Source organism: Daktulosphaira vitifoliae, unplaced genomic scaffold, assembly GCF_025091365.1.
Source record: "Daktulosphaira vitifoliae isolate Bord-2020 unplaced genomic scaffold, ASM2509136v1 Scaffold_4, whole genome shotgun sequence".
Taxonomy (NCBI): Eukaryota; Metazoa; Arthropoda; class Insecta; order Hemiptera; family Phylloxeridae; genus Daktulosphaira; species Daktulosphaira vitifoliae.
The window spans coordinates 19,160,145-19,232,233 of record NW_026099575.1 but is presented as its reverse complement, the minus strand read 5'-3'; the positions used below and the strand labels follow the sequence as shown (position 1 = coordinate 19,232,233).

General features: G+C 30.7%; 2 protein-coding genes across 3 annotated transcripts; both read left to right on the top strand.

Annotated features, from left to right (window-relative positions):
* Positions 1 to 14,927: 14,927 nt before the first annotated feature.
* On the top strand, positions 14,928 to 16,439 carry LOC126904785 (uncharacterized). Its single transcript, XM_050684019.1, has 3 exons — positions 14,928 to 15,178; positions 15,342 to 15,477; positions 15,834 to 16,439. Exons 1-3 carry the CDS (start codon positions 14,998 to 15,000, stop codon positions 16,003 to 16,005), a joined length of 489 nt encoding a protein of 162 aa, XP_050539976.1. The 5' UTR covers positions 14,928 to 14,997; the 3' UTR covers positions 16,006 to 16,439.
* An 11,426-nt stretch (positions 16,440 to 27,865) lies between these two features.
* Positions 27,866 to 56,406, top strand: LOC126904773 (LIM/homeobox protein Lhx9-like). 2 transcript variants are annotated; one of them, XM_050684001.1, is made up of 6 exons: positions 27,866 to 28,230; positions 34,046 to 34,308; positions 36,619 to 37,175; positions 42,524 to 42,969; positions 49,157 to 49,392; positions 55,741 to 56,406. In XM_050684001.1, exons 2-6 carry the CDS (start codon positions 34,261 to 34,263, stop codon positions 55,981 to 55,983), a joined length of 1,530 nt encoding a protein of 509 aa, XP_050539958.1. In that variant the 5' UTR covers positions 27,866 to 28,230; positions 34,046 to 34,260; the 3' UTR covers positions 55,984 to 56,406. The 2 variants fall into 2 exon arrangements, with proteins under 2 accessions (XP_050539958.1, XP_050539956.1); XM_050683999.1 differs by having other exon boundaries at positions 36,616 to 37,175.
* Positions 56,407 to 72,089: the final 15,683 nt, after the last annotated feature.

Genomic DNA, 72,089 nt, shown 5'->3' with positions numbered 1-72,089 from the left:
GTTTAATTTTCTTATAATTATCATTACAGTTACTTATTGTCTTAAATATATAAAACTTTTTATTTAATACAGAAATATTAAAATTTATACACACTATTTTATTTTTTTATAAGAAACATAATGTTTCTATATATATAGAAAAAACAAAATAAATAAACTTGTTCATTATATTAAATTTAATTCTAACAAAGTATAACAAGAACTGTCTGTCAAATAATTCAAAATGTGTACAAATAATCGTCTCAACAACAATTTTAAAATTAGTCGAGAAATAAAAATATAAATTATAATTTAAATAAGATTAAAAACAAACTTGTATAATAACTATAACAATTATTTATTATATATGAATATAAATCCTTATATATTTTTTTTTGAGGTTTTAATTTAAAATTTTTATGATTTTCATGTTTTATTGTTGGAAAATACTTAAACCTTTAAGGATTTTCATTTAAAATGTTGAACATTTTACTTTTAATTTTGCGATTTTGTACTACTGGAAAATACTTCAATTTTTTTTTTTTTTTTGGTAATATTTGGTAATCATTGTTTTCTATATACATGAGTTTTTTTTTTTGTTAGTCTATTGTTTGATTGGGTCGAAGTTCAATTAATTTTCTATAAATTTTATACATTCTTTTATTCTATATTTGAAAAATTGATCAGGTTTATTGTTGTAATAATTGATTAGACTTGCTTCATGATATGAGTTAAATGGAACAGTTAGACAAGCAATAGGCTTTGTCAGAATTAATAAATCATTAAATACAACCTTAATGTAATACAATAATCCTTCAACTTGGTATAAGATTTCTCTTGTCAGTATCATGTTTCTTTGATTCATTTCAACTGTTCACTCGCTGAATCTATTTATTTCGTAGAACAGTAACAGCCGTACCTTCGATAACATTTGACAATTGATGTCATATGTTATCAAACCTAATACGACTCATTATTTTTAATACACCAATAGATTGTCATAGACAAATTATTAAATCTGGAATAGATCGTTTACAAAAATAGACTTATATTTATATTAATCACTTGAATTAGTATGTATGCCATATATATTATACAAAATGTATGGGATTTCAAAATTGCATAATACTGATGATGTTTTAATAGTAAATTTTTGAAATGTGTCACTATATTATAGAATACATCTGTTTATGAAGATGTCATTATGTTGTATTATTATTTAACACAACAGATAGACGAAGGAAAATTTAATAATTAGTGGCGGCTCGTGTCTTGGACGACTGGACGATCGCACCCCCTATTAAAATTAATTAAAAGAAGAAAATTTATTGTATATTCTTAATTCTAAATTTTTATTAAAAATGCGAATTTTTAAATAGTAAAACAGTTATAACACATTAGTCGTGTGCGAACATTAAAGTTGTTTCTCTCAGAATATGCCACAAGAGTAGTGTTTTGGCGACCAACAGCGTCGTCCGAACAATATTTTGAAAAGTATATTATAAACGAGGCGTCCAATCGTTTGCGTGCGGACACGGTTCAGCTGCAATGTTATGTAAGTGTTTTGGACGACCGGCAGCGTCGTCCATACAGTAAAACATTAGTATATTACTATATTGTTAATTTATTTTTAGAATTAATACGTGTACGCTCGTCGTTATCGGTTGCTATAATAGTATAATCGCTATTATTGTTATTTTCATTTCTATTTTCTACTGCGACCTTTAAAATAATAGTATGTGTATTGTGTTTTACTTTATTATATTTAATTTGACAATTTTTAATACCCGCCGCTGTTAATAATTATTAAAAATAATCTTTAAATAACCAATTATTAGTGAAAACTTCATAAACTAACATAAAATGTAAATAAAATTAAAATGCATAAACCAAAATCACATATTCCTAAAACCTATGCACGAGGATTAAAATATTTTTTCTGATCTTCGCGAATAATATGTTCAGAATAATTATTATACTATACATTATTATACTATTATTATTAAGTAGTAAAATAAGGCTACACTGATTATTTTCTTCGCGTTGATAAATATATTGTCCATCAAAAGAATTGAGTCAACATTAATCCATACTAGTTTTACGTGGACGTGTCTATTTTCGTCAATACATTTAAAATAAAAAACACGAATTTGGCATAAAATTTTAGATACTCGCCCAACCAGATGGACCGTCCTTGAGACAAGGATTTATTGTGAATGAAGTGACTCAATTGCGGGAGCTAAGCTAAAGTTGCCGTCGTAGTAGTAAAATACTGTCTTGACGTCGTCTATGATGGAGTTGGACATACCGTTTATATGGACAACTTTTTAATAACTCCGTCGATCTTACTGAATAATTATTAGACACAAATACATATGTAACTTTGTGGAAATAGACAAGGAAACCCTTTAGATGCCGTCAATAAAAAGTAAAAAGGGTATGTGACGTCCGCATATAACAGTAAGAGGATTTGTGTTAATGGCATGATAAAAGGTGAGTGTTAATTATATCTTCAGAGTTAGGGGGTGCAATGAACGAGTACCATGCCAAAAGTGGCATAGTAACAAAGACACCAAAGGTCGTGCAACAGTACACCGAATTTATGAGTGGTGTGAACCGTACCGATCGTCTCATGAGCTACTTACCCTTGTGAAAGGAAAACAGTGAAGTAGTACGCTTAAGTCGCGTTACATATAATGATGAATAATGCTTATCTGTTATACAAAAAGCGACCAGTTGGATATCGAAACATTAGATTGATTGACTTTAGGGATTCTGTAGTCATTAAACTTATTTATGACCGTCTGCCAAAAAGCGTAACTCCAACGCAAATATCGCAAAACCAAGGAATACATTTAATTTTTACATTTTTAAAGGTGTGTAATTTGTACCAAAAACAAAATAAAAGGTGGAAAACGTTACTTCTGAGACGAATGCATAGTTAAGTCAAAATTATGTTAAAAATGTGTTTTATAATATATAATGGGTATTAGTTATTTACAAAGGTGTAAAGCATTTGAGTAAATGTATTTGAATAAAAGTATTCAAATACTTTCATTGGTATTGAATAGTATTTTTAAATACATTTAATAAAAAGTATCTGAGTAGTATTTTAAATACAATTATTTAGTATTTAATACTGTTTAATATTCAGTACTATTAATATACTTTTTTTTTCTAATTTGCTAACCGTAACACAGCAAGCAAATTAAACTCAGTCAAAATGAAAATTGAGGATAATTTTTTGTTATTTNAAAATTGAGAATAATTCTCTGTTATTTTATATGTTACATTATAGTATAACATAATTATTGTGCTTATCTAAATGCTATTATGTATACATCTATTTTTAATACATCAGTTGAACCTACAATAGCCTATTGCAGGTTCAAATGATTTACTCTATTGTCAATAAGATATACTTTACAGGCNTAAGTTTATCATTTATTTTTATTTATGAAAAGTTCTATTACCAGTTGTTTACGAGTATATTCAGTTGTTGATCATTATTCTTATAATATTATTATTCTATATTATTATATATATATTAAAATAGACTCAAATAAAATATGTTACACGTTCCGACAATGTGAATGTTTGTCAACACACTATTTATCATAATGGCGTGTTGGCGCAGATATACAAATCCGAAAATATTTATATTTTCTGATTATAATATTATTATATTTTGTAATTATTTAATTAGATATTTTCGGAAATATTATACATTTTTGTTCGTCATAAAAAAATAATGAATTTTAAACAAGATACGCTACTTAAAAATTTACGATATTTGATGAAAAAATTCGATAATTTTTCCAACGTGGTCACATTATATTATTATTTTATGTAGCGATAAGAGCTACCGGTTACTGTTTCGACTCACGTAGTCAGAATAACTAAGGTAAGCTTGGTATGTTTATTTATAAAACTGGTAGCGCTTATCGATTTACGACCTATAACGTTTAAGTCTCTAAAAATAATTTCTAAAATAAAATATTTTTTTTTACAAACTTTTTTTTTTTATTAAACTAACTCTAATAGTGTAAAAAAAAAAATAGGGTTGTCATTTGAAAATATGAAATTGATAAAAGTTTTAAGCATAAGGGATGGTGGTAGAAACTTAAATTTTCTTATGAAACACCTCATCAAGGATCCATAATGTTAAAAAAATTTTTTAAAACACTTGTATTTTTAAAGATATTATGTGAAACTTAGTTAGACGATTACTTTGTATATAAATATCATTCTATGAAAAATTTATTATGACCAAATGAATTATTTTCGATCGCTTAACTTCTTTTTTTCATATACCAATTATCACAAACCTCATAATAAAAATATTCTTCCATTGATTATGTTAAATTTATTATAGTTTATTTTTCTTTTAATTATTATTAAAGTCATTTAGTCAAAAATACAGATAAAACTTTTTGTTTTATACAGAAATATTACAGTTTAGATACACTATACTAATTTCTACAACAAATATCAATTTTCTAAATAGATACGGAAAAAACAAAATAAATAAATATGTTCATTATATTAAAACAAATTCTAACATAGATAATATAACAAGAACTGTTTGTAAAATAATTCATGATTTGTAGAAAAATGTTATAATTAAGTAAGGTTTTCTATAATATGAAACATTTGAACTTTATTTAGACGATTTTCTATTGCTGGAAAATACTCCAGTACATCATTAAAGGTTGCTTCTAATACTGTATCGATCTGACTATATAATAAAAAGTCGATTTTGTAATATTTATTGAGATTAACATAGTCCAATTTCTTTATTATTGGTTCCATACATGCTCTCATACTATTTATGAATGTATCGTTTTTTTGTATTAAAATTTTAGTGTTCCCATATGTTCGTTGATAGATGTTAAATTGATTAGCTACACAATTAATAGGCATTATCGAAATCGATAATTTTTCAAATACATCTCTAATCGAATACAGCAACTTTTCAAATTTAGTTAAGAAAGAATGTGTCAGTGGGATGAGTCCTTTGTTCATAAAAACTGTTATCTCACTAAATGTATATATATAAGTAAGAGCCGTACTCTCGATAACATTTACTATCAAACTGTAACCCATTATGAATTCAGTATATTCAATACACCAATTAATTGCAATGGACAAATTCTTAAATTTTGAATAATCACTTGTAAAAATAGACTTATACATAAATTTATAATATGGATTAATATGTATGCGGCATTTTGTACAAAATTTATTGGAACTTAAAACTGCATAATACGGATGTTGTTTTAATTGTAAATTTTTGAAACTATTGTATTCAATTATTAGTTTGTTTAAACCTTCTGCAGTGATATTTTGTGGATCGAATGCATTCATAAAATCGAATGCAAAACTAAAAATAAAAAATAAATTTATGTGAAAAAAAAACATATTACCGATATCTTCCGCAGGATCAGTAGTATATCTCTGAGATCTCTGATTGTAATAAAAAATCATTATTTTTAGTGTCTTTTATAAAACGTTTTTTAAAGTGATTTTTTTCATAATATTTGATCATTTTTTGTAAACGGTTATTATGAAAATAGCTTAAAAAAATGTAATATTGATGACGCAGTTATATGTACGGCTATTCTTAAAATTCTTAATTTTTATTTAAAATAATATCAATTTTTCTTTGTGATTTATTGTGAAAATAACAATGCGCATAGAGAACTGCTGTATTACTAATTTCGCCGCTTCATCTTTCTATTTGATAAATAATTTATATAAAGTTCTAGATTTAGGTTAATTAAATAAATAAATCTATTTATTCGTTAGCTTCATGTTTTTCACGCATATTTTAAAAATTGATTTTTGCTGAAAGTATTTTGAATACAATATTTAAACATATTCAAAATTCATTAGTAAATATTTTTTTTAATTACCTATTATTTTATTATAATCAACCCCTATTTAGACTTTTATGTTATTCACAACTTTTAATTTAGTCAATGATACTAATCAGAATAACATAAAATGGATTTCAGAAATTTAAAAATGTAATAATATTATTTAGTTTTATAGATGAATGATTGAAAATTATTTAAATATCGACTATTAGTTTTTTTGTACACATTTTTTATTTCTTTACATAAATGTAAAGAAGAATGCATGTTAAATGAATATAACCATAATTAATATAAGAATATACTTTATAATTTAAAATTAAATGGAATAAAACTTAGGAATTGGTAAACTTCAGTTAATAAAATTAAATCATGAGTACTATTTAATTGAACTGTTTAATAGTTGAACAATTTTAAATGCAAATTAAAACAAACATTTAATTTTAGAATAGTTATAACCGTAAGGCTAGTGTTGAAAACATTATCATGAAGTAGACTTATGTTAATTTTATAATACCATAGAGAAAGCCAAATTTAGTAATAAAAAATTCAATATAATCAGGACGGGGATAGTGGACTGAAGTAAAATATTTCAATCTAACGGCGATTAAAATTACTACCAGTCAAAACGCTTCGAATCTGTAAATTGTATTCGACTTATGTAGGGATTTTCGGATTATGTCAAGTACATTTTAATCTGATATTTTTAAAATACATTAAAATTATAAGTTCTCTAATATATAAATAATTTAATTGACAAAATTATTTTGTATTCGTGTTACTTAGTTTAATATTGATGTTTAATTATTTAGTATTATCGTTAATACTAACAAATCATGAAAGTAAAAGTTCGATTATTTTGACCTTTGTTAGTTAATTATATTTTCAGTTATAAAACTGAAATTGTAATTTATCATACGGGTTTAAATGGGGGTACATACTTTCTCCTCCTATATGACTACATTATTTTACCTAATAATTAAAATTAAATTGAAGTAGAAAATTATAACAATACGAACAACCCTGATTTTTTTTTATTTATTAAAACGGAGGGATGTACATATAGAAAATAAGTCGTCGTGATTAGATACAATTTTTAATCTTTTGATAGATCGTAAGGCAAAATTGGCCTAGTGAGAGCTGAAAAAAAGTGATGGCAGACAAAAAGAAAAAATAACAGTTAAATTAATACCTTTTTAGCTTCACACCGAATCCAAAAATTGAATACAAATGTATTATAAAAGAAAAATTTACATATTTAAAAAAAAAATGTTAGACAAATCATATTATTTTACTCAACCATAAAAATCCAGCATAGTGGTAGTCTTATAGTTGGGACAGATCTCTACTCTCCTGCTAAATAATGAATTATTATACTACGGGAACGTGAAATATATGAAACTTATATGACTAGCTATTATAAAACATCGAAGTCTAAGATAATTGATATATTTTTATTGATAAGTATTAAATTTTATAATCATACAAAAATAAAAATGTTCAGTTATCAAAAATTACTTTGAAATTCTTAATATTTTATAATTACTAGATTAAAGAAATATATCACACTGTGTATGCAATTTTGGTAACACAATTACAAAAAATATTTCAATCTTAGTGTTTATATATCAATATTTTCTTCATCTTTGTCAACTAAAATAAATTTTACTTAAAATTACAATGACTAATAATGAAATGTGTTGTTCAACACATATTTGTCAGTAACCTATCACAGTAAATACGCATTTTTATGTACATTATACTGTTAGATAAAAAAGATAGAAAAGTCCTAATATGAACATTTAAAATTTTCATACAGTTATATTATTTTCGAATAATAAAATACCATTTTTTATTGAATTGGGTTTTAACAATGAAATATTAAATTTGATAATCATAGCATACAAGTGCTGTTTGGTAGAGAACGCCTCTAGCAATGACCTAGTGGACCAGTTGTCACAAACACCATTGATTATATTATATCGTGTGACAGCTGATCTCTACCGTCTTTGCTTTACTTACCACCTTGCCCAGCTCGGCAAATCGTTGGTCTACGTGTCAATTGTCATCCGTATACAGTTCATCGTCGTAAGTCAATTGTCATCTTTTTTTTTTTGTAGCAAGCGCCTTTGCTTGAATGGTAAATGTTCGGCCATTGTACGCCCTTATTCTTATTATTTGTTTGTTGCATCTTTGTGTTCAAAGTTCTTGTGTCCTTGCACACCTCGAGTGATTGAGTCCTGACCATCACTAAATAACTACGCTTTTTTGCTGTCTGTTTTCATCTGCCATTACGTGCCTCGATCTACACTCTGTCCCGTAATATTCAAATGTTTGACAATGTCGAATCGACACCATTACCACAAGATCTCTTACAGTCCACTCATCACTAACAACTTCATCTAATCAGCTGAGTTATTATATTATTTATTAATGTTGTTTATTGATTGTTTAATTGAGTTTAATTATTCTCTTTTATGCCGCTTCGCCGACTATTAGTATTTAAGCCCCCCCGTTATTCCTTAAATTTAAGATTTATTTGAAGATCTTCTAATATACAGGTGGCCCACCACTCACTGACAACTTAAATAACTTTTGATCCAGTTAATATTTTTAGTTGATTTTTTTTTTAAATAATAGTTATACGTTAGGTCTATAGCTATATCTCAATAATTAATTTTTTTACATTTTATTAAAAATATTAATTAATTTTAAATTTTAAATAAAATGTAAAAAAAAAATCTAAGATAGCTATTTTGTAGAGTAGAATTTAAGAAAAATTTTAGTAAAAAAATATCTTATTAATATTCAGTAGTAAATATTCTGTAGCGTTTTGAAGTTTGTGAAAATTTGAATTTTCATGTACTATTTTACGGTATTAAACATTGAAATACGTATTGAGAAAAGGACAGAAGAAAACGCTATCTTTTCATGATTACTGTGTATACATATGATGATAGTGTGTATACATTACAAACTTGGCATAAATACCATGATAAGAAATTAGATAAGGCAATTATTACTTATCACTCTCATTCAAAAGTATATTGAAAAGATAGCGTTTTCTTCTGTCCTTTTCTCAATACGTATTTCAATGTTTAATACCGTAAAATAGTACATGAAAATTCAAATTTTCACAAACTTCAAAACGCTACAGAATATTTACTACTGAATATTAATAAGATATTTTTTTACTAAAATTTTTCTTAAATTCTACTCTACAAAATAGCTATCTTAGATTTTTTTTTTACTTTTTATTTAAAATTTTAAAATAATTAATATTTTTAATAAAATGTAAAAAAATTAATTATTGAGATATAGCTATAGACCTAACGTCTAACTAATATTTAAAAAAAAAATCAGCTAAAAATATTTACTGGATCAAAAGTTATTTAAGTTGTCAGTGAGTGGTGGGCCACCCTGTATATGGTTATTTGTTATTTAATTATTTTTTACTCTTGTTACATTTTGGATGTGCGGTTAGCCGTCATCCTCCCAGGTCACCCCTCTCCCGCTTCAATAATAGTGATTTAAACAGGCTTAAGGTAAAATGGCATTCTAGTGCGGTGCACAACTAGCCGTCCTACGGTCTAGCTGCCTCGTACAAAACAAGTACTTTAGCGGCTCTGAAAAAAAGTCGAAAATATTATAGGTCCGTCCATGTTTATACCAGGAAAAAAATATGTGTACCTAACAAATTTATCAAAAGATTTAAGAGAAGTATTTGGACTTAATTACGAAATTCGCGGTTTATTTTACAATTTGATAAGAGTGTCATTGATGATTTTGAAAAACTATTTTGTGGTTGTGCCAATAATTGAAAAAGTATTGCATATATTACATTCCCATAATTGTATATTTCTTGTAGACTCTCGTGATTTAATAAAATGTTTATTTTTTATTTGTGTTAACAGGTCTATTTTCAAATCTACCATTAAGGTACATTTAAATAAAAATTTGACGATAATCATAAAGTTGTTGCAGTTACATGATTAGAAAATAAATCAGTGACTCTAGGCAGGTTTTGAAAAATTCATAGATTTTAAAATTTTTTTTAAGACCGATCAAAAGTTACTATTAATGTTATTATTTTATATATTTAACTAAAAGTTTTTTATGGTTATTTTAAGCATCTCGTCTGTCATATGTGATTTATATGCATTGTTTTAAATTATTGTTTAATGTATTAATCATACATTAATCGTGCTAAGAACAATAAAAGGAAATATTTGTATGAATAATAAATGTTTTTCGATAGTTAAAAACAGTTTATAATTAAAAAATTCAAAATACATTTTGACCTTTTTTTCTATAAATTACATACACTAGAATATCAAAAAAATTATTTTAATTATATATATATATTTTATTTTAAATACTAAAATATTGCAAGAAAAACTCACGTTTTAATTTTGTTTAAGTCTCGAGGCATTAAAGCAATAATTTTAGAAACATTGTTTTTGTAAATATTTCCGCAAAGGTCGAAAACATATGTAAATAGCACATACTAGTGATGGGCATTTTCGAATATTTTAAATTATCGAATAACTATTCGACTTGTTTTTATACAATCGAATAGTTTGTTTTTAGCATAAACTATTCGAATGGACTAGCGAATGGTTTCAAAAAATATTAGATTAGTGCTATTTAAAATTTTTATTAAGTACACTTAATTATAATAAGAAGATAATCAACGAATACTTAAAATAAATTATTATACAATTTTTAATAGTAAAAAGTACCATTTTACTAGTATTTCAGAAGTTATTGCATTTTAAACAATGAACTGGGGTGAGTCGCAGGTATATATTAGGGTGGCTCTTATTTTATTAACTTTTATTGATCGATCTCCATACCCGCCAATATTGTTTTTTATTATATGAAAGTTTGTGTAAAATTTGGTTTTGATAACTTACCCTTTCAGGTCCGAATCGGTGTTGAAAATTCGCTCAAATAGGTAATTTTTCAGTTTTTAATTATTATTTTGAAAACTAACCCACTTAGCGTAACAATGTATAGAATATAAATTATAGATTTTAATATTTCCTTCTAAAATAGTATTTACAAAAATTTTCTAAAATTATTTTTACTTGTTCAAAAAAATAAAATAAAAAATAATTTGCTAAAATTCATTTTTTGAATATAAGTCATTCTTAATTTTCAGAATAATCATTTTACAAAAAAATGTTTCGTAAAAAAAATATGTTAAGTTAAATTTTCTAAAATATTGCTCTTATGTAAAATTATAGTTAAATTTATAGTTTTGCTGTTTTAATAACACAAACGATTTAAATAGGATTGTTTAAAACTGTTTATTCAGGTTACTACGATTATAAATAGGATACAATTAATAATAAAAAAAATTAGTGTTGGGCATTTTCAAATATTTTAAACTATCGATTAACTATTCGAATTGTGTTTACACCGTCGAATATTTTATTTTTAGCATAAATTATCAAATATTTTTAACACTATTCGAATGGAGGTACCGAATAGTTTTAAAAACTATTTGAATAAACTATCGAATATTTTTACTATTAGAATAGTTTTTGAATGACTATTGACTAGTTCGAATAGTTACTATTTGATATTTCCCATCACTAGCACATACATCCACATATATCAACACATTAATCTGTATTTAATGTATTCTCGTGTAATATTTAGTTTTGATAGTATTTTTAGTGTAAGTAAAATTAAAAAAATTATAGTAAAATGAGTTTAAAGTATTATATCTGAACAAGAATGATGTTATTAATGCTGCAGCAGCTTGTATAATTTTCAACATCTCACACCAAGCTATTTTTTTTTTAAATTTATTTTTGTAATCAACTAATTTTGTATACCACATTTCGTTTCTTTCGTGGTATAAATCAATAAGCTGAAGTACATTTTCTTTTGCCAATTCCATAGTTAAATAATAAACAAATACACAATTTGCATATAAACAAAAATTTAATTAAACTAAATAATGTAAATGCGTTTAAGTGAATTGCGTGCACGACGAACTGATAAAATTGTTTACAAATTATGTCACAAATCAAAGTCCACGTTGGATACATTGTTGTTGACAAAATATATAAACTTTTATTGAAGTTTACCGCCTCTGACTAGGAAACATAATATTGTCGGTAACAGTGTCTATAAAATTGATGGAGACAAAAGCTAAAGAACATAAACAATTATTTGTTGATGACAATGTCGATAACTTTTGTTTTCAACATTGTTTCTTAGGTTTGGACCGACCTTAACATAAACTGTTTTTATATAGGTACATATTTTTCAAAATAATTAATTTAATCAATTAAATTAATATATAATAATTAATAATTATTATATATAATATATAATTAATAAATCAATAAATTAATTAATCAATTTTTCATATGTAATTATGTAAAAATATCATTATTGGTGTACAATAGTTTAATACCATCACTATTATTAAGATACAGTACAATATAATACAATTATGAAATTATATTTAATCTATATCGGTTACATTTTGTTTTAGTTTTAATAATCCAGTTATTTTTTGGATAAATGAGAAGCCTTAATGATCTATATAAGTAAATATTGATTAGGGTGAAACAAAATAAATAATTTTTTTTAAGCCTGTCACCAAATAATAATTAGCTCAACAATTAAAAAAATGTGTACACATATTTTTTTGTATACATCAGATATATATTCTGAAAAACTTAAAAAAAAATTGTTTAACTTATTAATTTTACACAAATATATAAGTATTTTAAAGAACAAGTTTGTTTTATAAAAACAAATATACTAAGAAAGCTATCTACTGTTTTTAAAATATAATATTAATTTAATATCATATCAAAACCGTTAGATCGCGCGCATTTATTTACCCTACTAAAATGATTTAATTTTCAATAATCTACTATATATACAAGATATGTATTATATACATTTTATTTTATGATATAACGAAAGGATATATTCTTTTAAAAAAAATAATGTGTATAAATTCATTGAGACTAATTAATCAAACTTGAAAATTATATGAATATTTATTGTAAATTTATAAAGAAAAATTATTATTTTACTTGATTAATAATCACATGATAACAAGAATATCAAAAATTTTCTAATAATTATATTAGTTCTTCAAAGACTAAAATGAATAAACCTCCCAAAAAATGCTTTAATGTTAATGTATTCGAAAATTTAAAAAATGTAAAATATAATAAAAAGTCAAAAAGAATACTTTTAGGAAAATTCCTGTATATTCTAAAAAAAAAATCATTAAGGTAATTTTACATAACTATTGGTGTTTTACTAAAAAAATTATAAATTAAAATATTTCCTTAATATTAGATAATAAGATCAATATTATTAATCTTCATATTTTTTGCTTATATAATAAACAGCCTATTTATAGAAACTATCTAAATTATAAATTAATAAAAATTTCTATTTTTTTAAAATTTTTTGAACAATTTTTAACACAAACAAAACATACTTTTGAAATTTTGTTAGTATGTTATAAACATTTTATGCTTTGTTATAATTCTGATTTATATGAAATAGTAAACTTGAACTTTTTTGTTTTCGAACTACAATATAAAAAGTATTTTTAAAAGTTTATTTGAGTTTTTTATAACTAGGTCGAATTTGAGCTTAATGCATTTTAAAGATTATTAATAGCGAAAAGTTTCTTATCAATTCTTTATTGATTTCTTAAAAATAATTCTTTGAGTGAAATGAGTCGGTGTTCGAGAAACACAGGAAGTAAAATATTTACAAAAACGATGAATGTGAATAAAACTTATGTTTTATGTTTGAATTATTATATATTTTAAACATTTTATGTAGGTATTGGAAAGTTTGTTATTGATATTGTTTTATAAGCATATTTTAAATATAATTAGTTCGTAAAATTCAACAATAATGTAATAATTATATTTGTTTTGCAATTATTTCAAAACGTTTTGTTTTTCCGTTTTTAAGTGATACAAATTGATTTTTACTTCTATTGCGTTCTTTTGAAATCGTTTTTTTATTACATTAATCTAAATTGTAACACGATAAAATTACAAAATATATTGGTATTATTACATTTCTAAAAAGTGGTAAATAATGTATTTATGTTTATTCATTTTTTTTATTTTTTCTGTTTATTTACGGAAGCATGTTTTTCTAAGAAATTTTTTGTTATCAATAAATTTTACGAGATTGCAATTAAAATTTAATCATAATTAATTATTTATTTATCTAAAATTATTTATTCAAAGCACGTGAGTAATATAATGTTTCAGGTCCTACAATGTTTTATTTTTATAATAAAAATCCCTTAACTTGGTAAACTAGTTTTAAAATCATTTTCTTGAGCATTATGAACGTTGTGTACCATAAATTAAAAGTTATATCTCCATGATGAACATTTTATTCTAACGAAAAAAAAATTGAGTGTTTAATAATATTGAAACTGTTAATAAAATTAAGAGAAAAATCAGAAATACTTAGATGAGTATAAATTTCAATATTGACATAAGTAATATTTGACGTTAGACAGAGCTGTAATAATAGAAATTGTGAGAGAATAAATTCTAGCATGAAAAAAATTACATAGTAATGATGTAATTTTAATTAAATTTGGAGCATAGTAAATACTTTTCTGGTACACGTTCCTTCAAAACATTCTACTAATTTCGCCACTATCGTTTATTAATCAAGAAAAATTGTTTTTAAAAGTTTAAAGTTCACAAATTGTTGTTTTAAATAATAATTATTTATAAATTCATTAATTGGTTCAAGAGCTGTAATAATGTAAAAACGTGTTATAATAATAACGTATTCTTTAGAGTAAACAGTTTAAATTATAAGCGGCGTTTTGTTTTAATTTTGTTAAAAAAAACACTTTGTTTACTTTTTATTTCTATTAAAGTGATAAATACTTTAAGCCATTTTTCTGGTTACGCATTTCACGCTAGCCTTGATCTTATAGTTTTTAATTATAATTTTATATTATCACGTACTTTGTGCATCTTATTTTAAAACAACAATTTCTATGGTTATTTTTCTTGAAATTTTCTATAAATAATTGCAGCATGTAAAATAGGTATTAATCTAAAGTTGTCTATTATAACAGAGTGTTTCTGTATGTAAAAGTAAATAAAAAATGAGTAATTTAAATGTTTTTGTGTTTTACTCAACTTTTTTATTTTTAATCCTGAACTTGACCAATTGTAATGTAGTCAAGAAATTTAGTGACATAAGCGACATGGATGATGAAGAACAATCAAATGTTACCAATAATTTATCTGTGACTTCTCCTCCTGCTCGACAAGTAGAACATCACGGTGAGTTGATTTTTTTGTATTTTATTCTAATTAAATTAAATTAAATTTGTTTTTATTTGAACGTAATAGTTATGACTTTATTTTCATAAAGGTTATTGGAATTATATTTTATATTAAAAAATTCAGTAATCCAAATAATAAATACTAATTGTATTTTTTATAGCATCGTCTAATATCAAGTGTACTGACCGAAATACGGGTAAGAGATACAATATTGGAGTTTCCTGGTATTCGGATGGCTGTGGAAAAAGTACTTGTACTTTAACAGATGAATCCCATTCTTTAGTAGTTACAGAAAAGTAAGTAAATTTTTTCTTGTTGCTATTTAAAAAAAAATGTATGTGTGGTTTGATTAAAATTATGATTATAACTTATTTAATGAAAATTATAAATGTATCAAGTTGAACTAAGTTTATACATTGACAAATATTCAATTAATATTATTCGGGTTGTAATAATTGTTTTTTACAAAATATTTTAGTAAGAACAACAGACTAAAAAGGGAAATTTTTTTTTTAATTTCAAATATATTTTAAAGTTCCTACGAATGTTATAATTAAATAATTATGGACAGTTATGTAATCATAACTATCCGTTTCAGAATAATCCAGTTTATTAAAATTGTTTATAATAGAATTATGGGTTAAATTTCTAGCTGTTACTGTAAGACTTGTCCAAAAGGCATGCATTGTTCTGTTGTCCGCCGAGCTTCATCGAATATTTCCCAGTATCCAGATTGTTGTCCTACGACTATTTGTTTACCAGACCAACCAAGTCAATACCTCTGGAAAAAATTTGGAACTTGGAGACATTGGATTCACTTATAACTACGAAAAAATGAATTTTAGTACTATTGTGGGTAAAATTTATTTTATTTTTAAGATTATGTATATTATATTAAAACATCACCTGTAAATATTATTACATTAACTTTGTGATCAAACATATTTTAATTGTTTATAGTGTATAATAACTTAGATTAAAGAAATTTAATTGTTGTAATTAGACACAACAATGTCATATTACTATTAGAATTTTACAATTTTGTACGATTTATTTAAATGTTTTAATTTTTTTATCTTGTAAGGTTTAAAAAAATGTTAATAAATTGATCGAGTGAAAATATTTTCGCGCGCCTTTGAGTTATGAGTGAACATGTGCGCGTCCACTGGTAGTAACTGTACTTCCTAGACACTTCTTGTTATATTTCACAAATTAATCTGTATTATTACTGATTATATGAAAAATGTTCTAAAGGTAACATTGTTACTTATTTTTATTTCGTTAAGTTTTATTTGTAATAAAATTATCAAAGTTCTTTCTGTCTAAACGGGACTTATGATTGCCACATATACTGGATCAGGATATAGTAAAAAAAACAAAACAAAAATGTACATAGTGCTCTTTGCGAGAAATTATATACTCTTGTTCATTTGTGGTCCAAGTTTGATTTCAAAAATAATGTATTTCCAGTGAATTTTTATGAGGTAGTTTTTGGATTTTATTGAGTCATGTTTGAATTCGTTTTACGGTGTCTATAAAATCCCATTGATAACATTGAGAAGTCGAGACCCAAAATATATTAATGATTTTACGAGATGTTTAAAATACTTGTTAATAAAAAACAGTAGGTGCGATTAAATCTCAGTACATCTACAGACTATAAGAAAATAGTATGTGGGGGACATTTGTACAATATTCGTTAACAAATAAACGCCATATCTGAATTTCGTTGTATTTAATGAATTGTTACTTTTATGGACATTTCAATTTCACTGTTTACATATCGTCAATTTTAAACATCTTCTAAACAGATTACAATCATTTTACATATTTTACATAATTTTCATCAGAGGTTCACACCCTCTGTAAACTCTATAATAATAATTTCTGGTATGTAACCATTTGAATTTGAAGGATTACGATCTACTTTTATTGGAATGGATTTACACAAGTAAGAAATTATGAAAACCTTATNTACGATCTACTTTTATTGGAATGGATTTACACAAGTAAGAAATTATGAAATGTTTAGAACATTTAAGTAAATGGAATGTAGTCATTATTGTTGTTGATAGCCGCTGTACTTAAACATTTACGAACCGTAGTTCTTGAGTTCACTGTATTTTTAAAATATTTTTATTTTGTTTTGATATTGATTGTACTTGAATTAATAAAACTTCATTTCCTATGGAAATAAATAGGATATATATTTTTTGAAATAGATTACACCTCCACCACCTTGTGAAGCAGGTGTATTTCAACCCCAGGTGATCAAGGTTGAAGCGTCGCAGCGTCGTTTAGTAGAAACCTTCATTACAAATAGTCATTTGGAAATAGGCACAATAAAAATTAATGGTATTATAAATGTCAGTAAAACGCTAACTAATTTAATTCAGTACCAATATTCAAGTTATTTTAATATACATTAAACAAGTCGGCTGCAGGTGAGACTTACATGGCGTGTATACCACCGCGGGGGTCCTAATTTGACAAATTTCACCTATATATGTTATTTGGGATTAAGATAAAATATAGGAAGAGAAAAAAATACTTAACTTTATACATAAACTTCTATAATAATGAAAAAAAATTCTCTTGAGTTTAATAATTATCGTTACAAATAGTTCGTGGATGATGTCATTTTAGAATAAAATTATTTTGACAATATAATTATTATGAACGAAATAAATAATAATTGTATAAAGTGAAACCAATAATCAATTTTCAAAGAAAATAATTTTAAATATAAATTAGTCTGATGATTAATTATGATCTTAGAAGATATTAATGTTATTATTGTATATTTATATTTTTAAGAACTACAAATGAAAAAAAAATAATGTAAGATATGAAAAATTTTAATCGTAATAGTTTATAAAGCTTCATATCTTATAGAATAAAATAAAATGTCGATATATCGCTTTATATTTATCAACATTCTTAATTATTAAGTTAAACTTGTTAGCGTTTATTTTGTTCTATTATCTGAATATTTTTACTAGAAACATTAGATTAAAGATAACAATTTTAACGAGCAATTTAACATTAAATTTTTTATCTAATTGTATAGTTTACATGTATAACACAACTTAATTATAGGTATGTAATTGAATATTAAAAATTCTGTTTTCGGTGTAAATTTTGTTATACAATTAAAAAAACATTAGCCAAAAAAAGGGTTATATGCAAATTAAGTAGTTTTTATAAATACGACATTGATTATGCAAAAGAATAAAATAGTTCTTTTTTTAAAATTGACCATTAACAGCTGTTAGTTAATTAATAATCCGTGCACACGCCCCATACAAGATCTCGAACGCTATAATGTAATTCATACTAATATTTTTATAGTATTAGTATACAGAGTGATTGTATAACTCACATAATATCTTTAAAAATATAAAATACGATTTTTTTTGTTTTTTGGAAGTCAATAGTATCATACGTTGTATAATTTTCAAAAAAAAAAACAAAAAAATGTTTTACCCATTTCTTTCTATCGTAAATATATTAGCATTTCTATAATAAGTCGAAAGAAGTAGTGCGGTTCATTAAATCTTAAAGATAAAAATAAAAAGACTCACACTTCACATTTGGACTTTATAATAAAGATTTAATAACTTGCAAAATTCAAGTCTAAAAGTTGTTATTGGCTAGTCATTTTCTAGCTTGTAAGCTGATTAAACATGTTTTCAATTAAAAAACTTTTGTAGATCAAATTTTAGAGGGGAAAGAGAGGGGTGTGAATTTCAATTGTAGAACGCAGGATGCTATTAACGCCGATAAGAAAAAAAATCATATTTATATTTTTAAAGATAGTGTGTTAGTCATAGTTACAATCGTTCTGTATACTTTTACATATATGTTGGTAGCTATGAGAACGGAAAAACTTTAATTTAAAAAAGTGTATTAATAATTTTATATAATTTATACCGGTACTTTTCCAAAAAGTTATTTCACGGTGTTTGTTTTTTTTAATTCTCTGCGACGTCTTTAACTTATATATTTCAAGTATAAAACGGGACCTGTGTCCGGAAGCGAATAATTAAATCGTTTCGAATCGCGGTGTTTCGTTTCTGTGTTATTAAATATTTATATAATTTATGTCTTAATAATAACAATAATTTTATATTGCATTAATGTAACCTACACGGTTGAGAAGTTCATTGAATATACTTTACACGAATGTGTCTGCATTTAAAATTTCATTAATTTTTTCACACAATAATTATGCGTGTTTGCTATAATATTATTACCACCATGATAATTAATATTTTTTCGTTTTAATGTTTGCGAGTATATCTTTTTGTCGATACTATTAATTACTATTAATACAGACAATAGAATAAATGCATAACTTTCTTTTGGATGAGAGTTAAAAATTGATTTTTTTTCTTTAGTTATTTAAACACTCTTAATTGCATCAAATGTTACAAATTTTCATCGAATTTACAACTTTCTTAATTTAGTCTACTAATACACCTAAATTTTTTTAAATTCTTAAAAAGTTAGTAACTATTTGAAACTTAAACCGAATTGAATATTGAACTAATTTTTGTACTCGATCCAAAACTTTATATGTTCCTTTTCAATTATCAAACTTATATTATCCTTGTTAATTAAATTAACTTTTATTGACTTATCACTATTTAATATTTATTATTTAGTTTTTTGTACACACTTTTATAGATATAATTGCCCTAAAATAGTACCATACTAGTGTTGTATAACAAAATTAAGTTACTAATACAGTAGTAAGTATAAGAGAAAAAATCAGTACTGTTTGTAGGGAGTAAATGAAGCAAATTTTTTTATATATATGTAAATCATCTATTCGTCTCTCTGTGAATTTTTGAAATATTAGAATTTGATGATTTAAAAAAGGCGAGGAGTTTGATAAAGTTTAGTGACGCTCTATTTTAACCGTAACGTATATATGAAATTCTTCTACGTTGCGTCAATAACTAAAAATTATAATAATTTTAAAAGTATCAGTACAAAACTAGTTATCGACCAATAAAATTTTTATTTAGATCATTCCACATTTATTAGTAAAAAAAAGTAATAGGTTCCCGTTTAAATTTTTAAAATTACCCCTAAAATTTACTTTTAGGAATAATTTTTTTACAACAAACTTGATATTTATAATGTTTACAAAAATATAATAAAATTTTAATTTATACATTTTTATGAAAAAAATCATTATTTAACGAAAAGAGGGTGAGTAGTACACTTTATAAACCACACTGTATATATTTATGCAAAGAAACTAATACGAGCATACATGATTAAAAAATTGGGTAGTGGTAAACAATAGATGTTGTTTGGCTATTGCCTGATTTCTTGTACACATTTTAAATGGATATTTTAAAGGAAATGTTTTATAGCTTAAACTGGTGATAGTACTAGTTAACCACTATAAAAATGTTTATTAAGGTAATAAAAAAATATATTAATATTAAAAAAAAAAAAAAAAAACTATTACCGTAAATATGCTATAGCTGACAATGTAGTGTAAATCCGCTCTTTAAGTATTATTAAACTTTAATTATTATTGTTCCTTTAGAAATTATATCGTTAAACAATTTTATTAACAGAAAAAATAATAAAGAAATTAGATTGTTTATTATAATTGTTTAATAAGTTACAATGTAGTATAATGATAAATTTTCATTCATAATTCGTATTTGTTTTTTTACTATTAATATCTTAATATCAATCAACTACTCTTAGGATCTTAGTCTATTATTTTTCTATATCTATAAGTAAATTGTTTACTTAGATTTTTTAGTCCCATTTGATGATTGATTTTTTCATTTTTGGAATTTATTTATATACGATACGTACAGTGTTGGTTTAGCATAGGAAGTTAGAGCTCGATTGCGCCCCCCTCTTAAGTTATAGACCTCTTGTCTTGTAGTACAATCCGGAGACCTCTGGGAAATCGCTTGCAGGATCTCAGTGTTTCAGGCCGACTCTGGAATATGTGTAATTATTCTCATACGAATCTCAAATCTATTTTATTAAGTGTACTCTGAAACTGTTGAAAACTTTGCCGCACAGTGCATTGCCATAGATATATAAGATTTGGCTATAGTTTTATAGCTGAAATTTTTGCTTTATACCTTATACTTGCCTTGCATAAGAACACTTGCCTTTCATTACTTGTATAATTTTATTTCCATTATATTATATTATAATTTCCAAACTTGAAGTAATATAAATACAAACTCAGATTTATTATAAATATACCTGTATAAATTCTAATTAAATTAAATCTTATAAAAATGACCAAACAACATAATATTAAAATGTCATACATTTAATTCTTACTCGTTTGCTTCAAATGTTATTTTGAATAGATTATACCATTGATAGTGTTATAAAAAACTACTACATGTGTTGTCGATGAAATCTTTATTAAAATTTCATGTTAAAATATATTACTATTGTTATTATTATTCACAGTTTGGACATCGTGAGGAAATGTGGTTTGAACAAGTGTTTTGACTTAGTGAAATGAATTACTCTGATGTGTAGTCGTCGCTTACGTAAATTTTGAAAAGGAGCTGAACAGATCCTATTCCAAGAGGATCAGAACACATTTTACTATAGAGAAATAATTATTGATGAACACATTTACCCATTATAGAGTGTGTGAGTGTTATCTGATCATATGCAACCTCCGAATTCGACCCGAACGGCATAGGTCGTTTTATATCTATCAACCCCTAACCGACTGATTTATGTGCTCCGGTCAGCTGGGAGCTGTGGTGGTATTGGAATTTTGTCTTTCTTCTTTTTTTTTTTAAAGAAAAAACGACATATTATATGATAGCTATATTATTTTATACAATAATATACACGGATTCAGTAAATGTTTAATAAAAAAAATCGAAGCGTTGAAAATAAAAAATCACGGACATGCACACAATACATTTTTAATCTGATTGAATTCGATATCTCGCATACATTTTCCAGACTAGGTACATGCTTGATATTGTAAGTTATTTTTTTTGTTTTACAAGCTAATGTCTAGAATTTTTTTTTGTTATTTATTTAAATGAACAATCACAAAATAATTTAATAGATACGTTTTAAATGAACAATGTGAATTTTATATGACTAAAATAAATTCAATATTACACGTGTGAATATATTGTTTATACGAATAATATGTGACATGAAATTTCCAGTACATTATGATAATATAAAATGAAATTAACATTAAAAAAAATAACAACATCAAACTTCAAGTATACATTATTAAACTATATATATTCTTGCCATAAGTATCTTATAATATTTATAAGATACATATGACAAGAATCAATCGATTAATTATTGACTGATTTACTTTGTCTAAAAATTAGATTGAGTTATCGAATAAACATAAATTTATGGTCTAAAGACGAAGTTTACACCTATGAATGAAGTGTTAAAATGAAAATGTTAATAGTTACTAACTAAATATGATTACATACATATTCATCTAAATAGTTACAATAGATGAATGAAAATAAACATTTATAAACGTAAGTACTTAAATTATACTAATATACATAATTATTACACTAAGTGGTCATGTATCATTACGAGTACTTGTAAGAATGAGATGTAGTAAGTGCAAATTGTATGTTATTAACAACACGGTCATTATATGAGATAATTATTCACAAATTCTATTCTCATGTCTATAAAGTAAGTATGTATGTATTAAGTGATAAATAAAAAAAATTTCTCTGTGTGGTAAAAAAATAGAACATGATTTTTTTTTTAAAACCAGAGTGCGCAATTTTATGTTTTTACATATTTCATTGGCAATTTTGTGCAACTCGACGAGATAAATATATGTCAACGTATTATCAACCGCTGAGATCATAGAATTTTGTTTATTTTTTCATGATTAGACAATGATAAGTTTATTTTCCATGTTTTGGAATATAATAAGCTATTTTTAGAAAAAAAAAATATATTTTCATAATATTTCTTATCTGAATCATTTTTTGGAAAACAAATTTATTTATAAGTATAAAAAAAAATCATGAAAATATTCAATTACCAAATATTTAACCCATAGTAGAAAAAACATGGTACTGTACATAAATACGTCTTTTATAGACGTTGTAGCTTTTAATCCAGTATTTTGGAAATTATTAACACTTAAGAAAAAAGGATGGAGATGAAGTGCGGATATGATCATTTTTATTTTTAAACTTTTGAATCTCTTTTCGCCACAATGCAAAAATATTTATATATTTCAATACAATTTATCAAAAGTTGTTATGGATCAGTCATTTTCTTCATGAAATATTTTCTTTTATTTGTAAGCTAGGTAAACATCAGGATAATAACATGTATGTTTCTATTTAAAAAACATGACTCAATTTCTATAATTTCTAAATATTGAACTATATATGTCTGTGTTAATTAAAGTGCATAGAATACTAATAACTTCAAAAAAGAAAATATTGTGCGAAACATAGTGCATCAACGAGAGATTGATTAATCGTTGACTTCTTAATATCTTCTAAAATAATAATACAATTTTAAAATCTTTTGTTTTGGTTTTAAATATTATTTATTTATTGATTTTTATAGTAACTAAATATTGTTTAGGTCTATTTATTATTTATCCCTTATAAAGATATCAATTTTTTTTTAAGGAAACATATATTACATATAAAATTATTTTATAAAGAAAATAGTCTAATTTAGAAAATAACTGGACAATAACTAGCTAGTCAACATTATAAATGTTAAAAATTTTTTATTAATAAGTCATTTTTTTAATTAGAACATTTTATAATGTTGAGTTAATTGTATATATTGACTAAAAAAAAAAGTTTATGCCTTTCTGAAGTATAGACGTAAAAAATATTTAAGTAATTATAAATTTAGAGATAAAAATTCTTAATTAAACAAAAAATAACGAAAATTTTAAAATTATTATTATTATTTTCTGAGACATTTAGCAGCTATTCATAAATAAATTATCATGTATACATTTGTTTTGTATATATAATTTATATCATATTTTAAAGTTATAATAACCTAAAAATCTATATGATCAATATAATTTAAAGTAATTATATATATTTTTTCATATTTGTTCCTTAAAATTACAATTTTACAGAAAAAACTAATAAATATTTTAAAAATATGAGAATATCATATGTTACAGGGCTAAAAATAACAATGTAATTCGGTCCAAGTTGTGAGCAGTGCATAGACTGTCAGTTATTGTTATACGTATAAATGGCAAGTTTTTTAGAATATGTAAGAGTGTCTACTACACTAACAAGAAATCAATTAATCAAGATTGGATTATGTTTACCTAATTATTCTCTGTATCACTACGCATTTTTTGAGCTATTTAATGGTAAATGTTAAAGAGTTAATTATCCTTAGAAAGATAAATAAATTGATTCAATTCTGTTAAGCCTTTAATAATAGAGTAATTTAAATGGTAAATTAAACAATATACCTGTTTATTAAATCTTCATAATATAAGATATTATGCAGATTATTATTTTTTAAATTGTTATATATTTACTATAACATAGTGAATATATAACAATTAAAAAAAAATGCTTTAATGAATCATGATAGCATTTATTTTTTTAATTGTATATATTTTCTGTTCGATAAACACTGTAAAGTATTACATTGAAGCCTATTATTTTGTTAATCTGTGAGTGTGACCGATAACATGTTATTAGACACTAAAGTGCTGCGTTTTAATTTCAATTTTACAAATTTTAATTTTTTTCATACAAGAGTATTAACACTAAGCATTTTGTTAAAAAAATGCAGTCATTATCGTCTAAATTTAATGTATTTCGGAATATTTTAAATTGTGCTCATGTGCACTAGACCTGAAATTTTCTTCTTTCGTAATGCATCTAAAATAGGTACATTAGTTAAAATGATGATTTGTGAGTAATAAACGATTCACTGACAAAACGAACAACGAAAAAAATGGCATAGACGTTTTTAAGAGGTCTATTATAATTAAAAAAAGACATATATGTAAAATGAGTAAACTAAGCAATTACCTTAATTTGCTTTAAAGTATGAATATTTTTTAATTAAAGTATATCGTTGGAAATTCAATTTCTAGTTGGTTAATAAAAAGATTTTTTGACTGATAATGTCCGTGTCTATATATTGATACTCTTAAGTCATTTCGAAGTGAATTATTAAATATTAATAAAAATACCCTGTTCAAAATTTAATATTAATTAAAACTTTTATATATTTGATTACTACTCTATTAAATTAAATATTTTTTCTTTTATTATTATTATTTTATTTAATAAATTTTATTGTGTAACTATAATATAACTAAAAAACTCGTTCTCATATAGACATAATATATGCTTATACAGTATGTACAGAGTGATCGGTTTATTATAAACCATACGATTACTCGCAAAATAAATACAATAATGAGAAATTTTTTTTAGTTACGTATATTTCTTCATTTATCAGCTATAAATTACTTTTTAGAATCATCCCTTATAACTTATAGGGCTGTCAGCTTTAGTTTTTTAAACGATAACGTACACAATTCACCAATTTATCTAGTAGATAGTGAATCACTGTCGATGACAACTTTGGGACCAGCATTTCAGAAGTTATTAACACTTAAAAGTTATGACTAGAGGTAAAACACAGGTGCAGCTATTTTTATCACTACTACTTTCCCAGCCATACTCTTCCTATCGTCTAGGTATAAAAATAAGAATAATTTCCTAAATATTGGTCCGACAATTGTTATGGACCAGTTATTTTCTTATTTACTTCATTAGCTATTAAATAAGCTAGTAAATTATATACGAGGCCATATGAAAAAATAAAGTTGACACCTCTATAAGTTATAAGGGATGATTCTAAAAAGTAGTTTATAGCTGATAAATAAAAAAATATATGTAACTAAAAAAACCAAAAAAATTTTCTCATTATTGTATTTATTTTGTGAGTAATCAACTGGCTTAGGATAAACCGATAACTTTGTATACATATATATATATATATAATAATATACTATTATTATTAAAATATTAATTTTTATCAATGTACCGTGTGTTAAATAATTAAATGACTGTATATAATATAATAACGTTAAAAATATTATTTAAGCAATTCGATTAAAGGCAAATCAATACACAACCAAATATATGTTTGCTAGGATTTTATACGACAGTAAATAAATTTAAAAACCAACTCTCTTCAATACGTTTTTTCTGTTAATGTATTTAAGGTAAATATGATATAAAAATTAATAATACTTAAATGTTGTTAGTATTTTCATTGATGTATAATGGCTATTGATTTATTATTAATAAACGCGTTTATTAATAGTAACTGTAATTTTATATTTATGAATAATTAACGCCCAACCAGCATAAAGTACTGTTTTAAATGAACTTTTTATATAAAATAAATTTAGAATTAATCACATATTATATAATTAATAAATTATAATATTAACAACAATTAATGTTAAGCTAACACAAGAATTATAAAACTTTACAATATCTAATAAGAAATTATTACATGTGTACTAATATTATTATTTAAAATTAAACTTTTAGTTATTAAAATTAAAATATCTTATTTGTAATAACTAAATAAATGGTTGGGTGGTGTTTCACCCAAAATTCAGTTATTCCAACTGTCTTAATTACAGTTGTCACTATATTGATAATTTATATGGATGTTGTAACCTCATTTTTTTCTGTGTACTGTTATAATAGTGAGATTATTATTATTCTTTTTATATTTAAACTTAAAAGTCTCATTATTCCGTGAAAATGATGTTTTTATTTTTAAATATTGAATTCGATAAGTCAAATGTATTAAATCATTGCTGACGCTGTCTTGGCGAGCAGGGAAAGTGTTTCGGGCCTAGCGCATCATAAGACACCGCATATAGCAGTGTCGTAGTTAGGGTTTTATATTTTTAATGTGGGTTATATATTCTATTAAAAATTAAAAAATATACAGATTAAGACATTAATTTAAAATTATAAAATCTGAATGGTTTTTAAACAACTTAAATTATAATTAAAATCAGGACACGTCCGTGGCCCATGAGCAGAATGAGTCCGTCAAATTTTTACTAGCCTGTCGTGATTTTTATGATTTGTTTTTTTGGCTTATCACTTTTTTATAGTAGCGATTTTTTCTTTAGGAGGAGTCCGTTTCAAGATACCGTCTCGAAGCCCATATAGAGCCCACTTCCTATAGATATCTTTGATTAATTAGTTTCAACATAACGTTACACATTGTTAGAGGTCTAGAAGTGTTCAACTGATTGTCATGTCAACAGTACTGTTGACATATTGACACACAAATATTATTCGTGTACTATTGAACGCACGTCCTTCTCATTTCACGTGTACGAGCCCCGTCGATGTTCTAATGTCATAGGCGTATTGTGAACGCTACCGTAGTGGGCTGTCGATAATTCCCATTCCGGCCGGTGTCTTCTTCCGGCGGCGGCAGGGGAAATTTGCCGACTACCGGGTGTCGACACGGCGGAATGGTGTCGGGCCGCCCGGCTACCGGAGGGGATCGCGGTCGCCGCCCAGTAGGCCGCCCATTGGACGCTGTGCTTCCCCGCCGGCCTTCCGTTAGTTGCGACACCAGACGGTTCTAAAAAAAATCTCCTCGTCTGCCGACGATCAGTCTCGACGCGCGCAAGCCCGTGAACGTCTGCTGTCGTTTTGTTAACGTATTCCGCTCCGTGCAGTATTGACGCCACGAACTGCAACCGGTACGTTGTCGCAAACCCTCCCTCAAAATTTTGGTGTCGCCCGCTAGAGCATGCGCCCCGTACAGTAGTCGTGGTACACGCCGAACGGTACGACTCAACGTCATCGCTTACACAAACGTATAGACCTAGTTAAGGGCCATAGTAACGACATCTGAATAATGTTTAAGCGCTTTACCGGCTAATTAGTTTTGTTTGTTGCTTTTTATTATTATCGTATCAATTCAGCCGAGGAACTAAAAACCAAGTCGAGGCTCAATCCATCACAGTAAGTTTACACAATAATACACCATATGAGGTTAATATTGACCTTTTAATCGTCATGCGACTCCGTAGTTGCTCAGCGATCTATACCTTCCAATTATTGGATACAGTGCTAATTAAAAATAGGTAAAATTTTACAATCCGTAAATAGACCACTGAACGTACGTTATCTTTGTTTTTATCATAATTCGTTTTTTTTTAGTCCAGTAATGGCATTTATTTGAGCCCATTACCAATTAATAATAGAACGGCCTTCACCATTAGACTCGGGTGACAAATTTTCACTCGCGTCTGTATTGTATAAATAAATTGGTATTTAGAATTTATCAATATATTCGTAATGGTACAATTTATTTTAGAATTGTCGCAAGGCTACCACAACATTGGCTATTAGCGACATTTTGAGTTATTTATGTTTATTCTATTTTAACAAAACGCTAATGCACTTAAAAATATAGTACGATTATAAACTCGCTGGTTAATAGCTCTTAGTAGCCGACTAGACGATAATAAATAATTGATTTATATGATTACGGAATATTTTTAAATTAAACTTTATTTACTCATTGGTTTGTCCACTGGGCAATCATTACTGAAACAATAATTAGAACGACCGTTAAGATTTTATTTTTAAGCCTTAGCGCACTTTGTTAATAATGTTTACCAAACTTATTACTTATTAATAAATACCTTGTTGAAAATTAAGTTAAAGATTATATTTATCTTTTTTATTAGATAGAATTATAGTTTTATTTTAAGACATTAACTCTAATTTAAACTCTTTGAAAAAATTGAAAAGTCATTTACGCTACTAGGGATATTTTTAATTCCTAGTAGTTGGGTAATTATTGATTTTAAAACAGTAATAAAAATAAATAATTATTTTTAAAGGAAATTAAAATAGGTTGATCGATTTTTATTGAAGTTATTTATGAAGAGTGTAAAAAACTTCATTAAAATTGTTTATCTACTCAAAATTACACGTATTTTTGAGTATTTGTTATCAATAATATATGACTCTCTACACTTAACTATAATACTAGATTGTTAGAAATATGTTTATGTAAGTGTCTGCTGTAAATTAAAAACAACTAATAATTAAAAAAATAACTATTGTAGATAACCTTTGAGTTTTTAATTATAAATTTGAGTATTTAAATTATGAAAATATATCACGTTGATGTATTATTAAGCGTAAAAATATATATTTGGTTATTTTGAACATTTGCGACGAATAATAAAATAGTGTGTTAATTATTATTTATATATTAGTCATAATAATATCTATAGGAAACGCATAAATATACAGTTAAAAAGTATTACATAATATCGTATAACATAAAAATATTACTAAAAAATAGTATTTGGTAGTACGTTAATATTTAAAATATGTCTACTTTCGTTAATGTTTTGTAATTTTTGTCAATGATTTCTTATGTTTTCAGACTATTCATTTTTTTCTCGATACTGATTTAAATAATTTACTGGAAAAATAATAAATATGAATTATTATCTTATTGTAAGATATAAATAGTCCGCATAAAAACGATGCATAGACGTACAAATTGGTATTAATAATCTGTTAATAGTGTAGTCCGATTATTTATTGTAAACGTTACAGTTATGTTTGATCAGTATAATGACAATTCTTGAACAATGATAAAATTATTGGAAATATTTAACCCATAAGAGCGAATATAAAATATTAGTCGAAATGTATAAATAGAAAGATATTTATTTTTCTTTAAAATTTGGTTGGTTCAATAAATAGTGTAGTAATTTTTTTTCAGTTATATGAGCCAAAAGCTAGTGATCGACAAGGGTTAAAAAATTAGTATTTATACCAAATTATTCGTAATTTTTGTTTTCTTTTTCTTAGCAAAAACAGCGTAAATGTTCTAGATTTTATGATAAACGTGCTTAAATATATAGCAGCATCAGTCATGCACTAAGTAACTTACAGTAACTGACTATAATCTACACTTAAGTCGCCTAGTATTGGACCATTTAGTTTTTTTTGTTATTCAATCATCCAGTAAAAATACAAGATTATTCAGAAAAATGTATCCCTCTCAAAACTGCTATTTTGGCGCTTATTGGTTTTTTACTTAGGCAGGCTAAAGTAGTCGGATATTAATTAAAAAATATTTTTTCCAAATAAAACTATGATATTTTTCTGCATTTTCTCGAAAATAAATAATGATTTATATTTTAATCGTAGATTGTAAAAAAAAACTATCTAAAACAAATATTATGTTGTTTGATTATATATTATTTTAATAATAATATGTATTTTTCGTCAATTCATTTATTTTTCATTAAAACAATTCTAACGATATATTCAATATTATAAAATATCATAAAATGATTAATGTAATGCGAATTGATTTAAACAATGACACTTTAATAGATTTATGTAGTAAAATAATAATGTAAGTGAATTTATGTATAAATATAGAAATAAAATACTATCTGTACTTGTCTTGTTTCTTTTGATTTGAGAAAGAAATTAAAGTGCTTTTTTATAACCATTTAAATATTATTATTAAGCAAAGTATTGCTGCGTTGCGGTAAAACATGTAGTCCAAAGAGCGACACAGTCGTGATAACCTTGTAAACTATTTTGAATATTAATGTTCGTATAATATAACTGATATTTATTACACATGCGATATGCGAATATTTAATCGGTTCATTTTGATGATGTCCGACGCGGTGGTCGTGTTAGCAATCACATATTTTGTAATTTTTATAGATGTAAAATAATAATAAAAACTTTAAAAGGAAACCAGTTAATGTTTTTAAATAGGGTCATAAAATAATAATAAAAATACATTATTACTACTTTATTTAAATATACAGTATATTTTTGTACGGTAGGAGCGGAGCAAAGATGTAATACGAGATAGATGTGTATTTTTAATGTTTTTATCGAAATTATATGACATTTATATTAACGTTGGCAGTGCGTGCGGTGGGTATAGGACGCTCACGCAAGGTGTGAAAATAATCGACAGATAATCCTATAGGTTATAGCGGTCTTACTTTTCGGCCCTTTACACATTATACTTTTTATCAACCCTAAACATTTACCGCGCAGGTGTACAGATGTTCTCGAGTAACGAATTTCAAAACTGCCCAAAAACAATTTAACCCTTTTTACAATAATAAGAGCGTGTGCCGCGAGTACCTTACAGTTCAGTTATTAATGGCTCCGGTGTTTATTTATTGAACAATGGACACGGAAATATTACCGAGGAGAAAAATTGGTGTGGACACAACGGTAAATTATCGTTAACTCGGTTGTTTTGTCGTTGATAAATTTCAGTTGAAATAAAATCGAATGCATTTTTCGTTTTACACGGTTAGGTACGTGTCGGAATAGTTACAGGTTTTATTTCCACTAATAACACACAGCGATTCGTTAATAACTCAAATGTGACCAATGAAATACAAGCGCAACGAGCTTATTAAAAGTTCCCATTGTTTTTAATCACATCTACTCTGGTGCCCGTTGTTAATAATTGGATATCATTTGAGAAAAATCAAATACCCGGTGGTTCCAGTCAGTTTAACCCGTACGGTTTCTCGTTGTTGCCGGTCGAGCGTTGTTCTTAAAAAACGCCCGTATGGAATAATATTATGCGTCATAAAAAAAAAAAACTCGCCAACAAATGGGAAAAAAATTAACGTTCGGAACTACATACAGCAATGTACGTTAACTAATCGTCATATTAATAAGGCGAGACGGGAGACCCGGTCGTAATTTTTTTTTATATACTTTTCGGTCTTTGCACGGAAAATGTTTGTTGAAATATTAATATTTATAAATTTTATATCTTTTATTTCCTTTTAGGGCCAAAGAGATTGTTATTATTTACCCAAGTATACGAACACATGTACTTTATTTTATTTGTTATGTACATCAAATGTGACCGTATGGCGTAGAAAGAGTGGTGGTTTTACAGGAAAAAAACAATTTTTCTTATGGTTCAGCATACGCCTAATGATAATAAAAATTCGTTTAACTATATATCACATATAAAAGTAGGAGATTATCAAGGGAATTTTAAGTAATAATTTCGAGGAAAAAAACATGAGAAATTGGTAGTTGTAAAAATGGAATCTTACATTTTTTTGAATATATTATAACACGAGTATTGCATTCGCATGATTAGTCATAAGGTATAATTAATTATTATTATTATCCAATATGTAAAAATATTCTGGCTTTTAGTTATAGTCGATAATATATGAGGACCAATCCTACGGTGTGACGTATCAATAACTTTTAATAATCTGCGTTTTACTTTTGTCAAGCGAGAATGACTTAAAAAATTGTTTTGCATTATGAAAATTATTTCGTGTGTTTGTGACGATGTGTTTTCAGTTGTCGTTGGATTGTTTGTAAGTAATAACAGCCGTCCGACTGTGACAAATCTTATATTGATGTGCGATAAAGAACTCAGTGTCTTGTCGATTTACCAGTTATGCCCTCCTAATAGTATTCGACAAGATTTCTTTTCTCATCTTTTAACACACATTCATATATCGTGCGTCGTTACCTATAAAATAAAAAGTACCACGACCGGTTACTATCATAACTGCGCGATTTAATAAAATCGTAATAATTGTTACAATTTCAGTAAAATAAAAGTGGATAACAAAAGGAATATTAACGCTCTTTTTTATAACAAATGTTTTTGTTTTTAAAAGTCATAAATGTTATGTTATATAAGTACTTAAAATTCATGCAATTATAATTGTTTTGACAATTTAAACACAGCACATTTTAAAATGGTGGAATAATCATTCTTGATTAATAGTCATTAATAATTGCACGAAATATTAATAACTAGGACATCGGTTTTTTTGTTTTGCTTTCAAATCAAATTAAATGAATAAAACAATTTAATTATAACTCTCATTTATTTAATTTCATTTATAGAGAAAGGATAACGAGTAAGTCTAAAGTATTTATTCTAAGGTATTTTGATAGCTTTTAATTTCACAGTCTGCAGGAACACAATTGTTGATATAAAACACAAAATAAAAACTTTTTGAATACCCACCTAATTTAATGGATACGTTTAAATAACTAGTAGAAAAAAGCTTAAAAGTTGCGTCATTTTATTTATGTAATTTGTTTAAAAATTTTAATTTAAATTAAATTTATTAATAGCGTCTATATTGAAAATTGAAACTATTCGTCTTTGAGAATTAAAATTAATTAAATAATTGCTGTCATTAGTGTTTATTGTTAATACGATACTGCTTAATTTGATTTTTATTTTAATTAAATTAGATTTTAGATTTTACTGAACTAGTTTGTACATTAGATAAACTAAGGTTTTCTAGAAATGTTTAAGTAGGCTAATCTTGAATTTGTGTTATCATTGTTTAATGTTTTTATTTTTTGGCTAGCTAATTAACTAATACATTTGAAATGCATTAGAGTTATTTTTGTTAATTTAAGTTAATATCGACTGTACAGTCTTTGGTAAATAAAACGGTACCTTATTGTTTTATCAAAACGGCGGTCCGGAAAAAGGATATGCAAAGCTACAGAGATAACCTTTTTATATCATGGGTTTTTTATCGTGATGGGAGCACGGACTATGCGCTCTTGTTAGTCGAGTAACACCCGTTGACCTCACCCACCTCTATAAGGGCCTTTTACTATACAAAAATACACATCGACCAACTGATAGCGCACCGTATCCATGATATTCTCGTTTATCTCTGATAACATATTTTAACGTGTAAAAATTGTTATGTCAAAGTTCGGTCATTTCTAATCAATATCGTTTGCTTTACAGAGGTTCGTCGCAGTCGGGCTGACGTCTTGAAACGGTGCCAATCGCATCATTACAGGATTAACGGCTTTCGATGCAAACGTAAAACAGCAGCCCTCTCATGTCTAAGGCACAACTAGGATCTCCGCAATAGATACCCAAAGCCAGCAGGTCCGGCGGCAAGTTTTTGCAGGCACGAACCGTTACACTCAAAACAGCGCTTCAAATTGGCAGCCCTGATGGGCGTGTTTGAAGACCTGGCCAATCAGAAACCCGGAATGCATTGGGTGAGTACTTTTAATTTGCCAACTTTTCTAACGTGTTGTCGTTAGAATTTACCACGACGTCGTCCGCTCTTGAGAGTTGTACACGTAGTTTGCTAACTAATAACAATTCGCCTTTTCAAAACACTTATGTATGTGCAGTCCAGTTCAAGTGTAAACCACATCACTTTTCTCAAGTATTTACCATTCATGCTACTGTACTCCACATTTTTCAACTCTAGTGGGCCCGAACAGTCTTCGGGTCTCGCACGGATTCGAATTAATCCTCGAAGTTATGTATTAGGACCGTACACAGATGTTTCGTACTCTTTAATCCTCGCGCCTTGTAGGGAAGCGAATCTCACATGGACATCCGACACAGAGAATATACTCTCGATAGCGTTTCCATCGTACACAACATTAAGATTAGCCTGGTATATTGTTGTAGGTCATACTACGTGTTGGTTTGTTTGCCTCATTGTCCGAGTTTACCAATTATTCAAATCTCCATCGTTTTCATTTTATTGTGTACGCCGCACACAACAACCAAACAATATATATAATAATATTAATACGCGTTTGTGTATACTCACTCGAATGCGTTCGATAGCACATAATAATAACAATAATAATATAATGTAGTGTACGTCTGTATTGTGAACCTGTGGAGGCGATGGGAGGAGAGAAAACAGCTCAGTGTTCACACCAAACAGACCGGCATAATGCGATTTTGTGGTTTGCTAATCCTCTTGTTATTTTCGAAATTCGAGTGTTTCGACGGTGCAATCGCAATATGAAAATGCGAGCATTGAGTAGGCCCAACGAGAGACATTGTTGGTTTTTTCTTCTATGCAATTTCGGGGAAATTAAACGCGAACCGGTCAAGTACTGTCGTCACCCAACGAGCAAAGAGAATGTCCAAGTGCATTAGCCGTGAAAAATTCGTAGCCAACGACGGCGTTGAATTGATCACATAGCTGCGAGTATTAATATTACAAACGGTTAATGCCATTCGGAAACGACAATATCAAGTATTTTTTGGGTCTTTTATGGCTGAATAAAAAGTGAAAAAAAAAAGTCGTGACTTCTGTATTTAACCTACACCGGCTTAAGGAAGTATTTAGAGAGGGGGAATAAAAAAAAAAAAAAAAAAAAAAAACTGTCCGACCATCTTCAACTGTTATGTATAGTAATAAAGTAGTATGTACGCTTGTCAATCGACAATAATGAATTGAGACGTTGTATAAAAAAAGAGATGGAGATATTATCGTGTATTGCCGAATTATCAGCCAGTGTTTATACGACAGCCAAAGTGGAGAATTATTAATGACTTTTTGTCTCGTGCGTATTATTTAATGACGAGTTCATTACGGTGTGGAGATTGGCAAAAAACAAAACAACTTCCTTTTAAACGAAAATAACTAGGTATGGTCTAGAATAAATTTTGTTCTAGACTATACTTGGTTATTTTTCGTACGTTTTAATTTTACATTTCCGGCCGCGTGTCAAGATTATTTCGATTTCTACAATCGAAACTCTTCTAGAAGGTGGTTATCAATAATTTATTGGACGCGTCTAATGACTATCTCGGTGTCTACACTTATTGATACTCGTTAGCAATTGTTTTACAATAACGCATAGATGGGCGTATACGACTCACAGGTGACCTCAGTTGTAATATATTTTATTTGTAATAGCAACAAAGGTCTATTGCAGCAGAACGATCGTCGTCCGACATCTGTCTTCACCCTATTCGAACCGACGTACGGCAAGAGCGACAGGGTAAAAAAATAGGGGCATTCACACAATAACCACTCGATATCGTTCCGTTCGTACCTATTAACAAACTCGGCAGGGCGAATGATTTTTGTTTTCTTGTATTTCGAGTCCGCTGTAAAACGAACCGTGTCGTGTTGATTTTGCGAATTCGGTAGCGCAATAATAACAATAATACTGACATAACAAAACACGCGCATGTGTCTACCTGAAACGTGAAGTGTCATCTTATCTTATCGTTAAGAAGTCGGATGACCACTGTATGTCCGTCACCGGACACTGTTGTCGCGGGACCAACGTGTGAGGCCTTTGAACAATTGAAGGATTACCTTAATGTATTATTTTTATACCTCCCGAACGAATTGTTATCATTTTCGGGTCATCTCTTCAACACATCGTATACTGTGGGTCTGATTACCCTCTTCGGAGATTCGCAAGTATTACGTATGCAATTTTCACTGGACATTTTGTGTTTTTATAATATCGTTGTACATAAATTATTGAGGTCGCCTGAGACTTTTTTTTTTAATAATAAATACGTTTTTTATTTTTTAGCAGCATGACCGCCACCATATGTTGGTCAATCCGTACGATCCATCCAGAGATCAAAGTCCGAACTTACCGACTACTCCGTGTAGGGAACAAGAACAGTTGACGAGCGTTTACGGCGGCCATGGACAGTGCTGCGCGTTCAAATCCGAGTTCGATGACGATTGTCCGGACTGCAAAGTTCCTCCACCCCCAACCGCGTCAACGGTGCTCGGGAATAGTTACAGGAGTGGATCGCTGGAAATGTCTTGTAAACTCGAACGAGATTGTGCGTTCCAAGGTTCGTCACCAGGCACGGGGTACGGAAGTCCCGAACCGTCTTCGCCCAGCGTGTCATATACTTACGAGTCGCCAGATATGATGGTGGCACCCAAACAGGAAGAGCCCGAGGTAAACCTGTGTGACGGCTGTGGACAAAAAATCCTGGAACGTTACTATCTTTTTGCCGTCGAAAAGAGATGGCACGCTTCCTGTCTTCAATGTTCCCAATGTTCTCAAACTCTAGCCGGCGAGCTCAAGTGTTTCTACCGGGACGGGAACATCTACTGCAAAAGTGACTACCAAAGGTGAGTTGAAATCGTTGTCCGTACTATAAAACGTCGTGCGTTCTGAGTCCGGTACGCGCATACTGTACATATTATTGTTATGTGGGCACATTCCGTGGTAATTATTATTACTCGACAACGTACTGACGGTGATAAATTCACGGTAGCAACTATCGGGACCAATTAAAAGTGCGTCGACAGCGCCGCGACTGTGTTCACCGCAATACCACCGTATCTGGCATTCGACCAAACGCCGCGTGGTCGTCCTGTGTGTCCTCCGACTCGCTGCGCCGTAGCCGTTTGGTAGTGCTCTTCTTGGGTCGGCGCGCGTGCTATTGCCCGTTGTCGTCGTGATCGTTACTAACTTTTTGCACACCGTTTGTGTAGATCTTTCCTTAGACTCGTGGCAATCGACTTTTTTCGAATTAGATGTATTAAGTCTTCATGACTCTCTGCGCACAACTCCATCGGGACGGTGACTTGCACACGGAAAATATACCTCGTAGTTTAAGGAACCAACTCGTATAGTCGGGCCAATCGTAATTCAAGTTGGAACTACTTAGTAAATTTAACGAATTATTTTTTATAGTTACGCCGTCGCTAATTAACCATAATATGTCGGTTGGCTCGATAATTTCTCCCGTGCGCGTGTACGAGTAAAACAAGCGTTAGCCTAGTAGTTTCGAGTCTTCACTCTTAGAAAATATTCGTGGAAAATTCAATTCGAATCGTTGGCCGTGAGTTTTGCGGCGTTCATTTGTTATTTGTCAACGGTGACATGTAATCATCGTGTTTCGGGCGGATCGACAGTTACAGAGGTGTAACCGTTGAAAGAACCTCGTCAGTACCACCGAGGCGTTCCCGCGTTACGTTTGATAAGGTGACGACTGAAAAACGAACGTCATCGGCGGCGCTCGTACGCAATCATAGTGTTGGCGCAGTTGTCGACTGCCGCCGAACGGTGCGCTTTATTATGTGTGCGGGTCTTAATTATCACTAGGAACGTTACGTCAAAATCACATTGCGCCGGTACGAGAGAGAAAATCAGACGATCTCGTCTCGTGGTCTCTTTTGTGCCTTCGTGTCTCTGCAAAAGGTCACTCGTCACGGACTGACTTGGGGTTCGGAGAGCCTCTTTGTACGAGATAGGCATGGGAAACTCGGCACAACGAAATTTACCGTCACGTAATACTTCATACATATATACACACACACATTAAAAAAAGAACCGACTGTAGCGAAAATCGCCCAATCATCGTACGCCGGCTCTTTTTATCTCTCTTTAGTCTTTCCTATCCGTCTACGCCGCAGCCGCTTATCGTCGTTCGTATCGACTTGCCGCCTCGTCAACCGTCTCGGGCTTCCTGCGGGTACACCTACTCGCACATATTACTACAGTGTCTCTCGACGGAACTGTACTGCAAGAGGCGCCCCCAGCACAATAATAATAACAACTGCAGTAATAGCTACCCTGAGGTTTAACAAGTCGTTGGGTCTCGACGTCGGACCCGCCCAAAATGCAACCGCACATATATGCGTAACAACAATAATACTCGAACAATTATCGTTTATTACGTTTTATTGCGTCGTACGACGACGGGTTTATGCGGCAGAAGATTATTTTCGTCAATATCAATCGTCGACAATCATTTGAAAAGCATTTTTTTGTTCATAATTGTTAACCGCCTCCGTTGAGATATACCGCAGCGACCGTCCGGTAGGTTGTTGGTTTTTGTCGGACGTCTGATTCCTTTACAACATAATTTAACGTGTCAAACACGCGCGTGTGGTCTTTCACTTCGCGCGCTCTGTTTGATAACAATAATAATAATAAAAAACTACAATAACGTATTAATGTATTTAAAAAACAATGAGATCCGCTTGTCGTTTCGCCGTGCACCTAGTTCGCCGCAGGTGTTGCGCGTGACGGGGTGCCGCAGGCGATTTATGTCTCGCTCGTTTAAGGCGATTATCAGTCTTGATTGAATCTTCTCAACAAAACCAGCGCAATGACCCTCGGCCATATTTTTTTTCGATGGAATAAAATTTGACGAATATAATTCATTTTTTAAACAAAATCACGAGAAACAATCGTCAACATGCTTAATAACGGACTGCGGACCGTTAACACCCACGGTGACCAAGCACAACCGGTTTCTTTATACGTTCATTGGTTATTTTCTGTTGTGACTACAGTAATTATACATCTGTTCATAGTGTCAAAGCCGATCACTCGTATATTCATAAGATACACTTGCTATAGATGAACATTGTAATTGAAATGTGTTTTTTCCAGAAGCGAATTGTGAATTTGGCGGTCGAGTTTCACCCGATATGATTTGTATGCGTAAAAAAAGATATGTCGTTTGAACCGTAAACGTTTCGATCGATGAGGTCGTGTTCTTATTTTCGTACGTAATAGTAGCGAGTCAAATGAAGCGTGTCCTTTATTGAAACTGACGTTCGATGTTTTTTAACGACAGGCTGTTGAAGCTACCAAAACGCCGCGAGGTCTGTTGATACGTTAATCTTTTTGTGACGCGTAATATTATTACATACTTTTATTATTCACGATCTTACACGTGTAACGTGCGGGAAACAAGTTAAAATGACGAAGTAAAGGAGGTAGACACTTATAATCGTGGCTTGCGCAATAAATTTGAAATTAAATTTATGTGGACATTCTCACAACAACAACAAAAAAAAAAATAATAATAATCGTAAATTCATTTTTGGGGGGGTAGAAATGGATGAAAATAATAAAAACGGAATGAAAAAAACTCGATAATATTAATATGACATTGATTTTCAAATGTAATTAACTGTCAAATTTACCACAATGATTACACATGGTTTAAATAAAATTCGACGATGACGTTCGTTGAAAACCAACAAAAAAATGTGCCTTGTGCATAAGAGACGAGGTGCTCTATAGACACCTGGCCAACTGACCGGTGTTAAATCTTTCGACTGCCGCCGCTGTGCTCGTCGGTTAAACCTTCTGGACGGATGACCTAATCTACCCATCGCGCCCCCCGTCGCGTTTCCCTTCTCTTCTATGGCGATATGATCTCGAGCGCGTGCCGCCGCCACCTCTTTCACGAGTTACGACGTTATGCCTTACGGTATTAAGATAATGTAATAGAGTGACACGTAGGAATGCGATTTGGGTGCGAGATTAGGAGTAAGCGAACGTTACAACAAAGGCGATAAAAAACACAATTGGTACACGCAGATTAATAATTACGCGGTCGCCAATTCAACGCTCTTATCATAAGAGAAACGTTAAAAAACGAAACGAACGCACATCCGACGTCGATTTACTCGCGTTAAACGGTTGCCCATTATTTTATCAATCCGTGACGTGACGAAAACACTTTACAGTACGTTTGTCCGTCTCGGTAACTAACTCCAGCGGATTTTCTTCTTAATTTATCATAAAAAATACTATAAATACGCATTTCGACAGCTCGTCACGAATAACAGAGGTGCATATCGACAGATGTACACATAGTCTAGACGGTACGCATGCAGATACGTGTGAATCTCTGTGGCGATGGTTATCTTTGGTGCTAGGAAGCCGGGAATTCGTGAAGGCAGTAGAACAAACTGGTCGAACCATCGAGATGGAAGAGTGAGAACTGCTAGTGTGTGTGTGTTGGACAGACTACCAAAAACGATTTTCACGAAGTGTTCGGCCACCATATTATACAACATAACGTCTCTATACGCAACGCAGCGTCTAATTAACACCGCGGTAATAATATATATTTGGAACAATGCGGTTATATACACTCGTGGCTTCCTATTGTTGTTGTGAACTCGATGCGTCCGGAACTTCGCAACGAAAGATTCGACGGCAACACGCCGAGTCTTGAGAAAAAACGCGATGGTCGCAATCGCGTGCCAGGTCTCCAAAAAAGGATATCCTGTAGACATGTTATTTTATTCAGATCGGACGCTTGTTAATCCGCTTAAGACGATCACAGTTAATAACAGTTTTTCGACGAATATTAGTCAAATAGGTCACGATTACTCGCGTTTTTTTCCCGTGCAACCCTAATGTGTTTATTTTGCAATCAAATAATAATCAATCGTATATCAATTGCTTCTACGGCACGTGATAGTTTATTGAAACAGTCGGCAATCGTACCGATGTGACCGTACGGTCGTAAACTGTTCGCGGTAAACGCACTCGGTACTCGTCGTGGTATTTATTTACTTGGCTGTTGACAGAGCTACTTTGTAAAACTAACAATCGCTAGTCATTTTGTAGCCGTCTGTATATTTTTACTATTTTTGAAATTTTATAGTCCAAACGAGGTTTATCGTCTGGTTTATAACCTCTGCGAGGTGGATTTCTTCGCATAAATTATCGTTCTCACCCATAAAAAATAATATCGCATAGCAATTACTACGTGATGTATATGTATTGTTTTTTATCCGTTCGGTCTTGTTTACACTCGGCCTGCTACTCGAGTGGAGTATGTGGTCGCCTGTCGTTTTTTTCGCAAACCGTTAGGGAAGAAAACACGCGGCCGCGCTCCGGGTGGTTTTCCTTCCGTTCACACTAACGAAACCGGTACACAACAATATTACACTGTTGTTATTATTATAAACAAACCAACGGCGTATGAGCGAACAAACACTGCCGTGTAACAACATAAACGCGCGGGTATGATACACGTAGTCATTGAACCGGTAACCGGAACACGGCCGGCCCTGGGGATGTGGCGAAACTCACCGCCCGTCGATGGAGCACCGGGAAGGCGGCCAACATCTCTGGTGTCCCGCCGAGACGTGTTTTTCTAGTTATTTCATTGTTGCGTTTTTTTTTTCAGTTAGGCAACGTTGCCCCTTGGGAGCGGTCGACACTCGATAATGTACCGACGCGATGACGATCCAGCGGTGACGCTTCGAAATTCGTTTGCCCCTACGTATGTCCGCCCCGTTAACGACCACGCCCATACTGCATAGGTGCGAATAGAGATCCGGCGGTTCGCACCTTCTACTCAAAAACCCTCTTGTACGATGGACACACGCTGTGTGACCACCTTTATGTCAGGCGTACCGGTCGCGGTACCGCATAATAATAAACGGGTCACGACAGTTGTAACATATTTAATAAAATAACTATAACCCATTGCAGTGTATTATAACGTAGGAGGAGATCATTGTTACGGTTCTAAACAATATACGCTGTGCGCGTAATAGGCGCTACCTCCGATATTTGACGTCAATGACGGTGTGAGTAATTTGGGGCGTGAATTTGTGCCGCCGACGGCTTCGATTCTGCGTTCCGTTAATGAAACGCATGTCATGGGCTAAACTAACCAAATGGTTTATTGACGAATTGTACATTTTTGCAGGTTACATGGTATCCGCCGGTGCGGTCGATGTCAGGCGGCCATATCGCCAACAGATCTAGTGATGCGCGCTCGAGATACAGTTTTTCACGTGTCGTGCTTTAGCTGTGTCGTTTGCATGACTGTTCTGACCAAAGGCGACCACTTTGGCATGCGCGATGGCGCCGTGTTCTGCCAACACCATTATCAACAACTCGAACCGCCGACGCTGGTGCCTCTACGGACCATCTCATCCATACCGACGCCGTCCCAATCGCCGTATCCATCATCCAACAGAGGCCTGGGGCCAGACGCCGCTGGTACGGCGGTCGGTGGATTTTTCAACGGAGGTGTCGGCAACGGCTCTGGCGTAGCTGTGGGCGCAACTGTGGCGTCCACGCAGCCCCGGCAAAAGGGTCGGCCGAGAAAGCGCAAACCAAAAGACCTGGACGCCATAACCGCCAATTTGGGTAAATATTGTGTCAATTATTATAAGGTTTTCGAAATGGAAATCTATCAACAGTAAACATTTAGTTGTGACGTCCCTAATTGAAACACGTCGGTCTTTTCTTTTAGTTTTCTTAGGTGCCTTCTCTTATTTCCAGTAGAAACACGTACTTTCTCAGAGTTGAATAAATACATTTTTTTCTCAACGATAAAAAAAAAAATTTAACGACTTTTATTGTGTTATGTTATGCTATATAATTTTGACGTTCTTCTCATGATTTCCATTTAATTTTGAGTTTTATTACCCCGTCGTTAGAGCTGAGTATCGTAATTTCATGTATTTAGAATTTGATTTCCCGTGAGAATGATAATACGCGACCAAGTGTTAATAAAAAAATGTTAACAATTATTACGGAACCAACTCCGACATATTATATCGGTTTAAACGATGCACGTGTTTCTTATTGACTTATGCGGTCGGGACAAACAGAACAGAGAGAATCAATAGCGTACGAAATAAATTCACTGGTATTTGTCGGTCTACTATATCTGTTTACTTTCGTTTTTAATGGTGTCGATCTGGTGATTGGCCAGAAAGATCGCGTGTGCTTATATAAAAAATAACTGTGCGCATAATCAGCCAGTGTGATATTGATGCGTGGGACCAGAGACGTGAAATGTCTTCATCGGCTGCGGAGCTTTCACCGGAGGCTGCGTTTGAGTGCATCGTGAGAAAACCCAGTAGCTCTAACCAGGTAAACGGCTTAGTGCAAAGCCGCCGTATGAGTTTCCCAACTATCTCTTGTGAATGGGCCGTGATTATATTCGTTAGGCGTATTCCTTCCGCGTCAAAAATCACCTTATTTACATGTTAACCGTTCTGAACTCGTAATCGACGGCCATGTGTTATACTAAATCAAAACTCGTATTGATCTTTCCGCTATTTTCATAGACGCGAGAAGATTTAAATTAACGAAAATTGATTTGTTTTGAGTTTTTTTTAGTCACAAAGTTTGTAATATACTCACGACAGTCGCGGAAAAGATGACGCGATATGCGCACGTTGGTATAATGTCTGACGTCCAGGCCGGTTTGTGTATACCGGACAAACGGCATGTTTGTCCGGTTTTTTCTTTTTTTTAATCGGTTAAACTCATTTTGAACGCGATGGATTTCGACAAACTTATCGGGTTCGATAAAAAAACTAAATAAAAATGTAAAACAAATCTGAAGTATACGGCAGAGAAATATAAGTGTATTGCTTTTGGTTTGATTCCCACAGTCGTCGCTTCTATATCGGATTAGTATGTAATAATAAATCGAGTGACCCGCTGACAGGTCGATGGCCACCGGATAATAACAACAGTCGATAGTGGAATATATACATATATATATATATATTATGTATAAAAAAACACACGCTGTCGGCAGATATTTTATCTCTTTTTGACTTGCGTGTCTCCTGTGCCGCCGACGTTTAACGCGCAATGATCGATCACGACATTTCGCGTGCTGTACTGCGTATATAGTCCGTATGTAAAACTAAAGTATTGCACCACCAGGAGGACCTCCCGCGAGAACCCTACAGCACCCCCCCTCCCCTCCACCAAACGTGTCAATCAGATAGCGCTTAATCCGCTTGTCCGCGTGTACTTTTGCTCGTATGTAGATTTGTTGTTATATACTCTCTACCAGACACCAAAAGCCAACGACCACTGTGGAAAAAATCGTGGGAATTTGCGGATACCGTTGGAACGAAGGTCAAGTTTAACGGAAAATTATATTTCTTACGCAAACGTATTTTCGAGTGTTTTTTAATACATAATTCAGGAACAAGTTAAAAGTCGTACGCGGCGTAAGTGTTAAGCACATGGGTGTCCATTTGGGGGGCAATGAGTGACATTGCCTGGAAAATAAAACTAATATTGTTATAAGTTGTGTTTTTAAATTTTAAAATATATATTATTGAGTTTTTACATTACAAGGAATTTCCTAGTACATTTTCCCCTGAGATATATTTAAAATTATTATTATTTGATGACAAAAATTACTTTATTGCTACGATTCGTGCCTGAATAAAGTTTAGTAAAATTAAAGTATCCATACTAATGGTATAACTTGTTGATTGACGTTTTTTCGTCTTATCGTTTTCTATAATCAATCATCTATGCCTGATTCCGAGGTAAAGTATTGATGTATCCGGTGGCCGGGTAGCACCCACGGAGTCGTACCGTCGAAGCGTGAAGGTGAATAGTTGTCTGACTTTTATTACAAAGATTAGATTTTTTTATTTTGTTTTGCTGACTACCTATCGGTTTTGTTGTCCTTACCACGCCGACCGAGTAGTAGTAACGACGGCATAGGTAGTTCTGGTCTGTGGTCATGCGGTCAGGTTTTTATGCCGGTGAACCGTTTCCTAAAACGCTTCCCAAACCGTGATAGCGGTGTAACAATTTTTATGTGGAGGCGCGGGGATGGTATGCGCGTGCTTTTGCGGTTGCGGTTAACTCGATATCGCCGGTTTAAAAAACAAATAAACGAGCGAGCTACAATCAGAGCATACAAACTGCAGCAAAAAGCTTCGGAGAGAAATCGGACCCGACCTCGTGTGAGCCTCGAACTTGAAAATTCTGAAAAAAAATCTCGGTGTGGACACTCGAACGAAAATTGTACTCGAGTAACTTATTGTAAATATCACAGCGTGTGTAATCGATTAACCGACGCGCTGCTCGATTAAAAAAAAAAACAAACTGTTCAGGCCGAACGATGCGAACAAATGAACCGCACGAGCGAGCCCTATCGATGTCTCGTTCTCGTCATACTAGTTAAACTCCCGACTTGAGTATACGCGCTTGTGTGTATACCGGCGAATACACTTGTGTCGTCATTCTTTGTGGGACTGATGGCGCTCAAGTCGAACCGACGGGTTTACGGATCGTGGGAACTAATTTAAGGTACTCTGTATAAATAAACAATCATAAATGTATTTTTGAAATCGTGGCATTTATTCGACCGCGAAACTGTCTTCATCGATCTCACGTGTCTTCGCGGCAAACTGAGTTCTCCAAGTCCAAATTAATCCACAAACACCACCGCAGACAACTAGAGGCAGTGCGACGTTTGCGGTTGCTGACGAATCCATCGCTGACCATTAATTGGATCGTTTGTACATCAATCGATTCCATTTGTATCGTTTATTATCGATTTGGTACGCGAGTGGTTTTATAGATTTAGGGGTATAAACCCGACAGGGTTTGTTTGTGAATCACTTTTTCTGAATGAATCGTCTCGCCAGATGATACACGTGCGCCTGTGGTAATCTCAGCGCTTCCGTAGATCGACCGGTCTAATCGGTCGTGTCATTAATATGCCCTCGGGATTTTATTGATATTTGTCTTTGACCACAACGGCGTCTGATATAATATCGTAAAATAGAGTTGCTTTGCACCTTAAATATAACATTACGTCAAAAAAGAAGCGCATAGTACATAGTTTGTAGGGAGTAGAGGCCATAATTTGCAATTGCGCAGTTATCACACATTAGGCCTAGTGAATTTACATAAAAAAATTTCTCAGTTCGCTACAAACACACTATTCTTTATTCCGGTACAACGTTATATTTGAGGTGCAAAGCGATCATGTGTTTGCGTTAACCCGCAACGTTTGGACGTACGATAATCATACATTTTTTATTCGACAAATAACGTATGACATAATAGTTTGATACGACCAGAACCGATGGACCAGGGCGAGTCTAATAAGCGAATTTCGTTTGTATAACTATTTCGCGGAACGGATGAGTTTTTTTAACTGTAACAGTGACTTGATTTGTAAAAACACAACTTTTATTAATTTGTACCAGAATCATTCCAGTAAACGTTATCGCTTGGAGGTAACGAGAACTAATATAGTTACTATGCTTTCACTACACAAGTCTTATATCGATGCACATAATCGATTATGAGATATCATTCCGAAGGCTGAGGGTCATACACATTGACTGACATTGTCAGAACCGCAGATTTTCAACGCGCGTTCTCCAGAGCTGAACGTCCTCGTAAGGTCGCTTTTGCGGTTGTCATTTGAACACTTTCCAAAAATAACCTATTATTTTATGTTATAAAGAAAGCGTCTCATTTAGTATTAACATTACCTCGAAATCACTTTTGAGACGATAAATAAAAGTAAAAACCCAAGACTTGCCATGGGTTATCCGCTGATGAACTCTAGTCGAGTTATTATTTTTTTTATCAGCCAGGTGAGTCGTATCTGACCTGCCATACCTTAAACCTTTGCACAGAATTTATAAACTACAATAATAAATATTATCAGCTAAGTTCAATCAGTCGAGCACATTTATTGAACCGACGAATAAATATTTTACTTTTATCTAATCTCGTGGCGTAAAAGTCCGGTTCGCTGACATCAAAACACAACGTTGCTTTTTGATTGCACCGAGTACGCAGATTAAAAATATAATCCCAAGCAAACATTATTGTACTCTATGGAAGAACTTTCGATAACCTTACACATTGAGTTTTGAAGTCTCGGTGTTACGGTTGAGTATTGTTTGATTTGGAAACGTAGAGTATCATGCGGTCGTCATATTTTCTCACAATTCAAAATCAAATAGACAAAAAAAACAATATTATAGGAACCCTTATTTTTATGTAATAGGGGGCGGTAATAGAGTAAAACAGTCAGTTAACGCACCCCTGCTGTCGTCGGCCGACGGTCCGTAACCGAATATCCCACGCGAGAATTTCTATGGATAAAAAAAAACTTAACCAAACAATAACAAACGCTTTTCCATTACCGAGTAAAACCATTGAATGTGTTCGATAACCCTTGAAATTGTTCCTGTGGTGATAATTGTCGTGTACTACAACGAATTTGGGCATTTGTAATTTGCACCAAAATGAAAATATGTAATTTTCATCAATGTAGATAGCCAAGAATTTTAAATATAATGTGCACGAAAATTGGGATGTGTAATTTGGACCATCCCAATTAGACGAAAATGAAATCTGTGATTTTCACCAAAATTAAAATCGATTACTTTTTGAATAGTACGCGAATACTTGAATAATTACCACGAAAACGCGAATTTTTCGTTTTAGACTACATTTTTTATACACATTTTTATACATCATAATAATGAGAACGACCTTTGCTACCAAAAATCCAAATTATTATAGTAACGTGGAATTTGTTTGAGAAGAATTTCCGGAATCGTTGCATATTATTACATTGTTTGCTGATGAATGTGTGTTATGTTCTGAATAAATGTAGTTTTTAGTAAAATATATATCATTAGACGACGAAAGAACAATTAAGTATTTTAAATTCGCTACTTTTTTTTTAATGCAGAATTGTACGTATTGAAATGAAAAATCAGAAGCAATAAAATTCATCCAGACGTGAAGGTCGTTCTGTACCACAAGATAACATCAATGTTTTATATTACTATTGTCAATACAATGCTTAAAAAAAAAACAATATGGTATTCTGACATTTTTGTTGGTTACACAAAAATAACTAAAAACAACAACCTACCTACTTGAATAAATTAAAAATATAAAGTATTCAATTTGTGACGACCAGACTTTTTTCCAACGAAATAATAATCTCGACGATTCTTATTCAAAACAGCTAATTCTTAAATATATATTTAAAAAGTCCAGAATAACAAAATTAACCTTGTATTAAATACTATTTAACATTTAAGATTTATCAAAACTAAATATTTTAGTATTCACTTATATCATTATTTTATCCATTTTTGTATTATAGGCTTGATTTTATAGTTTTCGTTTTAAAATTCTAAGTGTATTATATAATTTGTTATTAAAAAATTTCTTATGATAAATTATTGAAAATTATTAAAATAAACCTAAAAATATGTAAGATTTAATTATTAGAGAGATGAATATTTAGCTATTGATAAATAATTTTAACTGTGTTGTTTTCAAATTAATGAACATAATACTTATAAAATAATTAAATTTTTTTTTTTGAAAAAGGGTGTATATTTAGATCATTTGGGTTGTGCTTTGGTACGTAACTTAATAACATTGTAGTATATTATTATAGATGCTTTTAATAAACAATTAATGTTCGCCATTATTCGAAGTTACTATATCTTATAATACTTCAACGACTTTAGAAACAATTAGTAATGCTAACGTTTTAATTTTTTATTTGTTAAAGATATGAACTCCAGTGATTCATACAACATGGAAATGACTTTCGGTCCAAACGGTTTGACTTCAGGTACAGGTGGAACTGGAGGTTCTGGACATCAGAGAACTAAAAGAATGCGTACGTCTTTCAAGCACCACCAACTCCGTACTATGAAGTCATACTTTCATCATAACCATAACCCTGACGCTAAAGATCTCAAACAACTATCTCAAAAAACTGGCCTACCCAAACGAGTGTTACAGGTAAACATTTTATTTTTTCATTCTAATAGAATATTTACTAAATTATGTTTAAGAAAAATAAATATATATTAAGTAATTTCAACATTGAAAACATCAGGATGCTTGTCTCATAGTTGTACTAATTCAAAGTTAGTTTTGGTCCGAGTTCAATCAAAGTGAACAGTGTGATAAAAATAACAAACACGCTTTTATCCGAACATAATTATTAGTCGAGCAAGGAGATATTATAGTGTAGACATGGGGAGGGGATTTGGCTCTAGTGAAAAAAGCGTTTGGAGACAAGTGATTTATAATTTATATGGGATGGTAGCGCATATATTATAACTCTTCCGAACGCATATTTCGTCCTTGGGCCACCGAATGAACGTAAAAAACACACAAAGACGCAGTAATAAAACGAAAAATCAAAAGAGTGTTATGTACTCGCCGTTCGCGTACTTGGGTCGAGTTATTTATGCCCTTTGGGTTTCGACCACCGCCGCATAGTGCACATGTAATAACGTTATGTACAAGCGCAAGTAGAGCTTGGAGACGATTTATGGTATTCGCGTGCTCCGACCCATTCGAATGCCTTTTGCCGCGAAGAGACAACGATGACAGCTGCCCACCATTTGGTATTTGCATGTAATACACCCGAGAGGGTCATATTTTTTACCTGCACTACTACTACTCTGACGGGTTTCACGGGGATAATGTAATATTGTGCGTATCATTTGTGAATTGTTTACTTTGTCGAACCGCCCGACTGTGAATAATTATATTCCAACTACGGCATTGTTTGTGTTCCATTGGTAGATGTTTCTGTCATTGAAGAGAATGGTTAAGACAGCCCCTTATCCCCCCAAAAAATGCCAACGTAGCAAAATTTTATGCTTTGCATTTTAGCAGCTAAAAGAAACAAGGGAAAAACTTTACTCAAATGAGATTAAAACTAATTCAGCAAAAAAAAAATCTTAATAACTGAAAATTAATTAACTACACGCCGGCGAACATTTTACTCGACGTAATAAATTATTTGACTACTTTGTAAATAAAGTGTTAAGTGGATTATTGTGTGCCTTGTAACTGAGGTGATAAATTATCTCGTTTTTAATACCAAAAAAAAATAAAAATATTGAATTTAAAAATAATTTCATTTGTTTTATTGAGCATTTATAGATTTATAAGCATATATAATAAGTTAACAACATATTTTAATAATATATTCATTGAAATAATCGCTTGTTTACATAATCGTATTTTTTTTTCAATCGAAAAACCACTTTATGTAATATTCACATCAAATTCAATTAATTGTTAAACGCAAAAAAATAATCAAATAATATATATATATATATATATATATATAGCTTTTTCAAATGAAACATAATTTTTTATAGCTGTTTGTATACATTAATAAGATACAACTCGTGTACTCGGTGTATAAACTGAGTAATAAATTCATTGTACTATATTTATAAAAATTTATGATGTCGTATACGGCCGTCATTAGAATTTATATTTAGAGGAGGCTCGTTAAATCATCAAGAAGGATAGTGAAGACTAAAAAAAATGCAGAAATCCCCTATGAGTGTCATTTTGTAGCGTTGCTGTGCAAATATTATTTTTATTATAACAAATATTCATAAATTGGCGCGTTTCCCGAGTCGAAGAAGGAGATTTTTAGAGCCGCCAACCGATTTAGATGCGACGGCGTCGGTATTTCAAAGACTACTTTTTCGCTCAGTCTTTATTGCATTAGTTTCATGTTATAAATGTTTTGTTCGCCGACATAAATCATATGTAAGGCGACAAGTGCGTTTTACTTTGAATGGAATTGGCCAGTAATTGAGAAACGGCGCTTCAGATAATATTCCCACGAAAGCTGTTTCATTTACAACCGTTACATCTATTTTTTCTTCATCACACAATACCGTTCAGTTCCAAGTCGATTGGTAACTTGCTACAAACGGCATCAACACATCATTGTGTATTATTTTATTGGCATTATTGTTGGCAACGGTAATTTTTTCTTCGTTTAAGTCGCTAATGGTCTTTGTGAATCGCGGCAGTATTTTCACCCTTCCTACGGTGCGAATGCGCACACGAGGAGAGCACACAAACACAATAGGTTACGCGAAGATGAGATGTCGACGATGATAGTAACAATATGAAGAAATATTGCGTTACACTATTCGCGTTGTGCCCGTCGCCAATGGAACTGGTTTGGCGCAATGTCCGGTAAAGAAAAATGGCAGGTGCTCTGCCGCGTATCTCGGGCAAACAGAGGAGGAAACTATAGCTCGTGTACGTGGGGGCAAAATGATCAACTCGGGGGGGAAACAACAAGGAAGGAAAAATCGATTTATCAATGTTTCTATTCAAAACAATGAAACAATCCGTTCGCCGGCGGCGGCCATATCCAGCTTTCCTGCAGAAGCAACAGCTCTTCTTCCACGACTCTATGACATACAGTTTGAAAAAGAGAGCGTACAATAACAATGAGCACGCGGGAATGAAAAAGGAGTAGACTGTTTAAATAGAAAAAAAAAAACTTGTTTGACCGTTTAACATTCTATTCGCGAGACTTTGAGTTCACCTGCGATACTTTTTTTATTTTTTTACTCGGTTCGCATTTCTTACTTTTCCGCGAGGTATTATTATTGCTTGACAATTTTTTATCACTTTCCTCCCTCTACGTCCGTCCAGCCTGATGTTGCGATATGGTTTTTTTCTATCTGCTATGCCAATCGTCCGCCGGCAATATGTTTGTAGATAGGTCGGCGCTTTTGATGCCTTCACAACCGCATCCGTTCTCATGTACGTGTATTATTATCGAGGATTTCACATGATGGCACGTAATTTGTCACAACCTTGTTCTGTGGGATGCAACAAAAAATGCGCCGACAGTGTGACCAATGCCGTGTTGGAATTGAAGTAAAAACAAAATGGAAACTATTGTAAATTTTTGATAAAAGTCGAAATCGAGCAAGTTCAGCGCGGTGTACCGAGTACACCGAGTTCTCGTGAAAAGAGGGTGTTGTTATTTTTTTTTTACTAATCTGTTCAAAACCCCGTTAGCTTATCGAACCGGTTATCTATACTTACGGTTGGGTCGGGTCGCATCGAAGTGCGGATTTCAAAACGATTGGCGGATGTTAAATATGCGAAAAACGTCGTTTTATTTTGCATCCGTTATACGCACGGCGCTAAACCAATTAAAAATGATTATATACTCCAGTTGCAGTTGTTTGTTGCCCATAAGTAATTACTTTGGTCGACTCGGTAATTCAATTGTGCGCTGCATGCGTTTAATTTTTACACTGTTGACCGCCCAGCAGAAAGAAAGAGGTACTTTTTTATGTTCGTATGTGCATAGATAATAATTAAGACGGCGTCTTCGTTACTAATTTTCACTGGCCCGAAGTCAACCGTGAGAACGCATAACACGTATCGCTAACCGATTAAAGTGTCAACGTGATGAGCTCGAGTGTAAGTTTTTTAACGGCTGATGTCGGTGCAGTTCGCTGCGACCAATCCAATAATATAATAAATTGTATTCTTACGACTTGAACGTGACTTTGTCGTCTTAAAAATACTAAATTCAAACAGACGCTGTTCGTTGTTCAGGAAGTGTACGCGTTAAAGATCCGACAAAACCCTCAAAGGCTCGTGTGTTAGATATTTTGGATAATTAAACTTTATGTTGTACACCAGAGACGTGCGGTGCAATTATAAAAACCGACCACACTACCGGCAAACTCAGGGGAGGGGGGCGCTATTTTTGTCACTCCGACAAGCTGTCAGACGAAAAGAGACCGCTGGCGATAGGTCCTCGGCAATTAGGCGTATCGTTTGACAGTTCGAGCTGGTCGCGTATTATTATTCTCGTACACACCTAAATGATATTATTACTATTTTTTATTATTGTTGTCGTCTTGATGTTACGCCGTTACAAAACTGTGTGTACACTACCAGAGCGACGACTCAAACGAGTTCTATTAATTAGCGCAGACACGATCGACGGCCGTGACGCACATCACGCCCTATCTGCTTTGCCGTATCCATTCTCGGGCCGCGTGCTGTACACATAAAATGCACAGACAACTTGGAGTACACGCGTTTTTTTTTTTGTATTTAAATCTTTATGAAAGTTATTCGTTCATAAGAGATAATCGTATTTATGTTGCTGCTGTTCGAATGACACCCAATTTCTATATTATGATAAATCGACCTAATGAGAGCGGAAAACGGTCGAGAAGAAAGTTACTATTCGCATTTCAGACTGCGCGATTTGAATAGCAATCATTCTTAATTTATTTTCCAAATTATTTCAAATATTATAATTTTAATAAGAAAATCGAACAATTGAAAAATGATTCCGTATTGTACCCGTTCATTATAAACACACCCGACGTTGCAAGTGTTTTTCTATTCGTGTCAAAAAAATATATAGTTGTTCGACCCAACGCCGGTTTTAATTATTACTGAAATGTTATTTTCAAACGTTTTGATTACGCGCTGATCAGTACTTACCAACTGTATTTCGTAAATTTCAACAGGAAATATTAAATTACATTGACTATCACGTTGCCGTACTAAGCTGAACCAGCTTTGGTCCGCGTAAATAATTATTATTCAAATATCTCAACGGGGTCGTCAGAGTTTATCGGATTGCTCCACGTAGTGTTGGGTACCGTGAAATATCAAATGGCAATAACTGATATTATTTTAATTGTTGATCTTTGGTCGTATCACGTTGCTGTATAATGCGCTCAACAGTGTGCAGCGCGTTCGATTTAAGTGTACCGGAAAGATTTCCCTTTCAGATTCTAATGGAACACCGTCGGGCGTTGGCTCGTTAAAAATAGTCACTAATTACCGAATTCTTATGTACACCGATAACGCACACTGTAACGATAACCTCCTGTTTTTCTTAAAAAAAATAAGAAGAATTGTAATCGTTTCTGTGTATATTTTTTTGCCGTACCGCCCTCGAGAAAAAAGTCCTGTCGGCCGGTTGGCAGACTTCCCGAGAAGAACCACCCGGCCGACCGCTTCACAAGATTGATGGGACCTCTACTAATCTACGCGAAAACAAAGGGATTGTTTATTTTGGACACGTGAGCGTTGAATAACAAATTGTCTTTCTCGCCGGTCTTGGACCATTTATCGTCGCGGGCTTTTATAATTTTCGTTATGCGCGTGTTTATCTCGTTGTCAGTGATTATTTACAACGTCGTACTGAGCCGGTCGACATCGACTTGGGAACGCGCACCGTGTCGATTCGGTTTAGTCGCCCGAAAAAACCTTTTTCCGGATCGCCCGGGCGACTTAATTTATGATTAGATGCAGTGTACGAGGTCACGCGTCGTTTTTCCACTTGCACGCTAAAAAACGCTGTTTGCAGGTTTTATGTATTTTACTGTTGTGCGCATGTGCATCCTGTCTGTGTAATAAGCTTCAAGATGAACACCAGTTTCACTAGACACGACTAAAAAAGTAATTTTAAAGACACTGTTCTTTCATAAATAACCACCAACTTAATTAGTAGGTATCAAAGATTATATTATATGACTAAAAAGTAATTCATTCAATTTGTTCAACAAAAAATTACCATAGACGAGGCCGGAATATACTTCACTGATCTACTTTTCTTAACTACCGTAATTCTATGTCGATGTGGGGAGTGGGAAGTCTGCGAACTTCTCTTAAACGTGTCACTATATTTCGTCGGTATTATATTTAATAAAACAATTTTCATGTATCTATTTGTAGAAAGATAAATTATTATCCGATTTATCTAAAATTTGGAGCCCACGGTACCTGCCTTGTTTGTCTAGGCTGAAATACGGTCTCGACCATAGACTCGAATAGACACATTTTTTATTAGATTCGTAAAGCGCAAACATTTCTTCCATTGCAGCCGGTCAGCCAGAATTATGTTAACCATAATTTTCAGTATTCGTACGAATCATCAACAATACACTTTTAAAATAGAATAAGTTATACCTTCGAGTTTATCAGTTCTTTGTTAACACGTTTTATTTACAATTATTAGGTATACAATTATTTAGATGAATACAAGCGATTATTTACCTTAGTAAATAATTCAGTGACTAGATTGTGTTTTGAAATGCACACGCCACTGGTGATATTTAAAAATATCGAACACGCATCGTATTTAACGTCGGTGTTACAGTAAATTACATAGAAAAATCATTATTTATTAAAACGAATAGTGATTTTTATTATTTAAAAATGTCGACTTGTTAAATTATTGATTCAGATTTGTATTTTCAACTTTTGTTTTACGATAAAAATTATTGCTCAACAAATCTAACTGTTTTGTCGAACTGTCTGTTTCAGGTATGGTTCCAAAACGCTCGCGCCAAGTACAGGCGGACGTCATCGAAACAAGATGGTTTAGGGAACGGTCAACTGTCTGCACCGTCGTCCATTAAACCGGATAAAAGCTGCTCCGAAAGCTCTAATGGATCAACGGGCATAGAAGCAGTTATGTACCACCAGCAACAACAGCACGGGTCTATTCAGATGAGCAGTCCCCATAGCTACATAAGTACTTCATCGCCAATGGAATGTGGGTCTTAAGAATACTGTCCTGTTATAGATTACTTTGAGGAGCCAACGGCAAACAAATAGAAAAATAGGAACGCTAGAGCCAGTTTTTATGTGCAATATTTTCGAAATATATTTAAGTCGTTGTTTATTTAATTTAATTAAATATTTATATTGTTGAGAGTATGTAAAATATCAAGTTTTGAAAATTGAATAACCTATTAGTTTTTAGATGAAAATAGTTCAAGAATAAATATATGAATGTATTTTTAAACGTGTATAGATTTTTATTCAATAGATAAAATGAACTTTGTGTACAGAATATTATGAAGGTTGTAAAATAAACTCTTACTATGTTCTTACTTCTTTTGTGTCTATACTTATAGAAATATAATACTTGTGTAAAATGTGTACATTTCTCGAATAAACAATTGTGGTGACATTTTCTTGATACAATCAACATTTTTTTAATTTTATTTTAAACATTTATTCTTTGAAAATATTTCTCGTGTTATGATTTTAAAATTCAAGTGTCAGATCAGATTTCAGCTCGAAAGTCAGTGGACTATTAACAAAAGAAAGTGCGGTTTTTGGTTAAACTGTTTTGGAAGAGTTAACGCGCACGATGGACAACCGTACAAATGTTGTTCGTTATTAAGCTCGAGTGCTTGACTAACAGTCAATATGTGAACAAGTTGAAAAATGCAACTGACCGAGAATGGACTGGAATACCCTCTTCTAGGGTAGATCATTTTTCTGCTATAATTACGCGTATGTACATGCATTTGATACGCACAAAGCGTAGGCATGCAGACGCATACATAATATTTTTTTATTTATCTACTGGAAGTCGGCGCACGAATAACACACACACACACACACATCGTACCGTAGGATCGACCATGGCGGTAGAATCACGTTTTTTCTTACCCTGTGGCGCACACTATTTTTTTACTTGCGGTTCATTCTATGCAAATGTCCGGGCGACGTGGTCATACGGCCAACGTTTGTATGCGCATTATACATACAAGCCGTACACATAAGTAGGTGTATCTGCATTGGACCGAGGGCGAAGGAGAGAAGGTGCTCGTTCACGACCTCAACTTTGCGCCTGTTTGGATAGTTTTTTATTTTCTTTGCTGTCCCCCGCGACAATAGCGACTAAAAAAATAATTCTTCCTCGGACGTATTATTAAAGGCATTTAACGTACGCACAATGCACGTGGAGAGCGCATAGGTTGTGTGGAACAGGCCGCGCACAACAGAATCGGGCGGCCATAATATTATACGCTCACAGTGACAACGCGGTGCCGGCGAACAGCGAACGACCTGTGCGCGCGGAGATGATACGCACCGATTATAACATGCAACGCGCACAGACACATTACAATACATAATATTATTCCATTATTGTTTGTCGCCATTGTTTTATCCTCTACTGCTTTCACGGTGTGTGTGTGTGTGTGTGTGTGTGTGTGAGCGCCTATTCTTGTTGCCCTTCGATGGGCACACCTACTTCGCGTATGTCCCGTCCGCGACGAATTTTTCCGTAACGACCTCTGTTTCTATAGATTTCGCATAATATTTTTTTTGTTTATGCCGCGGACGTTTCTATTACACGTGAGCGCGTGTCGTCCATTCAAAACTATACTGGCCGGTCGTGAGAACAGTGAAAATTCGGGAGGCGCCTCCACTGCAATAACAGAAAAATTCTCCATCTATTTCGATAAACAAACTCATTTAGATTATATTTCCTCGTATTAGTTTACAGTTGAAGTCGTTACAGAATTTTACCGTTTCGTAGTTCACAATAGTTTGGTTGAAAATTTACTTATTGTGCAATGAAAACCGCAATAGAAAAACTGTCCATACAAAGCTCGGTGACGATTTGTTTAAAAATTATTTCCCAGTATTTTTTTAAACACCTTAAACATTTATTTTATAAATAACAATTTGTCATCATCATACGTCTAGAGACAAATTTCTAGAAGATCTAATAGATTTAATTAGTTTTTCTTTGTTATTTGTATCTGAATGAACGCGGTGGTATTCACGCGGGTTCGTTTTATTTTGTCTTGAGTCTTTGGCTATGTCGAGGATAAATAATAAGATGAGTGGACTGTATGAATGAATTTTACAATATATAATTATAGCAATTAAATGTATTATACATGAATCATAAAAACTTATATACACCAATGTGGGTAGGGGGACACTAATGCCACAATGACGCTGATATAAACAAATAATAAATGTGAGTAAGTCTTAAAAGGAAGATGAACAAGCATTATACTTATCGGCTAATTGAAACGGCTGATGATAATGTTGAATATTGAAAGGATCAATTTAAGTCGAATGCAAGTAGCTGACCAACGTGTACAATATGCTGTGAACGGTACTGTGATGTATCTCAGAAAATATATAGACCTAACGGCGATATACTGAGCTCACAAGGGCGCGACAATCGCAAATGTGATATTTTTCTTTTGTAACAAAACTACTGGCTTGCAATCGCCATAGAGCTTATAGCTAAAAAAACGCTAAGATGTCGGCGGCAATGCAGACATAGAGAGAAGACCGACAACTCGATGTAGCACAACGATAGCATAAATAATCGTAACACAATTACTCGACAGCATATTGATGTGTATACAACAGTAATATTGAATGGTTTTCGACGAAAATCGGAAAAATTGTAAATGTATTTTATATACGAGTGGTTAATTTATCACACTTTGTATGTAGTAAAATTCATGACTTTTATTTATGGAATACAAAACGCTTTAGGATTATAAACTATGACGGTCGACTCGTTAAAAAATCATAGTAGCAGATTATAACAAGAAAAATAGTCGATTAATGAATTAAGTAAAATGTAATCTCTAAGCAAATTTATCGCAAGGTTAATTTCTTATGATTAGGACTTTTGGAAAAAGATCTCATATGTATAAATGAAAAAGAACCTTAGCTTGAAAATATCTTATCCATAGAAATTTTTCGGAATATAGCATAAATGATCGTTTACGTTATGAAAAACATATTATATTATTTGATTACTTCAAAATGTTTAATCTTAGTAAATATCGAATGAAGTCTGTATTAATTATGAATGACAAACATTACGTAAAAAGTGTGTCGTCGGGTTTTATGACATTTCAATAACGTTTTAGTTTTATGGCAAACTGATTAGTAATACAATTCTGATAAAATGTTACATTCATAAAAAGTTTGGTTGGTTTTATTAACCGAATTTAAATAGGTGGAAGTTCTCAATTTATCAAGTTGTGATTAAAATAGTAATTATTTACTTTTTCGTAGTTTAACTAATTATAATACGATACTTGTTCCTAACAAAAGTAGTTGCCCTTGAGCAATTTCAATCGTTGTTGTGAGTATATTTACATTCGAATATGCATACTGTTATCACTTCTTGTGGGTTTCTACAGTTTACTGTTAATTTCAATGAAACATATGTTAACAGAAAAAATATTCAGAAAATTACACAGACTTTTGTGTTCTATTGTATAATAAACGGTAAAACTCGCATAAAAATCCTTCATTAGAGTTTACTTTTTAGCTTCGATGCGAAGCGGAGAAGGTATTAATTTTACTTAATGTGTTTTTTTTTTATGTCTGTTGCCACTTTTTCTCAGCTCTCACTAGACCGATTTCTTTCAAAAATACGTCAAAAGATCACAAATCGTATCTAGTTGGAGACATTACCCTTAAANTATTTGATATCATTTTTTTGAAAATCTAACACTTAACCTGCTCATTGGGGGAGATTTAAAATAGCAACTTTTTTACAAAAACTAACTTTTTCAACTGAACTTTTGAAAATGTTCCGGAAATACTGCGTCCTTTAAACATATATCAAACTAAAGCTTTTTTTATGTACTATAAAATGAAAAAAAAAAATTTGTCCCGACGACCTATCTTCTATGCGCAAATGGCTACCATATTCAAAAAATGCTATTTTAACAAATTTTTTTTTTTTAATTAAACACTATCTACAGATTTGCATCGAAGCGTTTTTTATGATAGTGATTTTTATCACTGTCAGATATCATATATACTGGACCCAACTATGCCACGACCCCACTGTGCCGCCATCCTACTGTGCTGGGTTTTTTTTTTTTAATTTCCCATAATTTTAATTTACTGATTAGTGTATAGACGTCATTAAACTGGGTTTGAACATTTGATAGGCTTTAAATGGTCTTAGCAACTGATTAAGAATCGTCGGTCGACTCTCACTTGTAAATTTTCATTCATCGCAAATAGATTCGGAAAATACGATAATGCCAAACTAAAATGGATTTAAAAAAAAGTATCATATTATAACAAGTTTCATGTAGGCTATATAACTGACTTAATTACAAAACATAATTTGAAAAAGATAAGCTCTTGACAATATGTTTGTATGAGTTGGTTACACTCATTGGCGCAATCATAAAATAATTTCGGAGGAGGTGGTATTTTTCTTTTGTTAGGTCGCCAAAAATTGTTTAATCTGCATCGATATTTAAGAAAACTCGAATGAGCAAAAAAATAACGGCATGTTGCGACTAAAAAATTTGAACATCGCTAAACATTTTAGGGGGGAGTTAAACCCCCGGTGGCTTCTCTGCCTACAATTTTATTAAGCCAAATAAACGGAATCGGTCACATATAAGTGTGTCATAATAATTATCTATAAATCCTTCATGAATATAAATTTTTGTAATTAGTTTTGGATGTCCAAATGATTTTAACGTTTTAATAAAAACGTGAAAGGTGAATGTGTTTTAGGCAATAAACAGTTATACATCATATATCGCGATAATTGGCAAGATTTATGACTCGTCTCTTTTGGGAATATAAATTTCTGCTGACTGAAGTCGCAAGGGGAGTGAAAATTGATTACGTATGTGTTTGTCGAACAAGAATCGGCTAAAAACGGTTAACTGAAAGCCTACCAAACGCTAAACAAACTTTATTGCAACGTACACACATCAGTTTAAAAGCTTAAACATGACGCCAATCAGAACTATTTGCTAACAGATATGACATGACATGTGTCAGATAAAGCGGATTATATGTTATTCACGAAATACTACTTGATACGTCCACATATGTCCAGACCAAATTAATTGCCGAATAAAAAATCTGAAATACTTACAACTTAAAATCTATTTCCGTTTAAACTTTATTTGTAACAACTTTTCTCTTTTAAGATTAAATCATAAATTAAATGTTACAACCAAGTTAAGAAGAAANGTGTGTCATAATAATTATCTATAAATCCTTCATGAATATAAATTTTTGTAATTAGTTTTGGATGTCCAAATGATTTTAACGTTTTAATAAAAACGTGAAAGGTGAATGTGTTTTAGGCAATAAACAGTTATACATCATATATCGCGATAATTGGCAAGATTTATGACTCGTCTCTTTTGGGAATATAAATTTCTGCTGACTGAAGTCGCAAGGGGAGTGAAAATTGATTACGTATGTGTTTGTCGAACAAGAATCGGCTAAAAACGGTTAACTGAAAGCCTACCAAACGCTAAACAAACTTTATTGCAACGTACACACATCAGTTTAAAAGCTTAAACATGACGCCAATCAGAACTATTTGCTAACAGATATGACATGACATGTGTCAGATAAAGCGGATTATATGTTATTCACGAAATACTACTTGATACGTCCACATATGTCCAGACCAAATTAATTGCCGAATAGAAAATCTGAAATACTTACAACTTGAAATCTATTTCCGTTTAAACTTTATTTGTAACTACTTTTCTCTTTTTAGATTTAATCATACATTAAATGTTACAACCAAGTTAAGAAGAACTTAATTCAATAATAATTTTAATTTATCTTGACTTAAACATTTACCAAACGGATTTATTTAAAAACTTTTTTCTATTGTTACACGTTTTTGAAAATTTAGACTTTGATACATATTTATTGAATTATGTCTACGTCAGTGTAGTTTGAAAATTTTATCGATAATATTGTTATTGAAGATGCTTCAATTATTATTGTAATTGATAGACACGACTATACAAATTCGTAATAACTTTAGTAGTAAAACTATTACATGTTAAAAATTAACCCTTGGCGTTTCAAGTATGTGCATATTAAAGAATCTCGTAAAAATGAACTAATAGAAAAACAAAAAAAGAAACTTTTCATATATTATTAAAAAATATTATTGATAATATAACTCTTTTAGAAAGCCACGGGTGCACCTAAGTTCAAAACATAAGTGTAATTATCGAGAACTCTAACATTATAAATATTTAAAATAAAAACTTATTTGGATATCTGAATAGACTCATTGTAACGTATCATGTCAAAGAACTCTAAACAAAAATTACATTAACGAATTCGATATAAAATGAACTGTTTAGGTATTCGAAACCGGACTGTACGCACAAATCGTATTAAGTTATTAATACTATTTGGATTTTAATGTATTTGCCGCCACTTGTATAATACTTCTCTCGTAAAAAGTAACTTATAAATAGACACATCAGGTTTACAGATGAATCAATTCGGTATCATAATGTTTCTATTGATTTTTAATCTTTTGAATGCCAATCTAAACAGCCAACGAAATGTTTAAGCTCATTAACCGTTTGTGTTTTATATTTTAAGAAAATAAACGTACAATACAATTTAAATGTTCATTCATTTTATTTCATTATTATAAATTTTAAACAAAAACACTGTTATTATTTATATTACTGTAATAAGCTAATTTGTTAATTTTTAATAAACACTCGCTGTTAAATAACATTCAATCATATTATCTAACAATACATAAATATACAAGTAGAAAGCAATTCATTAATGAGACTTATTTAGTGTTATGTAGATGTATAATTAGAAGATAGTAGCATTTTATAATTGTTAATTTATGGCTGTAATCAATGTGTATCATCTAATTAATGATTATAAATATTACAGTTTATTACAAAACGAGACAGTTTTTTTGTGGTGTAATTTATTGTTATAAGATAGCGATTTTGATCAGTTTCGGTATTATTAGTGGTATGTTGAATTTTTAGTCGAAGATATGTCATCTTGGATGTTTTTTTATTAAATTGCAGGTAAACACGTAGTACGCCTTGCGATTATACAGTTTTATAGCATGAAGTGTCAAATAACTTCTAAAAAAACAATAAACAATTTTATTTTGTTTCTATGTTTAAACTTTGTTGAAAAACTTAGTTATAGTTTTTCGTGCTTTGTGGCAAACTTAAATAAATTCTTTGGTACTTAAACCAAGTAATATAACATGACACGTTCAACTTGCTGTGAACATGAGTATGTAGTGTTGTAAGAGTATTATTCAAAGCAAAACACCACTTATAAAAGTTGTTGGCTGCATCGTTTTGAAAATTATGTTATGGAGAAAAAAAGTATTTATCATGAAAAAATTGAGGGCGCGTCGTTTATTTCCGTTTCTTATTCGCCAAGAGGATGGCGGTAAAAACGTACAAGAAGGATGTCATCCGTGAATCCCTTCTAATAAAAATCAGACACAATACAGGATTTCTCCCTCGATTTTTTTTGTATAGTCACCCCACCAACCTCGTTTGTTTTCTACGGTATCAACGAGGGCATGAAGTAGATCCGTCGGGGGAAAAGCTGTTGGCAAGGATTTGTCAAGTTAATGATGTGCCACGGGATTCGTTCGAGTCCAACGCAGAGTAAAGAGAGGAGAAAATAAAAGAAAAAGTATACCTTCGGGTGAACCCCCCCCACTGCATGTATAGTCAGCGTGAAGTTGCCATGACTACTCTCGTTAATTTTCAAAAACTTTTCTTTTTTCCATTCTGCTGTGAACAATCCGTTCTCGAGAAAAAGTTTTTGTGTGCGCAAAGAAGAAAGCCATGACAATCGCAATCTTTTTACCCTCGTCAAGGGGGTGTTCGGTTCTATTTCTCCGAAATACTCCTCGCGTTTGGTTTTTTTTCTCAATTCCCAAATGCTGTATCCTGACTCTCCAGTCCTCTTACAGTATACAATATATATATATATTCATCATTATTATATATGTCATACAACTTCCACGTCCGTCTATGTCACTTGGATTTTCCGTAAAAGGCAGTCATTATTATATAGTCTGTTGTTTGACGTGTTACTTTGTTTTTTTTTATTCGCCGAACTTTAAAAAGTCGGACGCCCTTATTATTATTATTATTATTATTCTGGGCTAGTATTTTTGCCGTGCTTTTTTTAAATTTTATTCTTGTGATTTTATTAATCTAATTTATATCTATACAGAAACTTGAAAAACGCTTCAAAAATAATTGTTATACTTTGCTATTCTGTCATATTCTTCTATAGTCTTATTTTTTTACTTCTCGGAATAAAAATATATATATATATGTATATATCGATTAGAACAACACTCGAATAAACTACATAAATATTTATTTTGTATTATAAACCGTTTTCTTGCAATTCAGTTTTTAACTTAAAAATAATTAATTTTTCTACGTTTCAATTATAAATAGTTATCGTATAGTTATGCGCACAACTTTTCAGTTTTATTAGAAACAAATGAAATGTTTCTAAATATTTCATAGACGCTATTTGTACTTAGTTGTCAGAAACAACATTTCATATTTAACAATTAAATTAAACAAATTAAAAAATTAAACAATTCATATTTTGATGATATCGCTTTTTTAGTGGTGTATTTTCTGCCACTGAAGCGTGTTTACATTTTTCAAGCGTTTAAATAGTAGTTGAGATAAACGGCAATACAAATTAAATCTATGCAAGAGTTGTTAACAGCTTCTCACGACTGTTATTGTAATTATATAGTAATTCATTATAATATATTAATTAATTATTGCTAATACACAGATTGAAACCAGTCTAAGAGCTCCAATAGAAGTAATTTATCAAACACCGTTTTAAATTATACTCACAGCAAATGTTACACGGCAGCTCGAAGTGCATAAACGTATAGAGCTACTTTTGTATCTTAAGTAATACGATTAATAACGTCAAGAGAAACCTCAAATAACCAGTTTCTGTGTAAAATTGTCAAAATTGAATGTTGGATATTTAATTTGATTCCCAATTGAGAGTGGTGTAATAACATAATCCCAATTCATCTTAGTAATCTCTATAAAAACGGAGAACGCTTCTAATCCAATAGAAAGCATATCTGTATTTACTCTTTTATTTATAACAATAAAAAAACAACAAGTGTAGTAAGAGTCCAAAGCATATTGGTATCCGGCATAGTAGACTACAGTATAGATTAAAAATTTACATCAATAGCATAAAAAGGTTCAACGCGGATATTATAAAGAAAAACTAGAAACATTATTTTTTAATTTAAACAATGTACGTTTTATTTTTTAATCTTGCAGTACATTTTAAGAGTTTTGGTTTTAGTCAAGAAAGTAAACGTTTGGAACATTATAAAAAATTGTGTACATATGTTGTTAAACGCAAATAGAAGAAAACATTGCTTCTACTTAGACTTTGATTATACATTTATAAAACGTATATTAAAAAAATATAGAAATGTTTTTAGTATTACTGAAGTTAAGTAATACTGAAAAATATTATATAAAAGAAATATTTATTTGATTTAGTCTTGAATAATGGTAAATGTTCCGTTGCTATGTAAACATTACAAAATCGGTCATTTTTGTCAAAAATTGTAAAATTTTAAAACTATTGGTCAATAACTTTTGGAAATTAAATTTTCCGAGAATATTTCTTTTTTTCATTTCTGTACTTTGGATTATATTTGGATTGCCAAAAAAAGTACATCGTCATCTAAATAAATGTCTAAAGTATTATCAATAAAAATTTCGTTTTATTTTAGCTTCGTTGTGAAGCTGAAAAGGTATTTTAAAAAGTTATTTTAATGTAAAGTGAAAACGAAAAAAGTCAATATGATCTGTTTCAAAACAATTGTAATTTTTTGGGACATTTTCCTTTATTATTGGAATTAAGGGAATTTTTCAAATAATAGTGCTGGTAGATACTTTTTGTGATCTTATCATGTATCGAATATTGGTTCAGTACGAACGGAGTATTTTTTTGATAGACAAAAAAAAAAAATACAAGTAAAAATATATCGTATACATAAATATATACGACATAGTAATACCAATCAGCTACGTATCGAAGATAAAGTTACTGTAAAATAATATTGATATAAATTTTTTTTTTTTAATTATTTGCGGAGTCATATTTAAGGAAAATGAATAGGTGTGTGCTTAGCATTCGTTGGAGTGGCAAATTATTACCAATTGATTAGATTGACTTGATTTAAACATTGATATTTCTATTACAGACATCAAATGCATATAAAAAAATCTCCGTAATGGATAAAATAATTGTTATCTTAATAATTAGAATTGGGTAATAGAAATTGTATTTCTAGAAAAGTCAACATTTTAAATTTAGTTCTGATTACAAGATTTGATACGAATTTGTATTCAATCAGGATATCTATTCTCGTGTTCTACTTCAATATAATAATTGTAAAATTTTCATAAAATGATTGACTTATATGTAGTTTTTATAACATAATAATATTTGTTCGAGAAAAATTTCGATGACCTAATATTGAAAACTTGTCTAACTGAATACTTCAATTCTAAACCTGTGACCTACAAAACAAACTACTAATAAATTATTAACAATATTACCAAGGTTGAGCGATTACTCGATATGAAACCCAATTGAATAGTATTTTGAACGTTTATTAACTATGGCAATTGTTGAAGGAATTAAAATTTGTTCTTATTTTTTGTGGAAAAGTTTCAAAATAAAACTATAACGGACAAAAAACGAATAATTTTGAAAATATGGGAACGTGATTTACAAATTATAATGACATGTCAAGTAAGTTTTTGTAGGTACATTATAAAATATATTTATAAAAATTTCTCATATCCACGTGTCAAATTTTTAACATACACGTTTTTTACATAAGAGTACTGACATTATTGCTTTATATTTCCAACACTTGTTTACAAATATAACTTTTCATCAATAGATTATTAACACATTTCTCTTAAATTATATGCATTAAACATTTCAACTGCATAATGATAAAAGTGATTTCTCACAAAATAAAAACGTTTTGCTAAAATATTAGTATAAGATAGTGAAAGTAAAGTTCAAAAAATATAATAGTATTTAAGAAAGCAAAATTAAAAGCAGGGCTGGCGTTATAAATTGCAAAACAACTTGGCGGGACTTCTAAGAATGTGTGTTTTTAGTTCTTTACTCAATTGTAGGACCCTTGAAAGCACGGAGCCTAATGCGGCGGCACACTTTGCATACCTTTTGCGCCAGGGCTGCTTAAATGCAGAACATTTTTTTTTATACTTTACCTTGTCATCTGTAAGATATGAAGAACCTGACGTCCGTCATTTATTACTTTACGTTTGCAATAACGTTATACAAATCTACTATAAATTGCAATTGTTATAGCGTATGAAAAAATGATCGAGTTGTGCGTAAAAAAAAATTCTATTACACATTGATAAGATTATTGATGAAGTCAAATTTTATTGAAATCAATAATCGAAATCATTACGGTGTATCTCAAGGTTTTTACTTACGTACGCTGTTTAACTTTTACTTTCATTTGGCATTTGAACAGCATACAAAAGAAACGCCTTAACGTATTCGATAATATTTCGAGCGTTGTACTAAGTATTGTGTACTGTGTGAACGGCTTAGATTAATTCAAGGTGACCGTACGTCAACTAAAATACAATAAATTGTTAATGTGTTGAACTATTGAAATATGTAATTTTCATTTTTTTTTTTTATTGTGTTTAGTTCATAAAACCATAAATGATTAAAATCGATTCTGTCATTCTACAAAAATATGACATCAAGTGTTGCGTTATTTTTTTCTTTTATTCATAATCTAGGCACTTTACAATTATGAAATTAAATGCCTATTTTTATTAAGATATTTCAAGTAATTTGTTAATTCGACTATGTTTACAAAAACATGCTGATATTTTCGCTCAAATCACAAGTGTAATTCATTTTTCAAATGACAAGTTACAACATTTTTTTTGCCTGATTATAAGTATAAGAGTGATCTATAAACATATTTTTACTAATAATATATATCTTTTTTGAATATTGTTTTTATGGTATTATTATTTATAACAATGACGATCTATTGTAAACATATTATTGTTGTTTCCGGTGTTAGGAAAACCAAATTAATGATGAATTTTTACTTTAAAATCAAAATGTCAACAGTATTAAAACACCAATGGCTAATCGAATAAAAATAAATTGTAATTTTACTATCAATATATATATATTTTATCAATTATTATATCATTAATGTAATAATATTATCAAGTTAAAAACGGATATCCTATTAAGAAATAAAAGTTTGGGTTTTTTTATCCTTGAATTGTTGCAAAAATATTGCCTAATGATACTGCGTGGTTTTTTAAACGAAATAATTTTTATCTTTACAAAAATTGAAAACGTTCAATAGTCTGTGAAAAAATGTGTGTGTTACCTAAAATTTTACACCATCTCATCAAATATAACTGCTAGTTTATTTTCATCGTACAAAGTTATGAAAATTAAACAATAGACAGTGCACAGGGTCCGTTTACTGAATCATTTTGTGCAGATCGCTCAGTGTCTGCACAATCAGGACACATTAGGTTTCTTATAAAAGCGCAGCTACCGTGTGCCATAGACATTTGAGTAGAGTATTGGAAGACACGTTCGTCCGCATAATGGAAGATAATGGCTATGGTCATGGTAATGAAGACGAGATTTGTGGGAAGTGTATAGACATAACGTACGATGGCGATGTCGTTCACCCGTTGCGGACGCGAGGGGATTTTCGGCGGTTGTCGTGGGGTCCCGCGACCGTTCGATGGCATATGCGCAACACATGCCACTACATACTTACATAATAACAATATATATATATGTGCATGTTCTAACGGTGATATATAAGTGTGCGTATAATATATCAACACACGGATGTATACGCCAACATAAAATCCAACATGGCCGCAAGCCCACAGAATAACAGCTTATGGTATTAGACAATGATCGGACGTGTAAATGATCGCGTTGATCAGTTAAGTTGTTACATTGCATTGTTAAACACTCATCATACAAATCCCGTACTTAAAATTGTTATGACACGACCGTTCGATGAGTTTTTCTGTTATCATAGTCGGCTGCTTACTGGTTCTCTTCGTCAAACGTCTAAAATTTTATACAATATACTTATTCTTTNCTTACTGGTTCTCTTCGTCAAACGTCTAAAATTTTGTACAATATACTTATTCTTCGGCATATTCGAAACGAAAAGCTTCGAATTTACTAGCCAGTGCAGACATTAAAGTGCATAGTTTTGACGAGCTAGTAACTGTCTACGTAACGATCAAACCATATTTGGTCATTTACTTTCACTGCGACAACATTTTTTACATTCGCTGTAAGTACGCAAGGAAATAATTTCAACAATATAATTTATGCGATACACATTCGCAAAACCAAATGCGGTATGTTGTAGATAACAAGACTTGTGTAGTATTAGGAAGATTAATTTATGTAGCATTATGAAATCTGTCTAGTGTATAGTTAGCTTATCTAGTAATAATGTCGTCCTTAAAAAACGCACTCATAAAAATTCATTTATATTATTGATGACTGCCAACTATACTAATTACGGTAGTATTTGGAAATCGGGAGAGAATATAATATTTAACAACAATATAAATCGGTTTCATTTTTTTCAAAAAAAAAAAGGAAGTTTAACGATGAATAAAAGGTATAAAAGTTGTTATTGTTTATTAATTTAATCATATTATACTTGAAAATAATGTGTAGCTATTTAAAATTACCGTAATAATCTTTTTTGAAAATGTTCTCAAAAAAGACGATAACATTCTTTTATAGTTGTTTTAATTATATTTTACATTATTGTAAAATGTTCATAAATTGGCCAACAAATTAAAAAGTAGTCACTTATAAATCAATCCATTTAACTTCATATGATTCGATCAAACAAAGTTAAAGATATAGTCTACATTGTATAAAAGTAAACCAATCATCGAATTTCGTGTTTCGAGATTACAAACATTTTAGAGTTATATTTAGAAATAAACAAATTTATACATGGCTTCCAAATTAAGTCCAATTTACTGTAATTATATAAAAGTTTTTTGAGTAAGAATTTTTCGATTCTATGTATATTAAATCATTGTTTATGAGGATTAGTGTTGTTTATCTTTAAATAACATTAAGATACATTAGATTGCCGTATAAATAATATAAATAAATAAAAAAATTATTAATATATATGTAAAAAAGTATTGAATAACCATATAAATACAAATAATTAGAAATCCATAGATATGCATAAAAATATTAAGAAACCATTCAAATGCATAAAACATTAAGAAACCATAAAAATGAAAAAATTATTGAGAAGCCATAGAAATATAAAAATTATTGTGAAGTCGTAGAAATGCAAAAATTATTGAGAAGCCATAGAAATATAAAAATTATTGTGAAGCCGTAGAAATGCAAAAATTATTGAGAAGCCGTAGAAATATAAAAATTATTGTGAAGCCGTAGAAATGCAAAAATATTGAGAAGCCATAGAAATGCAAAAATTATTGTGAAGCTGTAGAAATGCAAAAATTATTGTGAAGCCGTAGAAATGCAAAAATATTGAGAAGCCATAGAAATGCAAAAATTATTGTGAAGCTGTAGAAATGCATAAAACATTGAGAAGCCATGCAAATGCATAAAATCATTGAGAAGCCATAGAAATTTAGTAAATTTAGAAGCCATTTAAATGTATAAAAATATTAAGAAGCCATAGAAATACAAAAAACGTGCAATATTGAACGTTGTTTCACTTTATTATTGAACCTTATAAAAAATTCATTGTTACAACTAAGTTATATTATCTATCAAAATGAATTAAGTAGATTGGTCGACCCGTAGGCCAAGCCAAAAATATAAATTTATATACAGAGTGTTCAGTAAATAAGGAAACATGTCAATTGTTACAAACAATGAGAACAATAGAAACCTGTTTCCTTACATAATGAACACCTCTATATTAAATAATAAAAGTTCACCGTAAGAGAGGTTATTGTACTTTGTACATTTCTTTGTGGTTTTCAGGTTGAAGTTGGAACTTAACCGAAATTTCAAATTATATCTCTAAAAGAATTCTACCAAAAACTGGTTCTTTTAAATGTTCTTATAATCAGTAATAAACTATGTATTCATGTAAGTATATTATAAATAACTAAAAATTTATTTGAGTGGTTATTGTTTGTCTAAAACTGCATTAATTGATTAAAACACATTATAGAAATGTAATAATAATATGTGAACGTTTATTAATTGTTAAGATAATTATTGGATTATTCAGTTGCTGCCTTTTGCGCTGATGTTCAGCTATACTTTTTACTCTTGGTTTCCGTATAAGACTATATAGGAATCTTTAATATGGACTCATGCCTTCTCTTTTACAGCTCCCTCAGCCATAGTAAATTTGCGATCGGCAGCCAGTGTAAAAATTCTGTCAAATCGTAAGATAGAGACGACTTAACCTCTAGCTCAAATAATTTCAATAGAAGTTAAGAAGATGACGATAATTTTTGAAATGGAGGTATTTCTAAGATCACTCTGGGTGTTTAAATTAATATTGTAAATGTAAAAGGCAAGGATTGGAAAATTAAAAAATTTTAAGAACCGGTTTTAAAGACGTTATGGTTTCATTAAAGGTTTATAAACTTATCTTTTTTAAGGGTTTCGGTTAATAACCTGTTCGAAAAGCGTTTTCTCTAAATTAAAAATTAGTTATTACTATTATTATAAGTACAGCTATAAAATTAAATAACAATTAAAAGTCTTCGTAACCTTAATTTTCATGAATACAAATTTATTTGATTCTACATGCTTTCACAAAATATTTCAATTTTTTACAGTAAAAACTACTGAATCAACTTTTATAAATTTTTAGATAGAGAGGAGTTATGGAGCCGTTTTTGATAAATTTCAAAAATGACTTCTAAAAATCCTTTTGACCCCACTAAAATTTATAAAGATCTATAGTATTCAAATATGTTTTT

Coding starts and splice junctions, on each gene's coding strand:
- LOC126904785 (XM_050684019.1), top strand. CDS start 14,998: ATGAGTAATTTAAATGTTTTTGTGTTTTACTCAACTTTTTTATTTTTA. Junction 15,179..15,341: donor TCGACAAGTAGAACATCACG/GTGAGTTGATTT, acceptor TATTTTTTATAG/CATCGTCTAATATCAAGTGT. Junction 15,478..15,833: donor TCTTTAGTAGTTACAGAAAA/GTAAGTAAATTT, acceptor TTAAATTTCTAG/CTGTTACTGTAAGACTTGTC.
- LOC126904773 (XM_050683999.1), top strand. CDS start 34,261: ATGGGCGTGTTTGAAGACCTGGCCAATCAGAAACCCGGAATGCATTGG. Junction 34,309..36,615: donor AGAAACCCGGAATGCATTGG/GTGAGTACTTTT, acceptor TTTATTTTTTAG/CAGCATGACCGCCACCATAT. Junction 37,176..42,523: donor TGCAAAAGTGACTACCAAAG/GTGAGTTGAAAT, acceptor ACATTTTTGCAG/GTTACATGGTATCCGCCGGT.